Below are 72,089 nucleotides of genomic sequence, written 5' to 3'. Positions count from 1 at the left end.
CAACGCAAGGGAACGAAAACGGATGAATAGCTTAAATGTAGCGTTTGATAAATTGCGGGAAATCGTTCCAACGCTGGGGCCGGATCATAAGCTGTCCAAATTTGAAACTCTACAAATGGCGCAGACATATATCAATGCGCTAAGTGATTTACTCGAGAGAGGTGCCGACGAGACTACCTACAGTTTGTTCGACAGCAGCAGTCCGGAAACGGCAAGTGATAGTAACAATAACCATGATCAAGATGGGCGCTTCGAGATTCAAAGGTTCTATGAAGTGGATTTCCTGTAAAAGAAGACCATAGTTTTAGGAATGTGCACCAAATGTAGAATAAGTTCCGAACAAAGCCAAATCTAGTCTTAAGGTGAAATTGGTGAATCTCAAAAGAGTTGGGACATTGATTCATATCAATTTTATGCTTAATAAAATAGTTTAAAAGCAGTGTAAAGTTGTTGTGTATATCTTTGTATTTGAAACCGAACATATCCATGTATTGCTAGAATTTTATATTAATTATTAATCAAAATTTCTGCAAAGAGGATGTACTTGAAAAAAATATATATGAGATGAAAGCATTCATATTCACCATAATTCATAACCTGATTTTTTTATTCCAATCAATGTGAACGCATCCTTAGTAGGGTAGTTCAAATGATCGATTTTGCTCCATACATGTCAATCAATTCCGAATCAGTCCGAATCATTCTTGCTCAATCTTGATATTTGCATACATAGGAAATTACAACTACAACTTTGCTGACAGTCACTTTTTAAGTAAACGTCTCGATTAAACATTGATGTCTGTTTTGTTTTTAAGTCTTCAAAAGTGGTGTGTAAGAAATTTATAACTAGAAAAACCGCACAGTATCGCTTTGAGGGTGTGGGAGCGCTGCACAATGGTCCCAATGCCGTATTTAGGAAGACAAAGATGTTTGCGCTAAAATAGTTGATTTTAGGCATATGATGTCTTGCGGAAAGTTTCTTCATATGTTTTGGCCATTTTTTATGTTAGTGAAATTAGGGTGGTCCATAAAATTGGTGAATTGAAAATGTAAACTTTTTTATTATGTGAGATAGATCAGTGAAATGCTGTAGAAAGATGTAGAACAATCAATTTGCGGCACCTTTGCTGAAGTCATCAAACTTCCATCTCTTATGGTTCATGAGTTATTATTTTTTTAAACAAGCAAGTTAGGGTGGCCCCTGAAAAATTGGTTTTGCCATTTAAATGATCTTTATTTCTTGTGATTGTGTGGTTTACATGTATGAATTTGTTAAGTGACACAGATGCGTCTTTTCAACTTTGGTACATTTGAGATTTTAATTATTATTTACAGTTCCTAGTCCTATCAGGCCTATTTTAAAGTATGACCACCTTGGTGGGATTGGTTTGATTTGAATTGGAAAAAGGAGACTACTTATAACTACTATTTACAACTACAACTAACCTACAACTACTATATACACCTAACCTACTATATACAAATTGCTTATCAAAGCATGTTCAGATAAATTACATTTTTGTGTAAATTTAGTCTTAATTTCGTTAATTTTGGAATCTATTTTGGCAATGCCTGGCTCTTCATGTAAATTTGTTATTCTAGTGTCGAAAGGACGATCAAGAACCATCCTCAGCACTCTATTCTGAGCTACCTGAATTTTGTTCCTGTGAGTCTGTGCACATGATTCCCACACCGGAGCTGCGTAGAGGATCGCAGGTGCTACGATTTGTTTGTAGACGGCCAGTTTGTTCACCCTTGAGAGGCGGGATCTGCGGCAAATCAGCGGATACAGACTCCTAACCAAGGCGGAACACTTGACTACGGTTTTCTCCACATGCGAGCGGAATAGGAGCTTTTCGTCAAACAACATCCCGAGATAGGTTACTTCGGCGGACCACTCAACCCTTGTGCCATCCATGATTACAGTACAAGATGGAGCCGGTTTCAGTTTAAGCGATTGCCGATGGAGGAACATGATCGCTTGTGTTTTGGAGGCATTGATTTTGATTTTCCACGTGGTGGCATAATCAGTAAAGGCGTTAAGGCATCGTTGAAGTTTGTTCGTTATTTCGCGAGGCATCCTTCCTTTGACGGCTATTGCGGTATCATCTGCGAACAGGAAAAACACGCAACCGTCTCCAAGGGGAGGAATGTCGGAAGTGTAAATGCTGTAAAGCAAGGGTCCCAGCAGACTGCCTTGCGGGACTCCTGCTGGGATGAAAAACGTGTCGGAAAGACAACCATTCAACGATACCTTAAACGACCTTTGCTGGAGGTAGCTACGGGTGATTTTAACCAGATGTAATGGAAAGTTGAAGTTACAAAGCTTGTATACAAGCCCATTGTGCCAGACATTATCAAACGCTTTCTCAACGTCTAACAATGCCATGGCTGTGGACTTGGATACAGCTTTGTTACTTCGGATGTTATTCATCACCCGCACTAGCTGGTGATTGGTGGAGTGCCCCTTTCTGAACCCAAACTGTTCCGGAAGGAGAATGTTATTTTCCTCGACAAACTTGAGCAAACAATTGAGAATGAGTTTCTCGAACAATTTGCTCAGCGCTGAAAGGAGGCTGATTGGTCTGTAGCTTGAAGCTAGCGTTGGGTCCTTCCCGGGTTTGCGGATAGGTATGATTTTCGCTGTCTTCCAGATACTTGGAAAGTAGTGCAGTTCCAAGCATCTGTTGAAGACAGCAGCCAGCAGAGAGTGAACCTTCATGCTGAGATTTTTCAACACTAGGTTGAATATTCCGTCAAACCCGGGGGCCTTCATGTTTTTGGTGCATTTCAGCGCTGAGCAAATCTGTTCCACTGTGATTCTATCCTCCGGAGAGATGGCACAAGGGGAGGAATCAAGGTTGAGTACGCATTGCTCAACCTGAACTTCGAGCGGACTTTGGATGTTGGAGCCAAGCAAGTGCGATTTGGCAATATGCTCACCAATCGCATTTGCTTTCTCCTGAGGGGTGATTATGAGCCGATCGTCATCATTTTTATCTTTGAGTGGTGGAAAGGGTTTAGGGTGCGTCTTTAAGACCTTGGCAACTTTCCAGAATGGTCTGGAGCGGTCGTCCAGATTCTGGACAAGCCGCCCGAAACTTTCGTTCCGGAGTGAGACCATTCTGGAAGCAATCTCCTTGTTCAGATTGGCCATTTCACGTTTCCTCGCTAGATCTCCAGTCCTCTGAAACTGGCGTCTACGAACATTTCTCAGGCGAATTAAGAGTTGAGTGTGGGAATCAATAGCAATAAACTTACCCCTCACAGGAACTCGTCGGACGCACGCCTCGTCAGCCACGGTTATGGCTTGGTGGAGTACTTCCAACGCTCGGTCGATGTCCTCCACGGAGTCAAGCGGCGGGTTGTCGATGATGTGCCTGTCTACCACGCGTCCAAACTGGGCCCAGTTTACGCGATGGTAGTCCTTGCGCAGGCTTGGAGCAGCAGCTACGTTGTATCCCAGTTCAGCCACCACCGGTTGATGGTCGGAGCTGAGTTCGTTTAAGGCTACCGGCTTGGACAAGCCGGTATTTGAAAGAAACAGGTCTAGCGTCGATGGGTTGCCTGCCGGTGAGATGAATGTTGGCTCGTCCGAGAACCAAACGGAGTACAGCCCATGCTGCGAATGGTCGAACAGCAGACGACCGTTCTGGTTCTGCTGGTAGTTCCGCCATGCCTCATGACGAGCATTCAGATCTCCTCCAACAACGAAGCGGGAACCGGTACGGGTGATGGTGGACAGGTCCTTCTTAAATTTAGCCGCTAGTCCACTACTGGCGGCACACTGTCGAGGGCAGTAGACGGCGATGAACTGGACGTATCCAGTCGACGACTCCACATCCACACCAAGGGCCTCGATGATAGAGGTGCGAATATGGGACAGAGTGTGGTATTTTATTCCTTTCTTGACGACGACCGCAACACCACCCCCCCTGGATCTGGTGCGATCAAGCCGGATAATGTTGTGTTCAGGCAACCAGAAGCTGTCGCCGGACTTTAGATGGGTCTCGGTTAGAAGGCCCACGTCGATGCTGTGCTTGCGGAGGAAGTCAGCAAGCTCAATCTCTTTTGCTCTTACAGAGCAAGCATTCCAGGTGACGATAGTTAGCGGTTTAGACGCCATACTGGATGATGAACTTACCGAGCACCTGGATCTGTTCGGGCTTATTGCGGCACTTACGAAGAGCACCGGACATGTTGACGAAAATTTCCATCAGTTCATCCGCTGAGAACAGATCGGGGTTGTTGTTTTGCGCTGTTGGTTGTCTCCAGAATCCAGGGGGGGATGGAGAGCTTTGGCCAGCAAAATCACCGGAAGCTTCTTGAGGGGGGGCGGGTTGCACCCGCGAATTCGCTTGCCTTTGCTGGGGAGCACGAAGAGGCGGAAAATCCTCCGTCCTGAATGATGGGGTTTTGTCCTTCTTGCGTCCTGGTTGATTGTTGCTTGACGCCTGCTTTCGGATGCGTTTGAAGTCCTCGCGTTTGGAGCACTGTCTGTCGGAACCTTGATGTGCACCACCACAGTTAGCGCATTTTATCGCCACGGCTCCATCCGCAGGGCAGTTGAAAGTGGCGTGTTCTTGAGCGCAGTTGCTGCAGCGTGGCTTAATGTTGCAGTTGCGGGTACCGTGTCCAAAATTGAGGCACCTCATACACTGCGTTACGTCACCATGGCCGCCACGGTATGGCTCCCACCGTACGATGATGGAGCAGATTGATCGGATGGCTTGTAGCGCATTGAGCGTCACTGTCCCTTTCTGGAAGTGCACCAGGAAAAGACAATCCGGGTACGTCTTCACGTTTTCGTCTCTCCTTGTCATTCGGAAGACAGCGATTGGGGCAAGCTTGTACCGGTTGATTTCAGCTTCGACCATCTTGGGGTCGAAGTTTGGTAGACCCCTGATGACTACCTTGAAGGGCTTCTCACCGGGGATGTCGTGCGTGAAGAATTCCGCCTTGGTATCCTTCAGATGTTTCACGGCCACTTCGTACTCCGCTTTTGTTCGGAGCATCACCTTGGTGCCGATCCTGCCGAGCTTAAACTCAGCTGCAACGCCCAGCGATGAAAGATCGCCAATCAGCGTGTTGAGTGGGACTTGCTTCACCACCAGTGGAGGAAGCTTCATTTTTGCTGCACTCGGGCTGGCAGCAGTTTCGTTGTCGACGGCGTCGCCGAAATCACCAATGACGCTGACGTTCGTCGCGGTGGCATCGTCCCGTCCACTCGCACCATCGGACTGGCCTTGATTTTTCTTCCTCTTCTTTGACCGCTTCACCGTGGCTGAGGTTGTATTCCCTACATCGGTGGGAAGAGTAGCGTACCTATTCGAAATAGGTACACTCAAGCTACCCTCACCGCTGTTCTTCTTCTCCGTTTTCTCTCGGAGCCTGCTCCGGGAGCGCTGTCTTCCCATCACACGGAGCGACCGACACTACTGACGACGCGATTAAACTGCGAATGTTTGGAACAAACTAGGAACTTTCGAACAACTCGACAGAGCGAGCAAAGACCGAACTGTACTGCTTGACGTTCAAGCAGAGAATGAGAAAAATTGGTTTTCTATGAATATCTTTTCATACGTTCATTTCTCGTAAAATAAATGTTCTAAACACTTTTAGAAAGAATCCTTACAGCGAATCACTACGGAAATTTGCTTTTACTCACCAAGAGCTTACAAACGTATAAGGTTTTTCGAAATGCTCTTCCTCACTCTCGTACAATGGTACCGATGGTACGTCAACGTCAAAGGTGAGCCAGGTGTAAGTGGCCAGGCTGTTGATGCTCTACGAGTGAAGGCACAGGAGATGTTAGAACAGGGCAAGGACATGGATGCCTACTAATGGATGAAATGGCAATTCGTCAGCAAGTGACATGGAACAAGCATAGTCAACGATTTGATGGTACTGTGAACTATGGTGGTATAACATCACAGGGAGAAAATTTAGCCCCCGCAAAAGAGGCGTTGGTCTTCATGGTGTCTGGCGTTGAGGAAGCATGGAAAGTGTCGATTGCATATTATTTAATCAATGGACTAAAAGCCGAAGAAAAGAAGAACCTTGTAAATACCTTCCTCTGCAACCTGCACGAAGTTGGAGTCAAAGTAGTAGCATTCACTTTTTATGGCACAATTGAAATGAATTTGAAAACCAGGTTTTCGCATCCATTTGGTGAGTATAACGTGTGCGTACTATTGGACGTTGTACACATGATTAAACTGATGCGTAATACTTTGCAATCTCAGCAGACACTGCTTTCAAGAACCGGAACTGTTAAATGGGAGTATATCGGGGAATAAAAATATCACAGAATTTAAGTGACAAACATGTCCACTTCGAAAACAGCAAAATGAAAGTCATTCTGGCTGTTCAAACCATCAGTGGCAGCGTAGCGTCAGCCTTGAATTTTTTAAGCTCCTATGAAGCTGATTTCACGGATTCCGTTCATACTGCTGAGTTCTTGCAACCAGGGTTGCTTCCACTCACTTGCTATAAAAAAATATATTTCGGAATTATGAAATCATTAGATATTATAATGTTAGTTAGTAGTTGTAAGTCACAATATAAGGTTGTAAACTAGGTGTTTGACTCATAAAATCTGTCATTATTGCTTTCAGTGCATCACAATCAGCGATTTTACGATTCGTGAGCGCTCACTCTGAGTGAACGCTCACGAGTTATAAATTCGCTAATTGTGACGCACTGAAAGCGAAATTGACAGGTTTTATGTGTCAAATACATACTTTCCAACCTCTTCTTGTTTTTCACAAGTACAAACTTTCATAATAGCATCCAATGATTCCATAATTCCGAAAAAAAAATTTTATAGCGAAATGAGTGGAAGTAACCCTGGTGTAAAGTAAGTGTTTGACTCATAAAACCTGTTCATTTCGCTTCGAGAGCGTCACAATCAACGATCTTATGATTCGTGAGCGTTCACTCAGAGTGAGCGCTCACGAGTCGTAAAATCGCTGATTGTGACGCAATGAAAGCAATATTGACAGATTTTATGTGTCAAACATATACTTCATGACCTCTTCTTGTAACTTACAAGTACTAATTAGCATTATACCATATCATGATTTCATAATTCCGAAAATCATTTTTGTATAGCAAGTGAGTGGAAGTAACCCTGCTTGCAACTGTTCAATAATATATTCGACATTTTGAATAGTATGAGGAGCGATGCTCAGAATTTCAAAAACCACTTGGTGAGGATAATATCCATGATATTCGGGAAGTATTTGCATTCGCGGAAGGTTACACCAGAAGTATAAAGTTACTGGATGGCACATTAATTTTGAAATCTATGTATAAGACTGGTTTCCTTGGCTTCCTTGTGGCCATGGAAACATTTCGTTATATTTACACAGAATACTGTGAAATGAATAAAAGCATGTCAGTTATATACACGTATCGTTTTAGCCAAGACCACCTGGAGATGTTCTTTGGAGCAATAAGATCGAAAAGCGGTTCAAATAATAATCCAAATGCTGGCAAGTTTCGAGGAGGATGCTGAACCAAATCGAAATTAGCAGTTCATCGTATGGTAATTGTACTGATTTCAATGCTACGCCACTTCTACAATGCTGTGATATCGAACCTGATACGCCTGATATGGATTCAAATCAACCCCTTCAAGAAACGGCTAGCCTGCAAACGGAGAATAAATGGGAACTATTCCGCAACGATGATATCACTCATTTTGCATTGAGCAACTTGGCAAGCAAATTGCTCTTAAAATCATCTGCGAGCAATGCATTGAAGTGATTTCTAATGTTGACACACTCCTTCTGATGTGCACGGCAGCTGAATTTGAGTTTAGGGTAAGTATATGGGCTAAGATCATCATCATAAGTATTCGTGGGTAAAAAATCATAATTTGACTTTTCAGAACCTTGTTGGAAGCGATAAGAACGTGAATGTGGGATTGCATTTCGATAACATGGTCATAAATTCTGTTGCATGGAGCGCTGCAAATTTGGATTTCCTTTTGCCTTGTGACGACGATCATCAGCTCCACATTCTTCAAGCTAGATCATTCCATTCAAGCCTTTTAATCGCCAGAAGCTTACTAAAATAATTATTTTTGAAGGACATTAAATAACGGATATAAACCAGCAATAAACCTGTATTCATGTATAATAAAATAAATATAAAAATGATAAAACACCTTCAGATTTTGCATTAACCTGCATCAATGTTTGGTCATCAACGAGGTCATCAATCAGTATTTGCTCCTGGCCGCCTGTTTTACTTTAGGCAAATCATCCTACGTATTGGCCCTGTCTCCTATGACTGCGAGATGAATTCACTAGACCGTTTCAGCAATTGGGATTCCGGAATTGAAAAAAAAACAACAAGCATTTGCAACTGAAACTCTTGTGAAGAATCATTTCAAAATACTTACTAGTCTTTTAAAATTTTAGTTCCAAACACATAATGTAGGTACTGTTGTGTTTAGCAGCGTCTTAATGTGCAAGAATCTGATGTGATTGGGGTATATCCCGTATATCCAGACGATCAGTTTTTGTTTTCGGGAAAATGTCAGAGAAAATAAGTCTTGAAACGATAAAATCGTTTCGCCAAGACATTCTCTGCCACTGGCACATAATGTAGATTCGGAAAACGATTAAAATACGATGGAAAATATAATGACAGTAGCGAAATCACACGAATTACTTTAAATACTGCTTTTTTTCTAGCTTTGCGCCGTAGCTCCAGCAGAACTTGTTGTATTTCGCGTCTAATCAAAACAAACCATTCGACTTCTTCTTCTTCTTCTTCTTCTTCTTCTTCTTCTTCTTCTTCTTCTTCGACTATTTGACAGCTCACAGTGGGCCCAAATCAATTTGTACCCGGGGCATTCGCCTTGACACCAGTCCCGAAGTGACGTTTCTTCACACACATTTTGACAGTTCCTTATGGGGTTGTGCGTTGGAGTGAGAGAATAAGAAAAAGTCCGCCATGTTTCACACATAGACTGACAGTTACATATGAGATTTCTCCATAGAAGTAAAAAGTTACAGAGCTCTCGTCAACGCCAATGGCGTCTACTTTCATTCACTGTTATTTGGTATAGGGATGTCAAGGGGCTGTTCTAATCACACTTCGCAATTTCAAGAGCGCAAATCATAATATTTACAATAGGGGAAATGGTTGTAATGTCGGCCTTAATACGCCTAATTTGGGCCCATACATAAATTCAGCAATCGACTAAATTTTCAATAGCGACCAAAAATATCCATTAGTACCGTCCCAATCACTGATTCGTTCATCTAGATAAATGTGATGAATAGCAGATTTTAAGCGATGGGCCCAATCTTAGATCCATAGGCCAACATTAAAGCCATTTCTCATACTATAGATCTGTAACTTTCAGATTATTTGCTTACGTATTGTTTGATATTACAAATATAATTGTTTATCAATAGCTAGCTATAGAATTAATGATTCCATCCAGGATTCTATCAACGTTAAAGCAAAATTCCTTAGCATGGATTAAAACTTCAAATAGGTGGTGGCACCGTAAGGAGATTGATGTTATTTATTGTCAAAATAAGTTCAGCCAATCGAGTCTACGGTGTATTCTTATTTATTTGAAATATTCAAATGGGGATGTTTCTTGTTTTTGATTCAATACTCATGGAATATTTATTTCATAACTACCAATCTCAAATACGGGAACAACACACTTTGTTTAAATATAAGAAAAAGGAAATAATTGTCTCCATGGAATATTTAAGAAATGAAGGAAAATTTCTTATATATTCCATGGAGGCAATTTTTCCATCATTTCTTCAATTATTTAAAGAAGGGCATATTTATTTTATTATTTCATCAACCAATGTAGACTAGAACAAATACATAGGGGAATTTACGTATTCTCGGCAACCTAAGCAGTGACCTTCTTTCTATAGCCTTTTTCTCTATGGAATGCACTCATATCAAGAGCAAATTCTCATTACGTCGAATGTAACAAAGGTAAACAAAGTCGAGCTATCAGTGTCAATCGATTCTCCTGCTATTACACTATATACTGTCCGAATATAGGATCAAATCCCATTTTTAAATTTATTTGCCAGCCAAATTGCTTTTTGACGTAATCACCTTCCGATCAAAATAGTTTTCGATGTTACTTAAGTCACCCAATTTCTATGGAGATGCCGTTTGACTTAAGTAACAGCGCTGAGAAACCCGTGAAAAGTGTACGTTCGTCGTTTCGCTTTCTCATTATTAAAGTGAATAAATCGAACTGTTTGTTGTTAAGATGATTTCGGTGGTCCTAAAATGATGAATGGGCTACACGTAAGGAGACGTAATTGATAATTCTACCGAATATCATGGTAAATACACTTTGACTTAAGTAACAATAGGGGCCACCAAACGACGTATAATAACTTTTGACTCAAAAACCAGTATTTCTTAGCACGAAAGCTAGCGATTTGCATTTGTATGATTAAAACCCTGCTAAATATGTTAAACATTGCTATCACTATGAGATTATATGTGTTTACTTGGAAATAGGAATAACTTTTCGGTCATCAAAACAAAACTTTATTTGTCTCGGATTGGTGCGAATGTTACTTACGACATAATGAAAATTTGCTCTTGATATGTAGTATTGGTTTGTTTAAAGGGTGATACGGTCAAAATTTGGTCAAGGGAAAACGCGTGTAAATCGGTGAAATCGTTTATTTAAAAAATCAAATTAAATTTCTTTTTCAAGTTCAATTAGTATAAAATTAAGGAAAAATATTCAGTTAGGCTTCCGCTTTTCCAAATCCGAATTGCCGGGCCTTACGCTTGACCCCTGCCATCAGATTTTGTACAGCCACCTTGTCCACCTTCTTCGCCGCAGAAAGCCAGTTTGCCTTGAACTGCTGCTCGCCCTTAGCAGTTTTTTTGGTCTTCTTTAGGTTCCGCTTGACAATAGCCCAGTATTTCTCAATTGGGTGGAGCTCTGGCGTGTTGGGAGGGTTCTTGTCCTTGGGAACCACCTGCACGTTGTTGGCGGCGTACCACTCCATGGCCTTTTTACCGTAATGGCAAGATGCCAAATCCGGTCAAAACAGTACGGAACAACCGTGTTTCTTCAGGAAAGGCAGCAGACGTTTATTCAAACACTCTTTCACGTAAATTTCTTGGTTGACAGTCCCGGAAGCTATGAAAATGCTGCTTCTCAAGCCACAGGTACAGATGGCTTGCCAAACCAGATATTTCTTTGCGAACTTTGACAGTTTCATGTGCTTGAAAACATCTGCTACCTTTCCCCTTCCTTTTGCCGTATAAAACTCCTGTCCCGGAAGCTGCTTGTAGTCGGCTTTGACGTAGGTTTCGTCGTCCATTACCACGCAGTCAAACTTCGTCAGCATCGTCGTGTACAGCCTCCGGGATCGCGCTTTGGCCGTCGTATTTTGTTTATCATCGCGATTTGGAGTCACTACCTTCTTGTAAGTCGATAGTCCGGCTCGTTTTTTGGCTCGATGCACGGTTGTAGACGATACACCCAGCTTATTTGCGGCATCTCGGAGAGAGAGGTTAGGGTTTCGCTTGAAACTACTGGCAACTCTCTTTGTCGTCTCAGCGGCTTCCGGTTTTCGATTTCCCCCCGATCCAGACTTCCTGGCTGTCGACAAACGTTCCCCAAACACTTTAATTATATTTGTAACGGTTGATTTGGCAACTTTTAGCGATTTTGCCAACTTTGCGTGCGAGTAGCTCGGATTTTCGCGATGCGCGAGCAAAATTTTGATACGCTGCTCTTCTTGCTTGGACGGCATTTTGACAACTGAAGAGTGAATTCCAAAATCAAAATAGGAGCAACATTCTACACATACACACCTTCAAAATGAGGGGTGTTCAGGTTTTTTAAATGCAAAATTGAAAGAAATACGTCAAGTTGATATTGACCAAATTTTGACCGTATCACCCTTTACAATCTTTTGCTGCCAGCTGCTCTAACAATTTCAGTCGAAAGAATTGTCAAAAACTGTTTTGAAACGCTTTTACAAAGCTCCAATCTTCTCTAGTGAGAGCGAGTATTGTCGGCAACCAGTTTTTCTTCGGCAACCGTTCCATTTGAACTGCATGTAAATCTGCTGTTCTATTATCGGTAGCTCGAAATCAGCAACAATTTGTAGTGCGTGTGTTTCATTTCAAGAAAACCCTGCTAGATTGCTTTTTCTCAGTGGTAAAAATATAGTCAAATTGAAGCTGAAAGCATAAAGAATCGTTTGCATGCATTCAGCGAAGTGTTTTGTATGTATGTAAGGTAGCCACCATCCTTTCGAAGATCTTGTCTTGTATGCAGCTCCACTTAATAGCAAGATCAATTTGAGCTACCGATCTGAATTCACAATATCGCTGTATGAAGGGCCAAAAACGGTGGGGTGGACCCGTAAGCAGAGACACTTACGCGAAATCCACGGGAATTTAAGAATCTCCTTCCAACGATACGATCCAACAAATCGAATAACGCAATTCGCAATACTTATTAAGCTTCCTACAGGATGGTTTGTTAAGAAGGGCGCGTCAATCTCACTGAAACTGTTGGAGTAGAATTCACACCATCACAATCGAATCGGTAGGATAAAGAAAATGATAGTGTTTATTCCCTCCTAGACTCCGGTTGTCATACCACTCCAATCGTCCAGTTTCAGGTCAAATGATACCCTGATGCTCCCTCCCAACCCAGTATTTATTTATATATATATAGTAAACATATGTAATGGAGAAATGAAATATATCAGAACATTAAAATACGTAATAATGAAAATACATTTATATGGATAAAAAAAACTGGTATTCCGCAATGAAAAAAATAATTATTTTACATACTATATGATGCAGCTTTATGTCTCCTCAGCTCCCAATAAGGAAGATGTAACCCTGAAATTTACAACAAAAGACACAGAAAAGCAGATTTTGTTAGTAAGTTGGGTTCGTTGGATCAGGATTCACCTTGATAAGTGATGCGATCATGGTTTTAAATGAATCAGTATTATCATGCATTATACTTGGATTTGCCCGAAGCCAAAACCAAATGGTGTATCATTGGGCCTTATTACGGGTGTCACTACACGGTGATAAGAAAGTGATACTCAGAATAAGAGCCGTGATTACCGTACAAATCAAATGGGAATCACTTCACCGTGACGACAAGTGACAACTTTTCACCGTGATGTGACATCCGTAATAAGCCCCCTTATAATATAAATCTGAAGACGTTCCATCATCGAAATGCTGAAAATGAACTTAGAGCATGAGCATGAGCAAAATTAATCGCCCGCGACTGCCAACACCAAAGAGCTGAAAACCAATTCAAACAAATCAAATCAACAGACAAAACCAGGGTGAAAGCTGTAAGAGTTAATCATTACAGTATAAATCTAGTGATGTTCCGTCATCAAAGAGCTGGAAGAAAACTCAAATAATTTAAATCAATAGATCCAGTCTGAATGAAGGCTGCAAAAAGAGAATAATTATACAGCAATGACCCCATTTTGTCAGCTAGCAAAGTATGTGTATCTTAAACATTCATCTTGAAGGAGGAAGGTATGAAATTACAATTATGTGGAATTATTGAAAAATAACAGTCTGATGCGCGGAGAGATTGACAGGATCGGGTCATAACTGTAATGTAAATATTAGGAAGATTTATCATCATCAAACTATTCTTGAATTGACCTGGAAGAATGCTTGTGAATAATTGTTATACAGATAAATTAAATTGATAAACTAAATGGTTCAAACAACAACTCCAGCCTGTAAAAAAGCTGAAAATAGGGAATCTTTACAATGTGGATCCCCGACGGTCTTCTACTCAGTAAGCAAAAGCGGCAGCCACCAGGCTAGTCGATCTGCTCAATTTAAATATTGAAACCTTATTTTATGAAGTTCTTAAGAATACCAATTGAAACACAATGTAAACAAATAAAAGTTAAGAGTCTCATCCGAATCAAATGATTCCAAACGATACGCATTCATAGAAATTAAGTTTAAATAGACAAAAGTAGAAAAATGGAACAATCTCACCAAATCAGTCCAACTGAATCCTTTGCAAGCAGCTATGTCACGCTTGGTGTAGTAGCTCCGATCATAGACCCGCCCTACGGGGATCAATCCTCTGGTCGAATGTAGTCGATTGCTCCATGACGCGAACACGAAGCGACCGCTCACAAAATCATACAACGCGTAAACAAACTGAAATCAAAAACTATCACACGCGACGCCACAAATTTCTGTACCGGGAGCACAAGCGAAGAAAAAAAAAAACAAACAACGCAGATAGCAACATCTCTTCTGATGCCTGCAAACATGATGCATCACGTTTTCTTTTTCAATTCCAAAACTTCTCGGAAAGCGAGAAAACCACCAATCACACACGTATAACCGTCCGGGAGGCAGAGTGCCAGCGCTAATCTGGCAAAATCAGCGAACGCACGCACAAAACAGAAATAAACTTATACACAACCGTATCCGAACAGGTTCGAAGCTGAACTGCATGCATTCAGCGAAGTGTTTTCGTAAGAAAATCCAGTGAAAATAGTGTTTCAAATTGGGTTGCCGAAAATAGTCTGTCATGCCGAAGCCGTCATTTCCCCTGTACAAATTTATTTTTCTTGAGAATATTAAAAAATATATTGCTGCTATTCTATTTTTACATGTGTGTAAGAACACTTCATCTAGCTCAGTAAAATCTCCAATAGCCGATTACCTCGGCATTTACTTTTGCTGATATCTCTGCACAATATCTGTTTGTTAGCTGATATCTCAGCAAAATGATATTTGTTAACTGAGTTTCAGCAATTGTTTTACTGAATCTCAGCAAATGCTTATGATTATTTCGTATCGAGTTGAATATTGTTTTAGTTTATGCCGAGACATTGTAAACTCAATAGTTTTTCAGTATTGATTGTAAGAGGCCATTATGCGTTAGCCCATATTTTGCAAAATTTGTGCGATGATGGTTTATGGCAAATAAATTTCGATTTCGGAGTTGCCGAGTAGGTGCATCGAAATGTAATTAAGATAAAAATTCTGCGTTGCGAAACGATATCGTTAACAAATGAAACCATTGCATATTCACGACGCTCTTTTATTTGCAAATTTTGTTCAAGCATAGGAAAGTTATCTGAAAGCTGTTGTTCGTTTTATAAACTCAACAATCCTTAATATCAAATCAAACAATTATAAAACCGGGCATCGTAATTCATCTATCAGATTATTTATTCAATTCCAGAACAGACAGTGTCCATGAAGCGAAAGAAAAAAGTTAATGCAAAAACACCAATATGGTACAATAAACAGATAATAAATCTTAGAAACAAAAAGCAGAAAGCTCATAAAGTGTACAAGAGAAACAAAAATGATGAAAATGTTACCTTTTATCTTACTATTTGTGACCAACTGTATTAAGAAATTGAAAATGCATATGAAGAGCACAATAGAAAGATTGAAACTAACATTAAGTCAAATCCAAAATCCTTTTCTAACTATGTTAAAGAAAAGCAAAAATCCAAGAGCTTTCCATCAAAAATGCAATTAGACAGTCGGTTGGGCAATACTCCTAGTCAGATTAGTAACTTATTTGCTGACTTCTTTCAGGACGTTTATACAATTCATGATGAGAATGAGCGAGATTATCAATATTTTTCGTATCTCCCCGAGCCAATGAAGAACATCGCAGTGGATAATTTAACTCTCAATGAAATTATACGTGGCCAAGGTTTCAAACCTTGGATGCTTCAAACGGTGCTGGACCGGATGGTTTACCACCTATTTTTTTAAAGTCACTTTCGAAGGAGCTAGCAAAGCCTTTGTTCTGGCTGTTATTTATCCTTGGAGTCGAGTGTACTTCCTCCGATTTGGAAGGAATTATTTTTAATTCCAATTTTTAAAAGTGGTAAAAAGTCTGATATAAAAAAATACCGTGGAGTTGCTATATTATCAAGCATTCCTAAATTATTCGAATGCATCATTAATGACAATGTATTCTTACAGATTAGGTCGGTAATTACTAGCAAACAGCACGGATCTGTTAAAGGACGATCCACAGCTACCAACTTGATACATTTTGTGTCATATTGTTTAAACTCACTGGATAAAGGCAATTATGTAGAAACGCTATACACTGATTTTAGTAAAGCATTTGACAGAGTTGATATACCACTCTTGCTTTTTAAGCTTTCCAAATTAGGCTTCAATCCTTGGCTACTGAAATGGATCGAGTCGTACTTATCAAGGCGGACGCAAAAGGTAAGATTTGAAGGAAATCTGTCCACCATAGTTAATGTAACATCTGGTGTGCCACAAGGTTCACATCTTGGTCCATTACTGTTTATTTTATTTGTCAACGATATAGAACACATTTTTAAATTTCACAAGAAAGCACGCTGTAAAAAAACAACACAATTACTCTTGGCCAGAAAACAATCCAAAGATCCTATCAAGTCAGAGACTTAGGTGCTATCCTCGACACCAAGTTAACTTTTGCTGATCACTACAATAACATTATCTACAAAGCAAGCAACATGCTTGGGTTCATTAAAAGATTTAGTTTGCACTTCAATGATCCCTACACAATCAAAACACTTTACGTAGCATATGTGAGGCCTCTTCTCGACTATTGTAGCATAGTTTGGGCTCCATATCATGATACACATGTAAACCGCATTGAATCAGTTCAAAAGCAGTTCTTGTTGTTTGCTCTAAGAAAGTTGGGTTGGACGAGTTTTCCACTTCCATCTTATGAATCGCGTTGTATGCTAATTAATTTAGATGAGCTCAAAAAGCGAAGAGAGTTCGCAATGATTGCTTTTATAAACGATGTGATTTCGCAAAGAGTTAACAGCCCAGAGATTTTGGAAAATATCAATTTTTATGCTCCCCCTCGCTCACTGCGGAATAGAATTTTTTTTAGCATCAACAATCAAAGAACAGACTATGTCAAAAACAGCACACTGAATAGAATGATGTCTTGCTATAATACACACTATGAATATATTGACATAACAATGAATAAAAGTACGCTTAAAAAAACTTTCTTCACGAGGTTAGCTAGGCATCAATAATAAAATATAAATGTTATGCAAGTACTTGAAGTAAAATTGTAACAATTAGCGTTTAAGTAAAATTGAAAAACGGTCTACACTGATTGACGACAAATAAATAAATAAATTTGTTTTTAATTTGGTATACAACTTTACCAGGGAAGTGTGCTCCAAGGGGCTCTAAATAAAATCCTTTGAACAACCGAGGGAACCTGAGAAAATTGCCACCCCAAATTATTCCAAGAACCATCTAAAAGTCATACTCTCCACCTCCACATAGTCTCACAGTCTCACATTTATAAAGCCACTGACTAGACTAAAAAGAAGTCCCGTGAATCTAGTTCTTGATGTACTGATGTGCTGTAGAAAAAACAATACGAATCTATTTTATTATCACCAACTCATCCGGCCTTTGAAATCAGAGTTGTGCCAGAGAAACTTTTTACAATAAATTTTCTAATCAGATTGAATGCTTTTTATATGGAACCTAAATTGAAACATCTAACAAAACCAGCAGTGCAGGAAGACACAAGCAATACCTTGACAAGATCATCAATCACATTGCAAACTTGGTTTCTCGCGCTCACCGTTTTGCTTCTAGGCTTCTGGGAATAAAAATATAAAATTCCTCGAGTGTGTGGTTCTCATTTCGCCTTTGACAACATGGAGACAGAAAAAAAAAATGATAAGTGACAATTTATCTTCCACACGGAGCGCGGCCCAGTCGTGATTCAGGAAAATTATTAACTCATAATTAATTCATAACTGACCAAAAGTAGCAACGCGAGGAATCCAAATCGCAGGGGGATAAAGAACTGCAACAAAAGGATTCTCTCTGCTCGATGCATTAAGTGCAACGAAGTCTCATTGGCAACTTTTGACCACTCAGAAGTTCTCTCAGGAGCCGGTGGAATGTCGATCGAATGGAAACAATAAAAGAATTTATAATGCACGTGATTTACGCTGATCGTGACTATAACGACGACAATGACGATGTCGATGATTCCATTCGGGTCGTCTCCCAAAACGAACGATGGCTGCGTTTTATCTCAGCCAACTAAAGGGAGAAGGGAGAAAATTAATAACTCACCACCAACCAACAACGGTGCTATTTAAATAATTTTGATTTTTAATTAATAATTTCAAGCATGAAGTTATGACGGTAAGTTGTTTCTCCGACCATGTAGGGAGAGTTTGCCCTATAGCGGGCATACCGTTGCGTCCGGGAGACACACAAAAGAGATGTTAGAGTCGGGTGATATTGGCTTGTTTATGGGCGCCAAAATTCGCTACTTTCCGTCCGCTGGGATCTTTCCTCGATCACTGACTGATCGGTCGCGGATAGGTATGCGACCAGATCGATTGTTTGTAATTTATGATACAGTTCCAGCTATTCCTGGAATGGAAGTGGCGACTGTGTGGTAATACGTTGAATGCTCGACAGGACTGAAATGGGTAACTGAAAACATCGCACGCATGAACTTTAACACACTTCCAGTGAGTACCCACAATTGTTTTACAATTAATGGCTTGAAATAGATTCGTCCATTGTGTTCCCGTATCATTGCTTCCCCAGCAGCAGTCACGCGTTGAACAAGAGCAACCGGTTTTCTGTGTTCCATTTTGTTGCATTTTCAATTGTATTTGTTTTATTGTTTATACGCTCATGTACAAGTGATATTTCATAGTGTTAACAAATTATATTTTATAACTGTGAATCATATTAGTTTTAAATTTAATTTATTCTAAGCTTGTTGTGGAAAATCTAGAAACATACATTGTATAACGTTACTAGCCCCATAACGTACAAAAGGCTAGTCGGTGTTTTTTTTTGTTCCCGTGCTAAAATGGTTTCTCTGGAATATAAACTGTGCCTTCCATTTTAGGTTTTGACCATGAGCAACAACAGCAATAACTTTAATCAATCCATGAAGACGGTTCCAGATTTGGTTGCTAATCTAGCCTCGGAAAATGCTAAGCTTCAATACGCTCGGTGCAATGTCAATGGGGGTGGCAACGGCAAGTTCTTCAGAAACTACCAGGTTAGTATAGCATTTTTATTCTGTGGCAGCAAATTGTATGACCAAACAAAATGTCGTTTAATGTAAAAAATACTATAATGCACAGTGGTATATCAAAGCTGATAAAAATTATTTTTGTGGTTTTTGCATCGCAAATCAATTGAAATAAATATGAAATGGGTTTGAATTGATATTTGTACGAAATGATTCACCCAAAGTGATTCTTAACTTATTATCAAATTCGGATTTTAGTTGAAGCACGTCGAAACAATCGTTTTTTTTCATAAAAAAATACATAAGCTCAGGTTTAAAATATGGATTATAAACATTTATTCAAGCCAGATTTTTATTTCAGTGTTTTTAAGTTAATCATAGTACTCAGTCGAATCTGAAGTGGTATCATCATCACTAGTATTATCTTTATTGAAATACATTTGCAATGCTTCGGGAGAAATAGACTGACTTTTTCATAGGTATTGGTAATGAGCTTGTAATGAATGGATCAGAATTCAAAAGTAGCCTATTAAGGATATCGCGGTTGCAAGCTTCTCTGGAAAATTTCCTTGAATAATTTGATCTGTATAGTCAAAAATGCATGTTCTTTGCTTCTGCGGCTTCTTCAGAAAGAAGTCCAATAGGTACGATGGCATGTTCTATAACAATGGCTCGATGAATGAATACTTTAGGCTAAATAGGAGTCATTTAATGCCAAGGGTATAGTTTTACATACAGCAAATTTATTTATTATCCAGGTTGGAAAAAACAAACGTTCACACTTAAGATTGACAGACAACAAGCAGACCCAATCTTGATACCCCATTAGGGTTGGAACCGAAACAAAAACAAATTCGCTTATAGAGTTGAGCTGTTTCCATGGCATACATTGCAAACTTCGCGGTGTCGATGTCAAATCTTCTTGTTACTACTTTCAGAATTATTTTAAATCGTTGAATAAGGCCAATATCGATTCCTGTTATTCTTGATGATGTTTCCGGATCGGAAAAAAAATCTCCTCACAGTATTACCATAGAGGTAACTCTAAGACCAGAAGGTCCCGAAGAAACGTCCTCATTTTTTTGGCTCAGCTCTGGACTCTCTTCGGTCCCAAACTTGTCGATGCACCCCTCGAAACATAGGAAAATCCACGAGCCCCTCATTTTTTCTGTCAAACTTTCATAGCGAATCAAAACAAACATAGTGTAGTACTAGAATGGGGTACGTTAATCGATGACCAATAGGCTAGTCAAGTAGTAAGCCAATTTAAAATCCTTATTTTCCACCGGTTGTTATTGCCGTCGTTCGTCGTGCCGAATTCCGGTTTCGGTATATCCACAATGAGACCCATCTTGGATTTGAATGCTTGTTGTATCCTTCGTTTTAACTCTGCTACGCTTGCTTTTTTCTGCTCTGGCTTGCCACTTCTTGAATTCCATTTTATACGAAATATGAAGAATTGATTAAAGAAACCAGATTATTGCATGCAATGTTGATAATCTGAATTTCAACGTATCTGGTTTGGGGTCCATATTCGTATATAGATCATTGAATTCCTTTGGGGTCTTTCCGCAATTATAGCATCTCATTGAAGACGCCGTGGCTGTGGTGGCGTGTCACAGCTAGCCGTCCACCATAGTAGGAAGCAGTGTGTGGGATATTTTCAAAATTTGAGAGTTTTCAATCGAAACCTCTGATTTCTTAAGATTTATCACCTGGTTCTCAATATCAGCAATCTTTTTCGTTGTTATCGCTGTTGTCTCACGTACAATGCGGATCCATATTGGGCGGCAGTATCTATAGCAGGCAAAAATGGGACAGGGTTTGGCCACACAAGTATCCCAAAACCATTTCGATTTGCAGACAATCGAATAGGAACCAGACAACTTTGGTAAATATTAGCATCGTATATGAATATTGTCTGATATATTTCATGGTGAAAAACTGTTGATATGTCATGGGTGGGAACAGACATCTAGAAGCTAAAGGAAAATTATATAAGTTTGCACTATGAGAAAATTCAGTAAAATATGCCTGTTTTCATGATGAATATTGCTCACTAAAAGATATATCTTATAAGATAATCATATATATTTTATTGGAGTTGCTTTTAACGATTTGTTGATATGTCGAGTGTAAACAGACATGTAGAAACTATTGGACTGTAATTTAACTTTGCAGTATAGGAAAACATGTTTATCTCATTGGAATAGCTTCCTTTGATTTTTGAAGTTTAAAGATTGTAAACAGATCCATCCCAATCGTAGTCCCAATCATTATATAGTCAACAGCCTTTTAAAAAATCTAACAGCAAACATTTGTTTTGGCATAGTTTTCTGGAATGAATATCGCTCCCAATAAAATACATCTTACATGATTGTTCTTTATAAATTATTGAAACAATTTTCAATGATATTATCGTACACTCATTAAAATGATTACTCGAACTAAATATTGCTAACAACATTCTTCGGAAAAGAATGTATCGAGATTGAAAAAAAAAAATGATTCTACGGCAATATTTACTTTGCTAAGAATTTAATAGTTAGCCTTCTACACGGCTAATTCAGATACCAGCACTAGTACTCGAACTTTATGAACCAGTTCCATGAAATCATATAATGTAGTCGTTGTTTTATTGCACACAGGAGCATTAAGAAAAAAATGAATACACGACACCACCGAAACGGAGCAAAAATTTGTCAGTGTTATTTTTCTTCACTTGCCCTCTAGCAAAACGAGCCTAACGTTGCACCACATTCCATGTCGGGAGAGCTGTTCTTACTTCATGCTAATTGAACGAACTCAATATTGAAATCAGCCATGGCCCAGTAGAATCGAGCACAGACACCGAAAGCATCACACCTCAACAGTTCTGGATCGAATCCCAAATCAGCTACAATAAAAAAAAAAAAGACAACTGTCACTGCCTGATGTTTATTTTACGATTTATTTATAGAAATCGATTAAATATATGTATCAAAAGAAAAAGTAATTTTCGTGTGATTTTCCCATAAACTTTACTTCGATTGATTTATGACACATATATTATTGTGGTGAAAAATATAGTTAGCGCTCAACTTCCAAGCGAAGCAGTCGATTTATTCTCGCTGGAAGGCATTCGCAAGCTATATTGTTTTCATTATTTTGAAGAGTTTTGTTTCGCGAGTTCTTGTCGCCGCGTAGTTCCGCCGCGATGAGTGTCCGACGCGAAAACACGTTTCGTATTCATTACGAAAACGTGCCGAAGAAGCCGTCCTTCGAGGAGCTTCATGATTTCGTTGCAATCGAGTTGGGTCTAGAATACGAGCAGGTGCTCCGACTCCAGCCAAGTAGGGCTCTTGGATGCGCTTTTGTGAAGGTTGTCGACCTGGAGCTGGCACAAAAAATCGTTGCCGAGCACGACAACATCCACGAAATCGAGGTCGACGGCAAAACGTACAAGCTTCGGATCACACTGGAGGATGGATCGGTAGAGGTGAAGCTAACGGACCTGTCCGAGCTCACCACGAACGAAAAAGTCGCTCGAGCTCTAAGCGCATACGGTGAGGTTCTCTCGGTGACCGAGCAAGTCTGGGACAGCAAATACCGCTTTGCTGGACGCCCGACCGGCGCTTGGATTGTGCGCATGATGTTGCAACGTAACATCGAAAGCTACGTCACTATCGACGGTCAGTCAACAAATGTGACCTACTCCGGACAGCTGCAAACATGCCGTCATTGCGGCGAATTCGTCCACAATGGCATCTCTTGTGTACAAAACAAGAAATTACTTGTGCAGAAGACGTATGCCAATGTAGCAAAAGAAACCCATCGGCCCGAGTCCCATCGGCCCGAACCCCATCGGCCCGAATCCCACCGCGCCAAAACCCAACGCCACGAAACCCACTGCAACGAAGGAGAAATCGCCTCTCGTTAAACCGTTCGGACCGAAGCCCGTTGAGACGAACCAACAACGTAAAAATCCACCATCCCAACAACCGACCGTGCAGCCTACGCTCGCTGCTCCGAAGTCACCTAAACAAAACCCAATTGCGTCAAAGCTGGCGAAAACAAATCAGTCCGAGCAAAATGCTACTCTCATGGCGCCGCCGGCTCTGATAAATTCTGTCAGCAGAATGGTCACACGACAAACTACCGATGGTAACGAATCCGATGGGTCATCTGCCTCTGGAAGCAGCAAGCGCCGTAGTGGTCGTCCTCCAGGCAAGAAGCAGCGACAACACTATGACGGTGATGCGAGCGAGGAGGTAGACTGCGAACTATAATGGCTCTCTGCAGTTACAATATCACCTCGATAAACATCAACACTATCACCAACTCGACAAAACTCAACGCACTACAAACCTTTCTACGCACGCTGGATATAGACATCGCACTCTTTCAAGAAGTAGAAAACGAGCAACTCACATTGCCCGGCTACACTGTTGTGTGCAATGTGGATCACTCACGAAGGGGGACGGCAATAGCGCTGAAGGAGCATCTGCGATTCTCAAACGTCGAAAAAAGCCTAGACGGACGGTTGATTGCATTACAACTGGAAAACACAACAATATGCAACGTGTACGCTCCATCTGGTACCGCACTCCGTGCAGAGAGGGAGCGTTTCTTCACCAATACTCTTGCTTACTACCTCCGCCATGGCACAGAACGCACACTAGTAGCGGGTGATTTCAACTGTGTCCTACGTCAACGTGACGCAACGGGAAACAATCACAGCCCCGCTCTTCTCGCATCCGTACAGTATCTGCAGCTTCTCGACGTTTGGGAACAACTCTGTCCAAACATCCCCGGCTACACGTACATCACACACAACTCGTCGTCTCGTCTAGACCGTATGTACGTCAGCCAGAGCCTTCGGAGTCAATTAAGAACAGCTGATGTGCATGTATGCTCTTTTTCTGACCATAAAGCCGTGACAGCACGAATTTGCCTCCCACAATCAGGGCGCGAGCCAGGTCGTGGGTTTTGGTCGCTCCGTCCCCATTTATTAACACCAGACAACATTCACGAATTTCAAGTGCGTTGGCAATTCTGGACCCGCCAGCGGCGGAATTACGGTTCATGGATGCAGTGGTGGCTAGCGTGCGCAAAGCCCAAAATAAAATCCTTTTTCCGTTGGAAGTCAAAGGCTGCTTTCGACGAATTCAATCAAGAACATCAACGCCTCTATGGAGAACTACGACGAGCGTACGATAGATACTATCAAAATCCTGCGATGCTGTCAACTATAAACCGTGTGAAAGCAAAAATGTTGACCCTTCAGCGAAACTTCACACAATCCTTCATGCGCATCAACGAGAATTTTATCTCTGGAGAACCTATCTCGATGTTCCAGCTGGGTGTCAGGCGTAGGAAACGAACAACCATCACACAGCTGCGTGACAACGATAACCAACTCATCGACGACCCCGGCGCAATTGAGCGGCACATGCTTGGTTTCTACCAATCACTATACGCTGCGGGTGAGACGGAAAGGGAAGCAGCGGACACATTCGAATGTGAGAGGGTGATCCCAGAAAACGATCCGGTAAGTGAGTCCTGTATGAACGAAATTACTCCGGCCGATATCTTCACAGCCATCAAGACGAGCAGCCCGAACAAATCCCCCGGAGGAGACTCTCTGCCCCGAGAGTTCTATCTCAAAACGTTCGACGTCATCTGGAGAGAAATCACACTGGTCATAAATGAGGCACTTTCGGGAAATTTTCCGGCCGAATTCGTCGACGGTGTGATCGTGCTAGTAAAAAAGAAGGGAAACGATCCAACAGCGCATTCGTACAGGCCGATCTCGTTACTCAACTTCGACTATAAAATCCTCTCTCGTGTCCTCAAGCAGCGTCTGGAAAGCGTGATGAGAACCCACCGTGTGCTCAGCGAGAGTCAAAAATGCTCCAACTCCAGCCGAAACATCTTTCAGGCCACGCTCGCCTTAAAGGATCGTATCGCACAGCTGGTCAAATGTAAACAACGGGGTCTGCTAGCATCTTTCGATCTCCGTCACGCTTTCGACTATGTGGATCGTGCATTTCTCTTTCGGAACATGTGCTCACTCGGGTTCGATCCGAACCTCATTCAGCTACTCAACAAAATCGGAGATTTGTCATCTTCTCGCCTGATGGTAAACGGTCATCTCTCGGATGCTTTCCCCATCGAGAGATCGGTTCGCCAGGGAGATCCACTCTCTATGCATTTATTTGCTCTCTATTTACACCCTCTGCTCAAGCGGCTCGAGGGTATATGTGGACCTGATCTCGTGGTTGCATATGCCGATGATGTGTCGGTGATCAGCACATGTGTGAGTAGAATGAACCAAATACGAGAGACATTTCAACGCTTCGAACGTGTCTCTGGTGCCAGGCTAAGTCTGGAGAAATCTACAACGATATCAGTAGGCTACACTGATACCATGCCACTCACAGTACCGTGGCTGCGGAATGAAAACACCGTTCGCATTCTGGGAGTGACGTTCGCAAATTCCATACGGTGCATGGGCAGGCTGAATTGGGATGCTCTCATCAGTAAATTCGCTCAGCAGATATATCTCCACTCGCTCCGTACGCTCACCCTCAACCAGAAAGTCACCCTTCTCAACACGTTCATCACCTCCAAAATATGGTATCTCGCATCCATTCTCACTCTGACTGCTGCTCACACTGCAAAGCTGACGGCGACGATGGGCACGTTCCTATGGAGAGGCATCACGGCGAGAGTTCCAATGCAACAGCTGGCGCGTAGCAGAGAAGCAGGTGGCTTAAAACTCCAGCTACCAGCCATGAAGTGCAAGGCGCTTCTCATTCATCGACATGTGAGTGATATCGGTTCCCTTCCTTTCTACAGGTCTATTCTTACCCAGACAAATCCTACCCTACCTGCAGACTGTCCTTGTATAAAACTCATTCTTTCAAGTCTCCCAACATTCCCTCCGCAAATCCAACAAAACCTCTCCGCCGATAGCATTCATAACCATTTCATAGGCCAAACTGAAGCACCGAAGGTAACTCGAGAGCATCCAACAGCGAACTGGCGCCAAATCTGGAAAAACATATCCATGCGAAAGCTGAACTCGAATGAACGGAGCGCCTTGTTTCTGTTGGTCAACGGAAAGCTTGAGCACCGAAAACTGATGTATCGAATGAACAGAGCCGATGGAGAAAACTGTCTGCACTGCAACGCTGCATGTGAAACATTGCAGCACAAGCTCAGCGAATGCGTAAGGGTAGAGCCAGCTTGGGGACTACTGAAGCGAAAGATAACAACTCTACTCAATGGATGGCGCCGACTCTCGATTGACGAACTCTTGAGGCCCCAATTAAGGAATATAGACACAAACAAAAAATGTAAATTACTCAAATTGTTCATTAAATATGTCACCTTTATTATGCAATGTAATAATGTAATCGACGTAACCGCATTAGAATTTGCTTTGGAAAACGAAGTTTGAATGATTGTATTGTAATTATTTTTTAACTTTCTGAATAAAACAAATTTTACTAGTAAAAAAAAAAAAAAAAAAAAAAAAAAAATCATATAAAAGTTACCAAATTATAAGCATTGTAAATGTATCAGATATTCATATAGAATTTACCTGACACATATTCAACCATATCATTTTCAATGGATTTTCATATAGCGCAGGAATATGTCATATTGGTTTAGTGTAGGCAATGTTTTCATTTTCTTCTGTTGTTTCGCTTTTTCTCGTCATCTTACCGCAGAAGTCTTCACTGTTTTCGTTATGCTTTACATCATCAGCAGCGATTGTTACGTTTTGTCTGTGATCAGCGACCATTACTGGTGATTATTGTTTGTCATGACTCTACCTCTCACTGCTTGACAAAACGTTCTGTCAACGATAGTCGGTTGATGCATTGACGAGTGTAGAGTGAGTGTCATGATATTTTGCATCCCTGCTAAATCCACATGAATTCTCTATACAGTCTCATGTATATCTCATCAGAGAGGACTAGATATTCTGCTCAGAATTATATAAGTTATTCTCAAAATGCCATTGGAATTATCCCTGGAATTGCATGAACCTTCTTTTTTTTAAATTGTACCCTCCAAATTCAACACCTTTCCAAGAATCTAAGAAAGGATCTCTATTCAAAATACGCTTAAAACTATTTTGAGAATCACCTTGGAATTTGCCCTAAAATTATTATGAAACTATCCTGAAAATTCAATACCCTCAGAATGTCATTGCAATCACCATCAGAACGCTCTAGAAATTCTTCTCAGATCTTATTTGGAATATTTGCAATAGAACAGTTCCACGCCAAATGATGAATCGAAATAACTCGACTTTTTCCTGTTTGCATGAAAGTTGGCATATTTTTTTTTTTTTTTTTTTTTTTTCCTTTGGTTTTTGTTTTTTCCGTCGATCTTGTTTTTCGTGCTGAGCATCAATGCTACCGACGTGCCAGGAAGGCAGCTCCCACACCTGGACCCTACCTATCGACCCATCAACTCATGAACCGGGGACCAACGGCTTTACTTCCTATCCGAAGGATGGCGTGATCAGAGATGTTATGCCTCAGAACATCCCGGCGGCGCCGACTGGGATTGAACCCAGGCCTGCTGAGGTGAGAGATAATCACGCTTACCACTACACCACCGGCGCCGTTAACTTGGCATAATTATTCGTTGTGGTCAATGATTCAGATTTTTGCAAAAATTAGCCCATTTTGTATCACTTAAAATTTCCAAATAGCGGCTTTGTAATTTTTCATAAATTGTAGCATGTAACCAGCATTTCTGATCGAAATAACGTCTGAATCAATGTTGTAGAGGAAAGTAATGTTTTTCTAGGAAAAATATACAACAAAATGTCAGTAGTAATTTCATGTAAAAATTTAAAAAATCTCAAAATGTCTTTATGCGATTTTTTATTTTTTTTAAAGCTCGTGAAAATGTAAACATTTGAAATATTTTAAATTATGGAGGCTTGAAAACTGACAAAAATAGCAAAACAAAAACTTTTGGTAACATTTTTAACATTTTTTAAAAACGTTTTTTCATGTAATTTATGGTGAAGACGACGATGATAGTGATCTACCACTCATTGTAGCACGGAAACTAATCCGATAGTTGTGGGCTCTCCTCACTGTTGAACTTGATCAAGCTTAATAACCTATGATTGTCATCAGCAAATCGCTGTATGAAGGACCAAAAACGAATGCATGGATTGATAGGCAATTTGCCTATTCATTTCCTTGGGACAGTTAAGAATATCCTTCCAACAACTTGATCAGCCACAATTGGTCAGAAAACGAGCCATTCAACAGGAAGATCCCCCAATGAATTGGGAGAAGGGCCCGCTTTTTATCCACGAAATGTTAGCAACAGGGAGTTGACATTTTCACTCTGCCCATCCAAATCGCTTCAATTGGGTGCTCGAATGGTCCCTCCTCACCCTGAATGTTTGATACATAGTAATATGTAATATAATAATCAGATAATCAGAAACATAACGTCTACAAAAATATCGTTTTACAATGAGATCCCGTTGTTGAAAATACGACCCTTTTCCTTTTATCCAAATGAACATAAAGCCTTCTAATAAATCTCAATGTTTCATGATTAATACATACTAAGTATTACGAACGATAAAGGATGGACTTGTAGTAGGTAGAGCTACTTGTTATCTATAGAATGGAAAAGACACTTATGCGAGTCGATTAAAATCTACCGAAGATAATTGAGGGCTAAGTTGATTCTAAACATAGAAGCACAGGCAAACAGACGTAACTCTTCATTGTGTATCTTCGTTCATGCATTTAACGGTTGATTTGAATATTATCAGTTCCGCGAACTACTCGCCGCAGCGCTGGCATCGGATCACTTTGACGTTTCTATATATTCTATAGAACTTTTATGCAATATTGTTTACGAGTTAGCGAGCAAGCTTGTTTTCCGCGAGAAGCCAGATAGATGTCGCTACTGAGGTTATATGTTTTGAGATACTATGTTTTCAAGAACAAGTTTTTCAAAGAGTTACGTCTGTTTGTCTGTGATAGAAGCGTAAATGTATAGGTGAAGGATAACAGAAAGAAGAGTCAAAGGTGTTGTCATGCAGAGTTAGAAGTCGTCAAGATTGAATGCACATGTATAAATATTGTTGATTCAGTATAAATTTGTATTTCTCTAGTTATGATTTATGAAGAGCTTTGAGTGGGTTGGTTTATTTCCTTTAAATTCCGTTATAATTGCTTACCTTTTAAAGATACGCGTATTTCGTCTACTACTTGCAGACTTCATCAGTGTCAAGTACTCAACAATGGTGTTGAGTACTTTTGTACTTGGCACTGATGAAGTCTGCAAGTGCGGAATTTAAAGGAAATAAACCAACCCTAAACCAAAGCTCTTCATAAAGGGATTCCGTTAAGAGCTTCGACAAATTTAAAGGATTAGTTATGATTATTGTCAATAATACTTACATTTCGATGAAACCTATTTTACCTTTTACCATTGGAACAGTTGAACATTTGTATAATTTTAAATAGTGACCTATTGAATTAAGCAGATTTGTAGAAAAATTTCCAATTAATTGGCTTGCTTACAATTAAAATCCACCTGCTATTAAAATAGTTATAAGTTGTCAAAACCTGACCACTTTTCATAACGTGGTCGGTTTTGGTTTTTTGAAATTGCACCCCCAATATGTTGCCCGTTATCCAACGTCAAAATTCAATAGGACAAATGGTCAAAGCAACAAATGGTCAAAGGGACATAAAAAACCAGTAGGACAAAGGGTTGAAGCAACAAATGGTCAACGGGACAAAAGGTCGAAGGGACATTCGAATAGAACTTTTTGATTCTAGAATCAGGAAAAATTCAATATTTTGGTACATCAATTTCAGGTTGTAAGACAAAAGGTCCAAGGACACAAGATCGAACGGACAAAAGGACGAAAGGACAAAAGGTCGAAAGCAAGGGGTCGGTCACTCCACACAGAGTGCCAAAAACACAGATGGGCACACCTGGGCACTTTCATTGGCACCCATGGTTAGACATTTTCATTATATTTAAAGTTACTGGCAACACTGTACTATATCTGCGCCTGCTCTGTGCATGTGTCAAAATGTTAATCATTGTGGTTGACACAATCGAAATTTTGATTTAATAACTTCAACCGTGCATTTCCGGCGAAGTTCTGCCATGGATTCCTCACAGCGCACATATTTTCAAAACATTAGCTAAAAACCGGTTAAAAGTCAACGCTTACGGTATGCTTGCGGGATGAGCAAAGTTATCAAGGCGACGACCGTTTCCAAGTAAAACTGTATTTTGGGAGTGATATTGGAATTCTTACGGATGGTGCTGGAGTCGCTATCGGAAAACTTTGAGATTGGAGAACCTCCACTCAAGATGATCGAACTATTCAAGGATCTGGTGCGGAAGGCTGTGGTGTTTCAGAACAGTTTGATACCACCGTTCCGAAAGCTGATTGAAAAGATGACCATGAAGGGACTGCTACTGGTGCCGATTCGGAATGGGATTAGTGAGTGGAGAGAGCGTGACCCTGAAGAAGGAAGTGAAGGGAATGTTGAAATCACAGCCGAAGTAGGTTAAGTGGACTTTTAAGATGTTGATTGGTCAGTTGTTGGGCTTGAAGATGAGCTCCTGAAAGTCGACATCGGTGAGTTGGTTGAAGGATAGGTTTAGCTCGGATACGACCCTGGTAATCCAGCGCTTGTAACAGAATATGTATAGACTTGGCGGAGAAAAAGTTCCGGTGAAGGTTAAAGAGACCGTTGTTTTTCATGGTGCCCAGCAATTGGAGCAGTTCGGTAAGCATTTCCATATCGCGATGTTTGCGATAATTCTCGTAGAACTAATCGGAATTCAGCTTTTAGAACTCTATGAGGTACGAATTGATTATGGAATCCGAGCCACACAAAAGGTCGTAAGGGGATCGGTGTCCATACAAAGGCTCTGATCGTAGTAGTTTTATCAGTGGTCGTTTACCATGTTCCGTAACGCTTCACCACTTCGTTGATCAGCCAACCGACAGTCAGTTTCATGATTCATTCATCATTGTAACTGACATCGATGAATTCGCACAGCTGCGGCACACGTGAGGCACACTGAGAAAAAAGTTGGGGCAAAATAAGTGTGTAGAGTGACCACCCCTTGGTCAAAAGTAATAAAGGTCAAAAGAAAAAAAAAAGTTGAAACTGTAAGACATTACAAGGAAAACAATTTCTGGCAATTTTGGCAATCAGAGTTGACTCCTTCTTTCAAACATGATCAGTTATTTGATAGATAATTTGTCCCTTCGACCTTTTGCCCTATTTGTATGTTGATGATTCGACCTTTTGTCTCTTCAACTTTTTGTCCCTTAGACCTTTTGTCGTTTCGTTCTTTTGTCCCTTCGACGCTTTGTCCTATTGGTTTTTTGTTTCATGATTCGACCTTTTGTCCCTTTTACCATTTGTCCTTGCGACCTTTTGTCCCTTTGACGTTTTGTGCTTCCAACCTTTTATCCTATTGGTTTTTTTTCATAATTCGACCTCTTGTCCCTTCAACTGTTTGTCCTTCGACCTTTTGCCATAGATTCTCAATTTAATACTTAGAAATATATAGAAGATCAGAGAAAACCTGACCTTATTGATACCTGAGATAACAAAAATATTGACACAGTGCTAAGATTCGGGAATTTAAAAATAGACAAATATAATTTATGATATTCTGAGACTTGAACATATTTGAGAGATACAGCACTAGAAAACAAAAACAAAATTAAGATTTACACCAGGATAAATTGTAAAATCTCAGACAATGAAACAAACTATTGCTCTTCTAGCATTGTATGTGCTACAAACCACCCAAAGTTCTGTTCAGAATGATAGGTGCTTAATTGTTAGTTGGGTAATTTAGTCTGCCTAGAATTGGTGCTCATTTTCTAAAGGTGGGGTATGCAGAACCAAGCTAAGGTTATAAGTAAGGGTACGGGTCATTATTCCGCTGTTATGTAATCTATTGCAGGGTAATTGTGAAAAATCGTCCAATGTAACATGCCCGAGGAACAAGTTGACTAGTCAAAACAACGTATGTGTTTTTTTCCATAATGTAACCCGTAACTCAAAATAAAAGTGTGATTTTACCATTCCTGCTGAAATTTCACCGTTATGATTCACTGACTACGGCAAAAATAGTTTTGTTAAACGTATTGTTTCAAAACAGTTTAAAAAACAATCTGTCAAATTTCAACTTACTTTTTCTCAATATGGCGGAAATTTTGCATTGTTCTTTTGGAAAAAAATAATTTGAGAATTGCTGACTTGTGCCAAATCTGAGACTTAGATTATGAAAACTATAAAGAATAACTTTGTCGAAAATCGTAAATTGAATCAGCTTCTATGCAAAACGTTATTATTATTATTTTTTTCTTTAGGCCAAGTGCTTCGTGCTTACCTACACTGTACGGAGCTATTAACCAAAAATAAAAGGACATTCACTATTTACGCAGAAGTCAAATAGCTTTGCGATCTTCACAAAAGTTGTTCTGCATACTTTTCCCAATCTAAGTTTCAGGCTTGGTGAAAATCGATTTTTTTTAATATTGAGGGAAATTAAAATTTTGTTCCTCTTTCCATTGCCCCATACAAACTTTAAACCTCTCCCCCAAATCCAAATCATAATCAAACCAAATTTGGCATAGTTGAATGGGACCTCACTACATATCGAAAAAGCAGTGGGGAGCAGGGAGTTGTAAAGTAGACACACCCTAATGCACACTTTTGGAAAGGACCATTTCTCGTCTTCTTTGGGCGTAGTGGATAACTGTGCTTGCCACACAATATACAACAATAATAGCATGTTAAATTAATCATTCACACATTCTATCACGTTTCACTATTTCCGGTACCTTTCAGACGCCGTACGTTCCCCAGATGTACGGAAATTTCTACCAGAAGCAACGTTTCACGCCCTACCCGAATCGGCACCAAAATCAATCCAATCAGAGCAACCATTTCCTTCAGCAGCCCACTAATGTCAACTACGGAAGCAACAACGGCGTGGCCAACAGGTCTCTGAACTCGTCTCTGAACAGCAGCAGTTCGGATTCTTGCAAGAACACGACGTTCTACGGCTCCAATAACTCCGGAAGCTCTAGCAACATTAGTCAGTGCAGCAGTAGCAGCAGCAGCGGTACCGGAAGCATCTACGGCTATTCATACGGTAACATGCAATCATCAACCGTAGATCAGAAGGAGATGGTCGTGTTGCAGATTAGCAATCTGGATCCGACGATTGATGAACACAAGATGCACCAGTACTTGCTATGTCAGCTCAAATCAATCACGCCTGTCTTGTCGTTGACCATCGAGAGCCCTTCGCTGGCGAAGGTCAAGGTTCCGTCTGCACATGTATGTCTTATACTCGGGGTCAATGGAACTACCGTTAATAAATCCATATCTTCTCTCATTAACAGTTCGCCAAACTAGTCGTCGCCAATTTGCACCGCAAGAAGATCGGTCACAAACGCATGGTCGTTTCCTACATCAAAGACCCATCATCGGCCGAATCGTCGGCACTGCGTTGCCAAGTGGCCGGCCTTCTCAAGGATGTCCCTTTCTACTGTCTACCGATCAACAAATTTCGTGAACTGTTTCAATCCCGGTTCAAATCTTCGATCAGCGTCCTGGATCTGTACCGCATGCCGGACGTATGCTCCATCACCTTGGACAAGAACGAAGAGAAGTACATTAACCTGCAGCCTGACGTGATCAACTCGTTGCAGAGCAATCCGCTGGTTGAATCGTCCCAGCATAGTGTTCCGTACTGCATCTATCACTTCAAGCAGGAGAAGGAGAAAGGATGGGCCGAGCAGGAGATTGAACCCCTGCCGAATGTGATGATGAGCATCAGCCAGCTGCAGTCGGTTATCTATTCGTTGCTGAAGACTCACAAGGATGACATTCCGGTGGCCAGCATTCTGTATTGTATCGAGAATGAACTACAAATCAAAGTTGTGCAGAATGAGAGCGGAGTTCCGTTGGAGCATCTGTTATGCTGCATCCGGGGAGTGCAGATCATGAACAACAACTTTGGTATCAAGGTACTGACCTGGTTGGACCATGAGATCAACTCGACGAAGGACAACGATGGTGAGTGGATTATATATGCTGCTTGAGTATTTAGCGCGTAAACGCAATACCTACTTATTATTCCATTCATCGGTGTACGGTAAAATAATATTTAAATTGTTTTTCGACCAACAATACAAAAGGGTAGATGCAACGGGCAAAAAAACTTAGATATATTTGAATATATCATCATAATTAATATTAATATTAATATTAATTTAATATTACTGAATATCAATAAAAAATATTGATAAAAGATAGAGTTTTTCGTACTGAACAATGTTTGTTCTACGGATACTTGTGTTTTTAAGCCTTGGTCAAGAAAATAAAAATATCCAAACATATTTTAATACATTCAGCAAAGTGTCCCACGTCCTAGGTGGATCAGCTTTTGCAGACAAAACTTTGAATACTCTTTTCTCGCGAACCGTAGCTTGTCGTAATAAACCAACAACACCATCGGCAGTGATAATTCTCTCCAAATCTCAAGTAACCAGGGGTGCATGAAAGACATTAATTAATGGGGGATATGGATTTTTGGGTATTTATCTTTGTTCACTTTTTTGCCAATGTGAAAACTGCTATGTATGCTGGGCCGTATATCAAAAGTAGCAGCAAAATGTGTGATGTTTTTAAACAGTTACAGGCAAAGGTTTGTTTAGAACTAGATTATAGATTGTAATCTGCACACCTAGAAATAACTTATTTTACACGTGACGGAATCCATCTTTGACATAGAGGATGAGACGTAAACAATCATTTCATGTAACATAGCTCCGAGACTGAAAAATTCGTTACTCGTTGAAAAGTACGGTTGATTGAGCTGGATTGTTGCGTCTGTTATGGCTCAATTTTATGTCAAATTTGACACTCGTATATGTCAGTCTCAGAGCACCTAAATTAACCAGAATTTTTCTAAGTGTGTAAGATTGTCCGTACGTTGATCACGTTCAAGAATAAAAACGCAATGTGCAAGGATAATTTTATTTCCAGAACATGATTGCTTTACTCTTTGAAAATGTTTTTAGGAGTATCAGACTTTTGAAACGTCATCAGGAAGCTGGAATTGCCCTAAATTGCATATCTGTCCAGTTTAAAAAAATGCGTTGCGCTGAGAAAATGGCATTCGATGTTACGATGTGTAATTCTCATGAAAATATTTGAGAAATCAGAGCAACTTTATTGATTATTTTGACTTAGGACTACATTTTTTTTACTATACCGGAGGTCACATTAAGAAATTGAAAATGTGGCAGGTAACGAAAATGGAGGTAATTTTCAACGTTTATTTATCCAAAGCATTAATGTGAAATATGTCATGCAATATGCCATTTTACGGGGAGGTTATCCAGCAATTGTTTGGAATATAGTACAACTAAGAAATTTATCGAAATATAGCATAAAATTTTACGTAATTCGTAAATTTACTTAATTTTACGTTTCACAAGACGCACACAAAAGAAGCGGTCATATTATTGCAATTTTCTATCATAAACCTCACAATATTACTTGATGATAAACAATTTTACATGCGTGTACTCAAAATTATGCGAGCACACTTTTTTTTCGGTGTGGGAAAACTTAAATTTACACGAACGAATGCTGGCTCAACGCAAGAAAAACTTCAACGTCGTCAGTCGTGAGTGGTTCTTTAATTGTTTAATTTATTGATCGACGTTCCGAAGCTATTGTATGCTTATTTAAATAAATGTTCGATACCTTTGATGCCATGCCCAATAAACAATTGCCTTTTGATGAAACGACTTCTTTTCGATTTTATTCAACTGCATGCATAATAATAGGTGTACTACTTTTTAATAACAACTTCTGTTCAGGCTTTGTTCACACAAATCTGGAGAATTTATTCAACCACAACATCGCAATATTTGGTGTTGAATAAGGTATATCGAGAAGCTATTATTCGGCTTATAAGATTTGTAACAGAGCTTATTCGATCAAATGTTTGATTATTAAGTGATTATTAGACATCATTACATCCTTAAATATCGATGGTATAAAGGAGTATATAGACGCTTGATTCTCATGTGAAATAATGTTTAATTAGACACCATTATACAGTTATAAAACGATTATTCAACTATAGCATACAGAATAATTAATCCGAAAATAAGAACGGCACAGAGCAGGATTGTTCTCTTTAGTGATTGTTGCGTCATTATTTCTGTCGAAGCACACACCAACCCACCACACACAGATACTAGAAAATTTATTGCATACAACACACAAACAACATGTCGTTAGATGGGATTCGAACCATGACCTTCCAATCACCAGCCGCTTACCTTGCCATCTGAGCTATCCTAGAATACCTTATATGGGTAGCTAAATAATCAATAAAAGCTGAATACCTATCAGCACTCCCAGTCTAGCTAATTCAAGGAGATGTGAGAATGTTTAATTCATTCATAGTTTTTACAGGCTCAGTCGAATAAACTTTACAGAGCCGATATATTCTTTTTCTTCTACAATAAGAATCTTAAAACTAGAGTTAAGTGGGTTTAACCGATTACTCGCGGTCGTCTCGAGGTTAGTGAGTTTTACAATTTAAGGATGGGGAAAGGTTTGAGAGGATTACGAATTTCATTTTTTTTAATATGGTAACTATTTCTAAAACACTTACTTAAATCTAAAGAACTGATGATTTCAAATTCATTCATAGTTGTTTTACATGAGACCAATGTTACCTCTCCATCTCTCTAATTTCGATGGAAAGGATGCTGGGCTATTCTTTTCGATAGATTGATGAATTGGTTGTGGTGAGTGATACGATCTATGTTTTCGATTTAAATTAATTAGGTGTAGAAAATAAATAAAAAAGGAGGAGGGGGGAGACGAACCAGCTTAAGGCTGAAAGCCTCTTTAATAAAGAAAAAAAAATAAAAAAAAGGGTTAAGAATGGGATTGAACTCGCGACCTTCTACTTGGCAAACGGAAACGGCAACCACTATGCTACCAATTTCGTTTTGTTGTTAGCCTGAAACACGGTGTGGAATAATGAATGAATACTCCGTTTGAAAAGCATTTACAAAGCATGCAATTCACCTTTACACAGCAATATTGTTAAGCAATGCAATGGAATCTAATAAAGGAGCTAGAAAACAATTATTAGACGTAAAATAAAGCATGTTATTAAAACAACTGAAAACAGCGTCAAAGTAAGACAACTTAGACAATCATCGTTTGTATAGTTTTTAGAAAGTATATTAATCAAATCTGAGCAAACAATGGAATAAAGGCGCATCTATTGATCTCAATGAGTTTTTTTCAGCACATAATTTGACAACCCGTTTTATTCAGCATTACACTATTATAAAGCATTTATTCAATATATATGCTTATTTGTTACTCTGAATTGTTTGTTGGGTGCTAATTCTGTGTATGGGTATTTTGATATGAAGTGAGAAGTTTCAAAACTACTGTTTGCATTACTTTTATTTTAGGACTACTGAATTCAATCGCAACATGTGAAAAAAGTCAATCAGCTATATGTAAATAATGGCAATGAACGTCAATTGTTCACGGATTAAAACTCATTCTGGTAAACCGATATCAGCATCATTGACGTTTAAAGTCATTGTTCACGTTTGGTTCATTGGATCTTTACACATGTTGTGCATACACCAAATTGCAGATTTGGTTAAATCTGTAATGTTAATCCCTTTTCCTATACAGCAAATCGAAAATTTGAGAAACGTTGCTTATGACCAAAAATGTCATTTTGCATCTTCAGATCACCTTTTAAAATCGAGCCTTAATTATGGCCTACAAAAAAATGTTAAACAAATCTTCAGAAAACTGTTACTCGAAAAATGTTTGTCCAATCGGTTTTGTACCTTGGACAATGTTGTATAGAACATTTGAAACATTTTGAAAAAAAAAATATGGAGAATTTGCAAAACTTGGTTCAATTATTTTTTCGACTTGATATATTGAAAGTGTACAATACAAAAGAACTTACATAAAATTTTGCTAAGTCACACCGTTTTAGAGATTTAGCGGTTTGAAAATAGATTTTTTTTTAAATTTTGGTAGTTTTTGGCAATTTTTGCATGTATTTCGCGGTTCTCCAGTTCCGACAATATTTTTCCCCGAATTATCAGAAAATGTACAATCAAAATTCTCTTTTCTTACACCGCCGCCGGGTACAGTTGCTCTTTGTGCCATACACCGCTATGGGCTCTATGACTATGGTTTCACCAAGCGCGCCATCAAACTTATATCAGAATTCCCCAATCACGACAAAGAACAACCGAGCACCAAACCCGCCGCTACCAAAAGAATACGAATGTTTGTGTAATCTACGCTAAGTGTGTTATCATTACAAAAGATCTCTATCTCGTTGCTCGTATTATCAGCCTTTTTAACTAATTCGTTTATCTACTAGGCTCAGTCGTGTGTGACACTTTGCGGAGCCAAAATCAGCCTTCTACAAGTGTTACTATATCAGGCGTAACAGTTGATAACGGCACAAAAATTTGTGTAAGCAAAAGTTGTAAGGACCTTTACACGGCAACCGAAGTACGCCCACGCAAACCAATACAATTATCGGAAAGGGGATAGTTTCCCCCACCCGATGATGTTGTTGGTTTACGTGGGCGTACCTGTCATTATTGCTTTCAGTGCGTCACAATCAGCGATTTTACGATTCGTGAGCGCTCACTCTGCTCACGCTCACGAGTCATAAATTCACTGATTGTGACGCACTGAAAGTTAAACTGACAGGTTTTATGTGTCAAATACCTACCTTTCATAATAGCATCCAATGATTCCGTAATTCCAAAAAAACATTTTTATAGCGAAGTGAGTGGAAGTAACCCTGAACAGAACACGTAGTTTTTCTTTTCTACACTGTTGTGCGCTGGTTGTCCAGAGGCAATAGGCGAATCCAATAGAAACTAAACGATTGTTTCAACCTCTGGCGGTGAATAGTGGAACCCTCAAAAGAGTGATGAGGGTGGAAATTTTCACCGTGAAGCATAGGAACTGGAAAATATTTTCGCCTTTCCTGATTAATTTATCCACCGCATGTGCTTGAAATCATCATCCACGTGGAATATTTTGTTTTCTGTATCGGGTTTGCAGTGATCCGGCTGGTGCTTCCATATATTTTTGATGTGAAAAATTAAGATTTATAAAATTGTCCCAGCGGTTATGATCTTCCGGATTTTTAATGTGTGGTTATTTCAGCTGTAAATCAGTTCAGATCTGTGGATAATCGAAAAATAAGACCACTCCCGATGAAAATTGGCAAGTTGTGCAATAAAATGAACATTATTTTGAGATTTGAAAATCGTCATTATGATGTAAACAAATGGATTGGATGACATTTCCTCGCAAAATCGGCTAGCGTACTCTACATTGATGGTGCATGAAAAGAGCCCATGTTCTCAACCATGCTTTTGAATTGAAGAACGAAATCAAAATGTTCTTGGAAGATCAAGTGAAAAATGATTTCATTGCAAATTTTAGTGTGGTCTCGCTTTTTCAATAAATTTTTGTGCATCAAAATACGCTGGACTTGAAACTAAGGGACCAGTAAACTTTTTTATATAAGGGAAATGGCTCTAATGTTGGCGTATGGATCTAAGAATGGGCCCATCGCTAAAAATCTGCTATTTATCAATTTTATCTAGATGAACGCGTCATTGGGACGATACTCATGGATATTTTTTGTCGCTATTGAAAATTTAGTCGATTGCTGAATTTATGTATAGGCCCAAATTAAGGGCCTATAGGCTGCACACTTAGAAATAATTACTAGACGTAATCCATATTGGACTTAAATCATAGAACGTAAACAAACATTTCACGTAAAATTAAGTGTTCTTAAACCGAACCATCATGCTGCAGCTAGTCGACGAAGAAAACGTTTGATTGAATTGATTTTCACGTTTCTTTCAACTGATTATTTTGTCAAAAGGCCCGGCTACATGTGTCGGTCTCAGGGAACCGAAATTAGCATGACTTTTTAGTAGTGTGTGACATTACATCAATTTCCCCAACTTTATTAATAAGATTTTTAGCCGATGGCTATTTCATCTCAGAGAACGACATCAAAGCCTCTCTGATGTTTAGTAATAAGGGCCCACCGTACGTTTGTGCATGAAATTCAAAGACCATGAATCTCATTCTAACCAGATCTTATCTATTCCCTTAATTGAGACCTAAGAATTAATTTGAGTCCAAATTACTGGCTATCTGCCTTCTCATTAAAAAAAAACTTACAAGAGAAATTTAATGAAAGTTTAAATATTTTGATTTTATATGGGGAAACCATACCCCGCTTCCTTGTAACGGACACAAAACCATAATGGCTAAAAGAATCACCCGCTAATTTTGTCTATTCTCTACACCGCAATTTTTTTTTGACGTAGGACTACGTCTTTGATTTCTATATGGGGGTACACTTTGTGAAAACCGAAAATGGAACATGTAACAAATTAAGAAAGATTTTGAACGTTAATAACTCAGCTGCCCCTGGTCCAATTTCAATAATTTTATCACCAATCGATCAGAAATATGGCTACGCATTGATAAAAATGCTGCCAAATGTTGATTTTCAACAAGAAACTATTGAAAAACTGGTAAATGTTCAGCATTGTCCAAAAGCGTCGAATTAACTAACAAATCCACCAATTACCTACATGCATATGCTGCTTCCCCAGCACAGTCGTCAGAGAGTAGTAAGTAGACGAAACAAGTCGAAGTGGCATTCGCCTCCGATCCTCGGGCGCGTGCGAATAGGGAGGATGGAATTGCGTAATACTTAACACACTCATCGCCATGTTCAGAACCAAACGCAAATTTTTCGAGATAACCACCATCCGTCGTCTGGCTCGCCGTGGCGGTTTCTGACGTATCTCCGGTTTGATTTACGAGGTGTGCTGAAGGTGTTCCTGAAAAATGAGATCCGTGATGCTGTCACCTACACTAAACACGCCAAGCATAAGCGGCCATGGATGTCATCTACGTTTTTGAAGTGACGGAGACGCACTCTGTTTGGTTTCGGAGGTTAAATCATCACCAACATTGGAAACAAAACGGCTCTTTTCAGGGCCACCAAGCTTATTACAGAAAAGAGTAGGAATAGAATTCATCTGCCTGTTTGTCCATATTCAGAACCACCGACCACACAAAATGCTCATGTAATCAAACTGGAAGCAGGGATACAAATTATTTTGATCAACCTTGATCAACTTTGAATCGCCACGGCCGGATATTTTCGATGGAAGAAGCAACAATCTAGCATCTAATTCGACGAAGACGTCAGGAAACATTTCTGGATCAACAATAGAATAGGGCCCATCAGCATTTGTAAACAAACCGTTCCAAAGCCTCACAAATCGAAGGCCGCTCACACAAACCAACACCAACATCTTGTAGGTAGAAGTTTCCCCTATCCGATGATGGTGTTGGTTTGTGTGGGTGGCCTTCGCTTTGTGAGTAAAGGGCTTTGGAACGGTTTGTTTACAAATGCTGATGGGCTCTTTTCTATTGTTGATCCTAATTTGTGAAGCCGAGTTATTTACGAAAGAGAGTGTCGATGAAGATAATCGAACAATGTAGATAGGACCTATTGAAAAGTGACGCGAAATTTGTTTTCCGTACTGAGCTCCAATGCTACCGACGCCAGGGAGGCAGCTCCCAGAGATGTTATGCCTTAGAACATGCCGATGGCGCCGACTGAGATTGGACCCAGGCCTGCTGGGGTGAGAGGTAATCACGCTAACCACCGGCGACGATATCTATCACGGCGAATGAGAACGACCCAAATTTGAGTTTAGTTATCTCAGAAATAAGAAATAAAGTGCAGGAACTCAGCGATGAGTAAATTTGCCTCTTGTTTCCCAGGTTTTTCCAGGATTTTCCAGGGAAAAATTCCCGAATTGGAGAAAAGTAAAGATTGGATTCACTCAGTCTATTGGCACTACTCCGAGACTGAATAAAATTTTCGTCAATCTCCTCATTTTCTGGCAGATTTTTTAGGTTTTCCACACGAAATCATGAGACAAATTTACTCATCGCTGTGTTCCTACACTTTTGGCGATTATGAGTGAACTAAACTCAAATTTGGGTCGTTCTCATTCGCCGTGTACGCAAAAAGAAAATAGCCAGTGTCGCTACTTGATAGCAAACTACTCATAATGGGAGGAGTCTTTGTAGCTTTTATACCACTTGGTTGCACATCATTCTGCTTTAAGCTAAAAAATATTAACTAGAACAAAGATGAAGAGCCAAAGGCTAACCAATTGAAATGTTAAATCAAATGTTGAAACATAAAACCCAGAAAATAAACGTAAATTTTACTACTACTGGTATCAGCTCATTTTCGTTTCGGACGGCGTGGTTGCAACAGCAGCAGTAGATCGTGGCTGGTCGTGGCAAAGGAGGTGCCAATCGTCATCGCAAAATCTTCGATATAACCACCATCCGTCGTCTGGCTCGCCGTGGCAGTGTCTGACGTATCTCCGGTCTGATCTACGAGGTGTGCTGAAGGTGTTAGTGGAAAATTAGGTCCGTGATGCTGTCACCTACTCTAAACACGCCAAACGTAAGTGGCCATGGATGTCCTCTTCAATAAAACGGCCCTTTTCAGGGCCATCAAGCTTACATCAGTAAAGAGTTGGAATAGAATTTATCTGTGCTTGTTTATCCATATTCAGAACCACAAGCCCCCAACGACCACACAAACTTGGAAGCAGGGGTGCAAGTGATTTTGATTGATTCTCGTAATCAACTTTCTTTTTGAAAAAGATTACTACAAATTTGGATCGCCTACAATTCAAAAACGGAAAGAGTTGAGATAATAGATATTAAATATCAAATTTTGATCAATTAAAAGAACTTAATGCTCTTCACATTTATTCCGTCCACTAGCGGTCCTACGTCAAGCTTCCATCCGTGCCCCTAGGCACAGACCCTTCTACTTTTTATATTATATCCACATTCCACACACCATTTACCTCTAACTTTTGACATCAAGCTTTTAATTTTTTTTTCCTTGATTTGTTTCCCGTCGATCTTGTTTTCCGTGCTGAGCACCAATGCTACCCGACGTGCCAGGAAGGCAGCTCCCACATCTGGACCCTACCTATCGACCCATCAACCCATGAACCGGGGACCAACGGCTTTACTTCCCTTCCGAAGGAAGGTGTGATCAGAGATGTTGTGCCTCAGAACATACCGGCGACGCCGACTGGGATTGAACCCAGGCCGGCTGGGGTGAAAAACAATCACGCTTACCACTACACCACCGACGCCGCTATCAAGCTTTTAATATTACCTACAACTTTTGACTGTAACTCAAAGTATCTCTTATGCATGATGAACCAGAACGAATTGAACCCACCATTGTTTTTCAGTGAACGTATATTACATGCACTGAAAAACAATAACAGGTTCATCCCGCATCATCGTTCATCATGCATATGTGATACAGACTTGAGTTATTGATACAAGTTGTAGCTAATATTAAAACCAACAAAAGCTACGTACATAATTTTAAGAAATTCTGTAGATGAAAAAAGTTAGAGGTAAATGAATGTTAATGATTGTCTATGCTTTCTATTAAGACACTCTATATCTGTCCTATGGTGCATAGCCAAAACTCGTCCAACAGTCGGAATATCAAGCACTTTCAACATTGCATGCGCATATATTTTAATTCTAAAATGCTGATGTAAGACCGAAAAAGGCGAAACAATTGACCAGTAACATGCTTGGGTTGAGTCGTCGGGATGCTTTTGAGTATGCTGATATAACGCCAGGAGAGAAATGTCAAACCAACCAAAAATAATTGCATGTTCTGTTTTATCGACATTGATCAAATGATTCAGAGCAAGACAAAAATAATGATAACTGTTATCTCTATCACTCAATTGAAATCGAAAAAAAATTCATCTTTGACGAAGAACATGTTTTCATATTCTTTGATTTAAGGGGAGGTTTACTTGGATTTGGCTGAAAAACAGTTGAACTTTGGAATTTTTTCAGGAGAATGAAAAGACATACGAACTTCCAGTTTCGATAATTATATTTGTCCACTATTCCTGAATACTTGGAAATTTTTTGAAGGTAAAAAAACAAAATGGCGGCTCAAAATGGCGGCTCGCGTGGAGGAGTGTCAGTCAGGTTTTGCTGCAGAACTTCGAGTGCACACCCTCTGGTGGTGAACTGAAATGAAATTTTTTTATTGTGGTTAAAGTTGATAATATTCCCTATGGCTTATACCTAACTAGAACGAAATCCGACAAAAATTGACCAAATTATGGACATTTGAAAATTTAGTGCTTTTTTTACCCCTTTTTTTTCTCACTTTGACCTTGCTTAAAAAATAGTAACTAACATTTTTTTTTTCATTTTAGGTATAAGCCATACAAAATATAGTATCATTCAAAGCGCAATTTTCCGATTGTAAATCCGATCATTTGTTCAAGCCCTATGCTCTAAGTTGTTATAAAAAATATGGTTTCGAGAAAAACGCGTTTAAAGTTTTTGTTGCGTCCCTCAGCGCGCATGACAAAGGTTCACTCAAAGCGCCATAACTCGCTAAATATGTTTCGGATCGTAAAATCCTTTTGGCCACATATTCTACACACTTGTAGCTTTCATTTTATGCAAAAAAAACATTTTTTTTTTTGAAAAAATCCAAGTAAACCTCCCCTTAAGATCTCGAAATTGGATTAAAATTACCGATGGGATGGTAGTTTAATAATTACGTATGCCTTGGTCAGACTACAGAGTTATAACATGTTATAATATTTATCGACAAGCAAAATATATACCCTGTAATCATTTAAAACTGTCCACATGGTTTGTGGACACCCCTAAGCGCTAGAAAAAAAAATGTTGAGCAACATTCCATGGACGATGTCACATATTTCATAGCTTACTTTATGCTTCCAGATGCCTCTTCAGTCAACTTGCGTTACATGCCCAAGAGCCCGAACAACGACTTCCTGCAGCAGATTTCCCGCGAAGTGGTTGAGCTGATAAAGATGTCACCGAAATCGTCAATGAAGTTCACCCGATTCATCCCGGCCTATCACAACCATTTCGGAAAACAATGTCGCGTAGCCGATTATGGCTACACCCGGCTGATAGAGCTCTTTGAAGCGCTTTCACCGGTGGTCCAAGTGATGGGAGACGGTGAGAATCGCCACATCACGCTGACTCATCGGACCCAGATCCGACGTTTTACCGGTGACTTGCTGAAAATTTTACGCGGCCAAGCGAATAAATCAATTCTGCTCTCGCAGCTGCCAATCATCTTTTCGCAAGCACAGAATAAAATGTTCGACGTAACGGACTACGGCGTGTGCGATATTTTCGACATCATCGACGGGTTGGTGTACAACAATTCGATCGTCACGAAGGTGTTCAACGAGACGGATGTATTGATTTCGATGGTGAAACGGAAGCAGTCTCCAACCGAGCTGGAGAAAACGAGCATCTTTGCCGGGGAGGTAGTTGAGCTGTTCAAGAATGCTCCACAGTACTCGATACTGTTTAAAAAGTTTGTCCGCTCGTATCACTATCACTTTGGATATCAGTGTCGTTTGAGTGATTATGGCCTGATGAAGTTGGCGGATTTGCTGGAAGCCATTTCCGGAATAGTTGAAGTAAAAATGTTCGCTTGTTTATCTGATTGTGTGATATTCATCAATTCCTTGTTCCTACAGATGGAGCAATCCAACGATGAGGACCGGAAAATCTATCTCAATCACAGAGTTGCCATTCGCATTTTTGCTGAACAAGTGCAGGATATTGTTAAGCATTTCACCGGCAACAGTGTCTCGATGATCTTAATGAGCGAAATACTCAATTTCCATAAAAACAAGTACGGGTATCAAATTCAACCGTATAGCCTTGGGTATAGCAATTTGTTCGATGCTATCAAAGCGCTTCCTTATTTGGAGATATTCGAATCAGGCAATGATTTCATAGTCGTTTCACGATTGGAAGACCCCGTATTTCGACTCCGATCTTATGCTGTTTGTCTCTGCCTCTTGGACTCGAACAAGGAACGTATGCCTATCAGTGACTTTCTGCGGAGCTACCTGGTCAAATTCAAAGAGAATTTAACAGAAAGGCAAATGTTCAACATGAAACATGCCATAACGGTAGGTCTGGGGAATGATTTGATCTCCCATGAGGATTGCATTTCAGATTTCAATGCTTTGGCTTTCTTTGCTTTCAGATTGAACTTGATAAGGGAAATCAAACTGTGACGATGACGCCGTTGATGAAGTTCATCCTTCGTATCATACAGGTTCTCAAGCAGAAGAGTCCGATCAATTTGTTTGATCTCAAACAGGCTCTTAATTTGTCGATTTCGTCCTGTTTTGAGTTTGGTAAGTTTTCGAAAATTATTTTCCCATCATTGAATTTTTCATGTATCATTCCAATGCAAAATGATATAGTGGTTCTCAGAATTTCGTAAAAATAGTAGTTTTGTTCCTTATAGCAAAATATTAGACTCCTACTTTTTTGTCATTAGGGTGACCATTTCCATAATAGGGTGGTCAAAAAATCAAATATACCTTTTTTCAAAAAGTCAACTTTTGAATAAATGGGCCTATTTTAAAGATCAACATATCAAATGAGAGGTAGTTAAAAATACTTTTTTATTAAAAATATGATTTTAAGAAATTGGGATTTTGTATTAAAAAAAGATTGATTGTTTGTTTTACCTCCCCATGGACATGGAGGTTGACGGTACTTAAGCAAAGGGTTATGTTTAATTTCTTTATATTTGCAACGATGATGATTTCCCATAGTGACACATATCACCTTCTTAATGCTTCAGTATACCTCAAACGATTAATTCTTGGTTGTTAATCGAACTTCCTTGATGCAATCGGCTGCTTCATGCAGACTGAGCAATTCTGATTATAGTATCAGATTTGTTCTGTATACAGAGGAACTGGGAGGGCTTATTAGAAACTTCTAACCAATAAAGTAATGACCTTCTAGTAAATTTTGCATATCATTTTATTAATATTTTATTTTATTTAAGCATATTATTTTTGTTACAGTCAATTAGCATTAGCATACAATACAAGAGATTTAATATTACTTGCTCGGTTTTGCGTAAAATAATCCATATGTATTTTGCTTGTAATTACCTTTGATTTTTTTTTGTGATTTCAAAATTTTCCTAGTTTGGTTAGAAGTTTCGAAGCTAAGTCCACAGGCCTAATAGAAAGATAGACAGACAAAGCGTATCATGAAGAATAGTTGCATGCAGGGTTGCTTCCACTCACTTTCTATAGATGAGTGATTTTCGGAGTTTTGAATTCGTTAGATGTTGTAGTGGGGGTTTGTGTTGTTGGATGCGGGAGGAGATTGGAGGGCGGGTGTTTGACGCATAGAGCCTGTCAATTTCGCTTTCAGAGTGTCGCAGTCAGCGGTTTTATGATTCGTGAGCGCTCGCGATTCGTAGAATCGTTGATTGTGACTGCCAGTGGATTTGGCGGGTTTTGTGTGTCGGACGCTTGCTTTTTGGCCTTTTCTTGTATCTAACATGTGCAGAATATCATTATAGCGTCTAATGGTTTTGAGATTTCTGGTTGCGTGAAATATACTTGTGAGAATATCTTTTTGAGATTTTAGTAGTCACGTTTTGTTTGTAGTTTATATGTTATTTCTTTCATGTAATTATCGTAAATAATAGTTATTCAATAATAGATAATTCATCCATATATTCAATAATAAATTTACGAATGACTATAATTTGGATACCTAACAATTGGACAGAATCACTAGCAAGAATAGGTTGTGTTCGCCTTCGAAAATATCGATTCGTTTTTTCAGGGTTGTAGTTTTGGTTTTCATCAGTGGCCCGGCTCTGATTGTGAACGATTTAGGTAGTATTTTTAGGTAACTATTTAGCTTTTAGCACAACTTTGCTACTACGAATCCACAAAAGACATTAAATTGGAGGCGGATTCTGGTACGGAATTAAAGGCTGCTATTCTGAGCAACTTATCTTCATAAAATTAAAAATTACATTTAGGTATTAATTACCAAATATGAATAGTAGTTAACTTTAACATAATTTTGATAAAACAATCATTTCATCCAGTTCACTTTAAAACAAACAAGTATGAAAGGAGATTGCTTAGAATAAAGATAAAAGTAATAAGCGCAATATTAAACGACATTAAATTTGAATCTGATACGGTAGGCCATATAACAGAGTCGATAGCCATTGCAAATCAACCATCTCTACCTGCTTATTTTCCTAACTTTCACTATTATTGCTGTTACTCTGACTATCCCCTATGTTCAACAGCTTTCCTTACTATACGGTATCGTAAACAGGATTCATTTGACCCCTGTGGTTATTATTCTGTGATGCCAAATCTATACCTCTACCCTGGTGCAGTATGGACAGCGATTTTTCGCTGGTGACTTGGTCCTATTACCCCCTTCTGTGCTTGAAAATGAAAATGAAATGAAAATGAAAAAAGATTGTTTGTTTGTTTTATGGTTTCATGGTTTGTAGACAGAGGGCGCAAAACTTTATTTTTATTTTTACTTGAAAATTGAGGAAATTTAACGCAAAATATAAAAAAGAACAGCGATATGTTTTGTTTTGTTTTTGAATAATTATTTTTTTTAGATATTAAGTTTTGGGTTTTCGCTCAATAGTCTAGTCTAGTATTTTGCGAACAAAACTACTAATTTTGACGAAATTCTGAGATCCACTATATCGTTTAGTATAATCAAAATTTTCCGCACGTTTTGTTTTATGCGGAAGTAATTGTGTCCAAATAAATTAATTTTCTTTGGGTAATCGCCTTTCTCCACAGGATATCCTAATATTTCCTCGCTCATTGGCGCGTTTCCGGACATTTTCACCACCAACAGCTATTTCCATGAGCGAGCCGACATTGAACTGAACCGTGACTGCATTTGTAAGCACCCACAAAGCAAAACCATTAATAATTTAGTCGGCTTATCTCCGTGACATAATTTTTCATCTCCTTTCAGTGAGCAAGGCTTGCTTCAGTAGCGAGGAAAATTCCACACCGGCAGCGATCTCGACCACCAACAATGCTCACACCACCCCCGCAAAGGCGAAAGCGCTCGCCGACGAAAATAAGCTTTCCCATGCCTCGATGACAAATGATTTTAGAAATTTGTTCTACAGTAGGCAAGAAGCCATTGCTCAGCATCATTTGTTGCAGCGACAGCAACAGCAACAGCAACACCAACAGCAACAGCAGCAGCAGCAACAACAACAACAACAACAACTTCAACCGCTGCAGCAATCCCAACAGATGAATCAACAACAGCCGACTACTTACTTTCCGAATAACCGTTTCAACAACAATCCAATGTTGAACAGTCACTATAGTCTGTCCAGTTCAACTTTATCGTCAACTGCTGTTCCAGCCGATATGATGGGCACTAATAATCAGACTATGATTATGAAAAATCAAAACAAAGAAAACTATTACCACTGTTACAGTGGCATAGCGCTCCAACAGCAACAGGTTCAACAGTTGCAGCTTCAACAGCAACAACAACAGCCACAACAACAACCACAACAGCAGCAGATTTCAGTTTCACAGACTAAATTTGCATCGTTGAACACGAATATGTGCTCTACGGGTGGTAGCAGTGGTGGTTGTGCTTCAAATGTTGCAACGATAACCGCGAATCGTGCAGCTGGACAGATACAGGCATCAATCGCCAACTCGCTGGCGTCCACAACAGCAACAGCAGAAGAAATAGAACCAGGTGCCTCGCGATTCTCCGCCACCAAACTTTACGAACGCAGACAACAGCAGCTTTCATTGGGTTTACAATATCTCAATTGTAACAGTTTTGGATATGGACTTTTGTCGGAGTTTTACGAGCCGCCGAAGCCGGACACGCCACCATCGAGGGTGAGTTAGATGTTGTGTTCTTTTACATTTCGATTGTTACATTTGAACGTGTTTACATGTTCAGACGTGTTGTTCTGTTCTTTTTACGGTGAATTCCATACTTTCATAGGTACCTACACACTTGCTATAAAAAAAGTTTTCTGAATCTGTCAATATTGCTTTCAGAGCGTCACAATCAGCGATTTTACTATTCGTTAGCACTCACTCTGAGTGATCGCTCACGAATAATAAAAAACCGCTGCGACAGGTTTCTCCTGTCAAACACACACTTTACTATCTCTTCTTGTAGCTTGCAATTGCAAAATATCATCATAACATCGAAAGATTTCATAATATCGGAAAACATTTTTATAGCAAACGAATGGCCGTAATGAGTAATTTTCATATGAATATGAACAGCCGTCCACCTCATCATTCACTGCCTCATGCGAGTCTGAATGATTGGGAAGAATACATGTCACTGACAGCAGAGTACTCATAGCGAATTCGTTTATTATTCAGTTCCAACCTGGATCGGGTATCAAGATTAGGTCTGTTTGTTTTCTGAAAACGTTAGTTTGCTCGTTTGTTTTTAAAATCCAGCTCAGGTTGAGGTTCGCACTGACAAAAAGTTCGGTTTCGCACTGGTTCCAACCCTGATAATAAACGAATTCGCTATCAGTCAGCACGATTATTCATCCGTGATGGTATGTGAAAAATGCCTCAATTATATACTGCGTGACCGAAGGCAAGCAGTGTGATTCGCCTGTTGGTGAATGACTGAATGTTTCCTGTTTGGTTCTTTCGTTGCCTCGTCCTTTAAAGTTTGGTAAAAGCGGTCTGGATAGAGCAATGAATTGAATAGTGCAGTGCTTTCACCAGAGCTGCTGAATATCACGGCCGTCATGTGATTCCACTCACTTGCTATAAAAAATTGTTTTTCGGAATTATGAAACCATTAGATATTATAATGATAGTTAGTAGTTGTATGTCACAAGATAAGGCTGTAAACTAGGTGTTTGACACATAAAACCTGTCATTATTGCTTTCAGTGCGTCACAATCAGCGATTTTACGATTCGTGAGCGCTCACGAGTCATAAATTCGCTGATTGTGACGCACTGAAAGCGAAATTGACAGGTTTGATGTGTCAAATACATACCTTCCAACCTCTTCTTGTTTCTTACAAGTACAACTTTCATAATTGCATCCAATGATTCCATAATTCCGAAAAACATTTTTTATATCGAAGTGAGTGGAAGTAACCCTGGATAAAACAGGTCCTCTCACTGTCACGAGACGAAACTACCTATCGTTAACTTTCTTGTCATTTTCCAAAGATCAATCACTCACGTGAATAATTCTTATGCAATCCTTTAAATTTGTCGAACCTCTTAACGGAATCCCTTTATGAAGAGCTTTGAGTGGGTTGGTTTATTTCCTTTAAATTCCGTTATAATTGCTTATCTTTTGACAGATACGCGTATTTCGTCTACTACTTGCAGACTTCATCAGTGCCAAGTACTCAACACCAGTATTGTGTGAGTACTTGGCACTGATGAAGTCTGCAAGTAGTAGACGAAATACGCGTATCTGTCGAAAGTCGCCATTGAAAATTTATTCGATTGCTGAATTTATGTACGGGCTCAAATAAGGGGCATTTAGGCCGACATTAGATCCATTTCCCCTATCTCTGTAAATATCGCTTGAAATCTTTCATTCAAAAATGACATTTTCCAGCCCTGGCTTTCACAGCCTAAGTAGTCAATAATTTTACACTCTGCCCTCAACCATCCCTTTCTTTATTAGTTTTTCCGAACCTGCACTGCCTATAATCCCATATCAGTCCCATATGGAAAAAGTAGGCCTTGAGAAAATGGCAGTAGAGAAGTTACGAAGTGAAATTCCGCATAATATTCCGAAGTGCAATATGTAAAAACTCACAGTAAATTAATTGATATTTATTTTTCAAGTTGAAACCACTTACATGATGCTTACATATTTTGTTATATCAGCGAAAAATATTGTGATCCAAAAATCAGAACTCTAACTTGACCTCTGGACGATCGGATTTCAGGATGAGACAGATATGCGATAGCTCTGCCTAATGGGAAAAACTTTTTCACATTTTTCACGACCAAAGTCCTTAGAGATTGCTAATGTAGGGGAAATGGCTCTAATGTTGGCCTATGGATCTAAGATTGGGCCCATCGCTAGAAATCTGCTATTTATCATTGTATCTAGATGAACGCGTCATTGGGACGGTACTAATGGATATTTTTGGTTGCTATTGAAAATTTGATCGATGGCTGAATCTATGTTTGGGCCCAAATTAGGTACACTTAGGCCGACATTACATACATTTCCCCTATGATTGTGTCAGTGATTTGTTTTCATCGGGAAAATTTTCCGCTATGAAGTTTTTTTTTTTGCGTATACGTATACGTGACGTAGTGTGCGTAAGATAAACGTCATCAATCTCCATAGTTTTATCACGCAATATGAAAGCAGCTGCCAATTGATAAAGGATAACGTAGTTATCTTATATGCGATTACAGGCAGTGTAGCACTCAGGTATCCCAGGCTTTTATGGCGCGACCTGTTTTCCAATCAATACCCTCCCGTAGGTCATTCTTAATCCCCTAGCCAGAAGTGTGAGAGCTTAATCTCATGCTGTAGGCCTGGCATGGGAGACCAACCCAACTAACAATTTTCACAATGTAAACGGCTTTACTCATTTCATTTATACAGCCTCAAGCTGTATTCAAACGTTATACGATATGACGAAACGGACGAAACCTTTACTCAACCTCTATACAAGCAAATCTGGCGAACTTAGTCAGCTACTTATGGCTGTTGGGACGCTTGGGACAAGCTCTTATTGCATATCCATTAACGCTTATATACAGCTGTTATCCTGCTGATTAGTTGTGTGTGAATTTGAAAGGCGCTTATTCAACCTTTTCTCGGTTATCCAATAATCACTACACAGCTTTATCTTGAAGCCGGGTTAAATATTGTTTACGCTATTTTTTGATGGAGGAATTTATTGAGTTTATTTTGTGGTGAATCAAATTAATCGAATTTAGTTACAAGCACACCGTCAAATTATTTACCCTGCACTGGACCTAGAATCGAACTCGAGAACACCGCATTGGAAAACCTTGACACTACCAACTGTGCTACGTCAACATGTTGAACTGATGTGAAAATATCAACAAGCCCTTCTTCAACAAAATCGCTGAGTAGAGGCTTTATAATAGTGCACTTGAATCACTTTTCTCGACTAGTTACTTCAGCTTTGTAAAGGAGCAGAGTAAAAGCTGTAAAACTGCACACGTCTAAAAATAAACCTAGTTGACAGTAAAAATGCTTCCAAAGTAGCGCTAACACAGTTTATTAGCTGAGTACAGGTTGTTTAGTTGTTAAAAAAACACTTTTGATATTTATGTTATTCAGCAAGATTGGTTGATTGTGTAGAAGCCATCAAATGAGTAACTTACTTATTTTACTTAAGGGTCCTGAGCACCACCAGCGGTGCAAAGGGCCAACGTGAAAGACTTCCATCCTGGGCGGCTGCTCGCTTTTGCCTTGACCTGGGCACAGGTCAGATTTCTATCGACTTGCTTAATTTCCTTATTGAGGCTCCGCCGCCATGACCCTGGGTCTGCGTCTACTGAGATGTCCTGCTGGATTCCAATCCAGCGCTTGCTTGCAGATTTCGTTTCCGCCCGTCGAAGTGTGTGGCCGACCCACCTCCACTTTCGCTCTCGAATTTCTGTTGCTATCGGCTTCTGATGACATCGACGATGGAGCTCGGCATTCGAGATCCAGTTGTGAGGCCACCAGGCACGAATGATATACCGCAGGCATCGGTTGATGAAGACCTGCAGCTTTTGAGTGTTCTCCGCTGATACACACCACGTCTCGCTGGCGTATAACAACACAGATTTCACGTTCGAGTTGAAAATTCGGATTTTGGTGCGTTGACTTATCTGGTTGGTTCTCCATACGTTTCGTAAACTTGCAAAGGCAGCCCTAGCCTTCTTGATTCGTGCACCTATGTCGCTCTTGGTCCCGCCGTCCAACGCTATTTGGCTGCCAAGATATTGGAAACTTTCGACCTTCTCCACTGCTTGCCCCGCTACCGTAAAGTTGGAAGGGTTGCCCGTGTTGATATCCAACGATTTGGTCTTGTTGACGTTGATGGTGAGACCCGCCGCAGAGGAGCGTTCGACTAGGTCATTGAGCTTACTCTGCATATCAGAGCGCCGTTGTGCTAGTAGAGCAACATCATCAGCCAAATCGAAGTCGTTTAGATGCTCCATGGTGATAGGCTGCCAAAGCAGCCCACGGTTCGGTACACGGTCAATTGCACCTACCATAATCTCGTCGATTACGATGAGAAACAGTAGCGGTGATAGTAAATGAGTAACATATTCACGTTATTAGCTTTGTTTTGCAGCAACAAGTTGAAAGTTGATTAGCATGTGTTTAAAAGTGAGATTAGCGTTTATTGGCTGTTGTTATTCAGTGCGACTCACAAGTTGAAAAAAGTTGAGTAATCGCTCTCCAAAACTATTTTGCTAGCTTCTTCTTATAGCTGTATCTGCAGCTTTTTTAGCTACTTTACAGCACAACGCTGGAAAAGTTGGCTTATAAAGCTGAAAATGTTAGTTGGGATATTCTTTTCATTCAATTCTTAGCCACGTCGTAGTACGTTTATATAAAAACACTGTCATCAGGTGTTATACCAGCGGGTTTTGCCTCAATTTTCTTTGAAAGTTGACGATAGGGTTTTTGATCTAATTTCCCTCTCTTTTTTGAAAAGGTTTGAACAAAACATGGAATATTTTTATCAAAGATAGGGAAAATGTATGTAATGTCGGCCTAAGTGTTCCTAATTTGGGCCCATACATAAATTCAGCAATCGACTAAATTTTCAATAGCAACCAAAAATATCCATTAGTACCGTCCCAATGACGCGTTCATCTAGATACAATTGATAAATAGCAGATTTTTAGCGATGGGCCCAATCTTAGATCCATAGGCCAATTTTCCCTAACTTCTAAATTTATTCACCTTTCCATTCGTACCGTTGGATTTGATAAAGAGTCAAGCAATGTAGAGATATTATTAAAAATCTAACACTGCTTCTTGATTCTAAATTCGTGCTACGAGTTTCAATTCCGTCCTAACGGATTGAAACGCCATTAGTTTTTTTTTCGTTCTACGGATGATGGTAGAAAAAGTGGATGCGCTAGGAGTGCTTCTTTTTTTTGTGAACAATGAGTGTAAATATGCATACAATGCACTGTAATAGCACAAACGAAGTGACAGACGGAGCGGCTCGAAAACTTTGGTGACTAACCTGCTATTTCAATTTTTCAGTGTACCACATGGCAACACCACTACTACTGGATTGTACCACATGGCAACACTACTACTGGATTGTACTAGCATTTTCACCAAATGTATTAGAATGTTTTGGTTCTATCTCTTTCACTCTACTCAAAATTGAAATGCATAAAAAAATGACAAAATGATACACACTTTGCACACTGTCAAACAATCTTTGTACACAAAATCAACTTTGTTCAAATCAAAACAAAAAAACTAACGCATCTGGTGGATGATGGCACAAGCTTCCAAGAAAATTCTATTATAGTGAACCACATTATTTTAATGGATTTCTTCGCCAGTTAGTCGTCTGTCACTTCGTTTGTGGTAATAGGCTTCATGTTCTGGCTTATGAACTAACGGACCTGAACAAACGTATTATTGTTTTGTGCATGGCAAAATTATTGATATTATTGATGATTTCTGCTCGATTAAACGGGTGATTACGACGAAGTAGCGCTCTTCCCTACTAGTTAGATTAAATAATGTACATTCCATCTCTATTCCAAATACTTTAGGGAAAACGACTTAAAAGTTCAACTTTTCAATTGCGTGACGTATTTTCATTGTTTTTCATTCATTAATTATCATTGAATGAATAACAAAAACACATGATACACACTTAGAAATAACTAATGTTACGCGTGATGGAATCCATCTTTGACATAAAGTATGAGACGTAAACAAACATGTCATGTAAAATTAAGTGCTCCTAGACTGAAAAGTTCGAAAGTACGTTTGATTGAGCTGAATTTTGCGTCAAAATTGACGCTCGTATATGTTAGTCTCAGAACACCTAAATTTACTTTAATGTTTCTATGTGTGTAACAATCAGATCTTCGATCATATGTTTGCTAATAAGTGAATGTTAGGCCACAAAGAGTTAAGAGTTAAATTTAATTTGTAATGATAGGGTGAGGCTATTCTGATCAGGAACATGTTGATTATTTGTAGTGGTAGTACGGATTTTTATGCAACAAAGAGTACTTTAACTAATCATATTTGTATTACTTCATGCATGATTTACATACACACTTAGAAATACCTTAAACGTGACGGAATCCTTAGAGTACTCAGCCTCAGAGCTCCTAAATTTACATCAATTTTTTTGAGTGTGTAGTTGAAAATGCTTAAGTCAAATATCAGACTTAAAGTGGTCATTTTATACGATAATTGAGGAGATGCAAGTATAGAGTTGATAGTTCCGCTAGAGCCACTGCCCATTAAAGCATATTAGTCCCATTTGAAAAAAAAAACAAAACAAAAAACAACAAGCCGAGAAAAATGCAGTTGAAAATTTATTTCTCCGTTAGGACAACCTAGCTTTGGTATTTTTCACGATATTTTCTGAACAAAACATGTAACTTTTAGTGCACAGTGTAAAATATCGGTATTTCACAATCCATTCTAATGGCTAACTCATTTCAGACAAAAATCCATATGGGACAGTTATGTTTTTATAGGCAGTAAGGCAGTGTGCAAATTGTATAAAAAGAGTAGAAAGCGATCAAAGGTCAATTTGAGGAAGGTACGAATCGGGTTGATCATCTCTTTTACCAAACTCCCCTGCTGGAGAGGTATCTCTATACTAGATGCTCAAATGACGACTTGAGTGTTAAACAATCGATAGAACTGGTTCCGTTCATCGAAGGTACGTGAGCAAATCGGCTATCATCTCTTTTCCAAGTGGTGACGGGGGAGATATCCCTCACTATCCCTACCTAACAGGGGAGTTTGGTAAAGGAGTTGATCAACCCGATTCGTGCCTTCCTCAAAATGGACCTTTGCTCGCTTTCTAATCTCTATATACAATTTTCACACTGCTATACTCTAACGGTACTATCAACTATGTGCTTTCATCTCTTCATCCACTTTAAGTCTGATATGTGACGTTAAGCATATCCAACTAAATAAAAAAAATCTGGAATATTGTAGCTTCTCACTGGTATTAGCTTTGGGTGGGTTTGATTAGGTCAGAATATACCCTGCATTATTATTTGTGCCGATAAGCGTGTCTAGTGAAATTTAGTTTAATTTAGAAAGGATAATGGTTTAAAATATCATTCAATTAAAACGAAAAAGAAGACCAATCAATGCTTTTCATCTCAAATATAATCAAAGCAGAACCACAGACAAACAGACGTATCATTTCATTGTTTATCTTCGTTCACGCATTTAACGGTTGATTTAAATATTATCAGTTCCACGAACTACTCGCCGCAGCGCTGGCATCGGATCACTTTGACGTTTCTATACATTCTATAGAACTTTTATGCAATATTGTTTGCGAGTTAGCGAGCAATCTTGTTTTCCGCGAGAAGCCAGAGAGATGTCGTTACTGAGGTCCTATGTTTTGAAATACTATGTTTTCAAGAAAAACTTTTTCAAAGAGTTGCGTCTGTTTGATGTGGTGGAACAAATATTTTACGATGTTTCTAGTACTGCCCACAAATGAGAAATTGGCTAACATGCCATTTTTATCAAAATCGAGAAAATGGTGTTACTTGATAGGTGGCACTCTTGTCAATTAGCCACTGTCAATTAGCTTACTCTCTGAGTTAGTTTCGTTTTCTGTGTTTCGACTAGATAGGAGATTGCTATCTCTAGTAATGTTATTCATATGGATAAAGGGTGTACCGTTTAAAATCCACACACACTTAAATTACTCCAACTTTTGATTCGTTGGGTAAAATTAATTGAAATTTTGCGTGGACATAATTTCTTTAGCATTCCGTGTCCTATACCGTAGCACGTAGAAACGTCATTACTTTTCAGCTGCGTATCAGGCTTAAGGAGTCAAACGCTTGTAGAAATTACTGGATCTCTAGATCTAAAGAAGCCATCACCTGTTATATTTCTGATTTTAGCGAACCAATTGTTATGTGAGGTGCTCTATTGGTATTCCGTTCTACGATGCCCCACACAAAGTAGTCTAGAGGATTGACATCGGGACTACTAGGAGACCAAACTACTTTCTCCCATAACTCTGGATCATTTTCCGTAAGTTATTTCTGCGTGATTACCTCTCATCCCAGGTTAAATCCCAGTCGGCGCCGCCGGGATGTTCTGAGGCATACACACTAAGATTTTGTTTCCATGTTCGGTAAATTTTACCAAAATCAAAACAGCTGAACGTTCCGTAAAACTTTGACCTTCATTTTAAAGGCTATTGAATTTGAAAATAATATCAAAACATGTTCAACCTTGTTTAAATGATCAAATCTTGTCTTTTTAGTGGAGATTTAGTTTCAAAGTAGCTAAAAACCAATTGAATTGAATTGCATAAATTTTACCGAAAAGTTCAGCTGTTCAGATTTCGGTAAAAATTACCGAAGTCGGTTATAATTTCTAAGTGTGTACACACTCATTCAGGATTTAGGTGTTCGGTAATTAATTTTACTGACTCTGGTTTGTAAAGCAAAATTATAGCTGAAACATCAGTTCAGACGTGACTTGAAACCGACAATCGGTATTTAATAACTGAATATCAGTTAAGTTGCCTAAATAATACTGTGTACTGCAAGTATTTTTACGAATTAAATGGTAAAGTAATATGTTTACTGAACTGGACTATTTTCTGTACAAAATATTACCGAAGAAACAGTTTTATATAGTATTTACTGAATCCTCATCAATGTTGATGTGCATATAACTGATCATGAACAGTGCACTTTGACACAAGACACAATGCTTGGATAGTTTGGGCAAATAAAGTGCTGCCACGTAATTATGTACAGTTGACTTTTACATAGGAAACTGATCGAACTCAGGTAAGTAACTAATGTATAGATGATGTTTTGTATTCTCATTAGTTTTTGTTCAAATAGACGATGTTCGTTCTGTACGCCAAATGATACCGTATGTAGTTAAAAGTATTGTAGAATTTCGAAACAACATTATTGATCATGAGCCATATTGAAAGCGTTTGATGAATTTTATGCTGCTGCAATCAGACATTATTTTGATCATATGTACTGAGCTCATCGGTTGATTCCCCGATAATGGTTTTATATGCATTACTGAACATATAGTATTCTTTAACGTTTCATTTCCATTTTGCTGCTACTGGAAGTTCGGTATTCAAAATTGCAACCGATCTAATAACTGGGTGGTCCGCAGTTCAAAAACCCAGTAAAATTTTACTGACTTCGGTAAACTAAAATGAGTGTGAAACTGGGTAAAACGGTACAAGAATGAACAAAATAACTGTCTAGTCAGTTAAACTACAGCAAAATAAACAAAAAAATACTGGGCTTTCCAGTTAACATTGCTGGACGCAACTCGAACCATTTACTGAATGAACAGTTATTTTTGACAGATTGACTTTACGGACAGTTCGGTACTGCACATTATTGCTGTGATGATTACTGAGCGATCCGCAATTCAAAAACCCAGTAAAAATTTACTGACTCCAGTAATCTAAAGTTAGTTTGTATCATCTCTAATCACGCCTTCCTTCGGAAGGGAAGTAAAGCCGTTGGTCACCGGATCATGAGTTGATGGGTTGATGGGTTGATAGGTAGGGTCCAGGTGTGAGAGCTGCCTCCCTGGCGTCAGAGCATTGGTGCTCAGAACGGAAAACAAGATCGACGGAAAACAAATCAAGGAAAAAAAACCATCGTGTACGTCGGAAACTTGGTTGACATGATGATTTAAACTTCATTACGTCTAGCCGCTACAATGACGTTTATATAAGGTCTGGACCAAAGAGCTTATTATTGTTGGTGAAATGTGCAAATGGATAGTGGTGTTCGTATTACATTGCAATGTTTATCTTTTTACACGAAACAGCTGTTGGCAGTGACGTATTTCTATGTGTTCTCAGTATGTTGGCAGTGACGTATATCTATCTATTCGCAGATGTTCAGCAATGTTTACAACATTTTTGCTTCTAACACCAGCAAGCTGACTGTTGGCCCAGACCTTATATAAATGTCATTGTAGCCGCTAGCCATCTGTTTTTCCGGTTATTTTTTTGATCCTCATGGACTTCTCCGACGTTTGTGAAATGCACAAGTATTAGTGCAGAACTTGGGGTAAATTATAAGCTATTATAAGTATTAGTTCAAGAAAACCTTTGAATTCACCCAAAGTTCTGCACTAATACGTGTGCAACTCATAAACGTCAGAGAAGTCTATTGAAATTTTTTTCATCAAAGAAAAAAAAAAAATTCTGGCATGAAGGTAATTCACAACAGTTACTGACGAATGAGTGTGGTCTTGCGTACACATTTTTTTTATTTATAGAATGTTGTTTACTTTTCTCAGACATTAGAAGCATTAGCTATCCCGTGCACAGTGGTCCAGAATGCAGATTTAGGTGGAAGGATATGTTTTGAGTCTGAAATTGAAACTTTAGACTGAAGGTCTCTTCTACAAAGTTGTTCCTTATACTTCAAGAGCAAATTTTCATTACGTCGAAAGTAACAAAGGTAAACAAAGTCGAGCTATCAGTGTCAATCGATTCTCCTGCTATTACACTATATACTGTCCGAATATAGGATCACATTCCATTTTTTAATTTAATCACCAGTCAAATTGCTTTTTGACGTAATCACCTTCCGATCAAAATAGTTTTCGATGTTACTTAAGGCATCCGATTTTTATGGAGAAGCCGTTTGACTAAAGTACCAGCGCTGAGAAACCCGTGAAAAGTGTACGTTCGTCGTTCCACTTTCTCATTATTAAAGTGAATAAATCGAACTGTTTGTTGCTAAGATGATTTCGGTGGTCCTAAAATGATGAATGGGCTGCACGTAAGGAGACGTAATTGATAATTCTCCCGAATATCCTGGTAAATACACTTTGACTTAAGTAACAATAGGGCCACCAAACGACGTATAATAACTTTTGACTCAAAAACCAGTATTTTTTAGCATGAAATCTAGCGATTTGCATTTGTATGATTAAAACCCTGCCAAATATGTTAAACATTGCTTTTTTTTTTTTTTTTTTTTAGTCTTTATTATAGAGATTTTTAGCCTGGGGCTAGTTCATCTCTTATTAAACATTGCTATCATTATGAGATTACGTGTGTTTAATTGTAAATAGCAATAACTTTTCGGTCAACAAAACAAAACTTTATTTTTCTTGGCTTAGTGCGAATGTTACTTACGACATAATGAAAATTTGTCATGAATTAAGCCTTCATTTTTATGACAATGAATTCTAGGGTGGTACTTATTATTATTATTAAAATAAAAAATCTCACTTTTTGTTTGAAAAAATTAAGGTATGCATTCTTGGGCAAAGTTATAGCTGAGCTAATTTCAAGCAAATTTGTAAAAAAAATATGTATACCTTAAATTGACCGATTTAGTGCTACTCCTAACTCTCCAATTGAGTTAGGGTGTCTCTTAAAAACAGTAGTTTTTTTATTCAAATTTCTCAGCAAAAGTGTCTTGAAATAACTTTTAGATCTTTAGAAGGTGCATATTTTTGATGCACAGACCTTGTCGATGCGGGCCTCCTTTAGCTCAGTCGGTAAAGGCACAGCTACAAAGCAAGACCATGCTGGAGGTGGCTGGTTTCGATTCCCGGTCCGGTCTAGGAATTTTTCGGGTTGGAAAATTTCTCGACTTCCCTGGGCATAGAAGTATGATTAGACTTGCCACACAATCATATCAATGCAAAAATTGTACAGGCATCGAAAGCTCTTAATTAATAACTGTGGAAGTGCATCAAGAACACTAAGTTGAGAGCACGCCATAAGCTAATATGCGATATGCAATAAGCTTGAAATGCGAAGAAGAAGAAGAAGAAACCTTGTCGATATCTTTCGCCGATCAAGAGTTATTGTCATTTACTACTAAAAGTATGCCCTTCTCAAACGAAACAGTTAGATTTTTAAATTTAATGATAATAAGAACCACCCTTGAATTCATTTTTATAAAAATGAGGGTCTAACTATAAGGAACAACTTTGTATAAGAGACTTTTAGTCTAAAGTTTCAATTTCAGGCTCAAAACATATCCTTCCACCTAAATCTGCATGCTAGACCACTGTGCAGTGGTGCCAAAATTATTTTAATAATGCAGCACAAGTATGAGATATTCATATTGGATTCAGTGCAAAAATACCGCACGAACCCTGCAGAAATTGTGTACAATGAAACTCACGCAGTGTAAACAATACACGCTGAGACCATCTCACCCAAAATTTCTTTAAATTAACCCAAATGGCAGCTTTCTGAAAGTTATGCAATTTAACTGTGGACACCCTTTAATCAGTTCTTAATTTTTGTTGTTTCTTATGATGAATAAGAGTGCCTATTGTTGCAGCGTTCAATATTTGAATTGAACGCATTTTATAAAATGAAAAAAAAAAACATATGTTAGGGTGATGCACCAGTTATGACTACACGTTCCTATTACGGTGTGTTCCAATTATGGCATATTGGAATCCCATAGGTCATACTTGTAACAGACCATAATAGGAGCGTATTACCATAACTGGTACACCCATCCTATATTTTTGCTATTTATTGCTACACTTTATTAAAGTATCACCATCAACAAATATTTCCTAAATAGATTCATCTGAGAAGTCAGTTGTCACTGTTCAATAATGTGTGACATATTCCGATTGATTAACTACTTCTCAACAGACAGGATTGTTGGTAATTTCATATCAAACTGTGGGATTTTTATTTGCATTTCCAACAAACATTGAAAGTTAAATAAGACCTTATTCAGACAAAAATATGCTTTTCTAGCTAAAAAGTAGCTTAATCAACAGTTTCCAGCTCAAATTGTTCGTTTGGTTATTTTAAAGAGCGTGTATTAGGTTGTCATGGACAGCATAAAAGCAATTATTTAAAAATAACATTAACATACCATCCATTTTAAACACAACTGGTCATCTTTATCTCTTCCCAGAATATCCCATATTGGATTGATCCGATTTGGTCCAACGAGCCGATCCCGACCGAAAAGGAGCCATCAACATCTTCCACCGAGCTCGTAAGTAGAAGCACACCTTCATTTCAATCAATCACGACGAAAGGACAACTCTCTCCTAAATGTCAATCCCACTCACTCCTTTAGCTCAATATTCCACTGCCGGAGCTGAAAACGTACAACAAGCTGCCGGTCATACTGACACCGTATGTCCTATCACTGACGAAGAGCTCATCCTTTTCCTTCGATTTTGATAAGTCTAAAAAGATTTAAACCACGGATGGGACCCTATTTGCGTGCGCTTACGAAAAGGAACTAGGACATGCCGACAGAAGAGGATATCTTCACACTTCGTATAATTGCTCTCGGGAGCGGTTAATTTATATCTCGATTGGATCGCTGTCGACTGTTGTTCGTTTTTAACATTTTCCTAATCATTTTCGTTATTTTTTCATGACACGTTGAACGTTTATTCACCATTGTGTAGTAGGAGTCATCTACGATTCGTTAATTTGTCTATCCTTTTCGATTCCTAGGATGAGCGTTTATTAAATGGTACCATTGATGTTATTATTAGATAAGAGATAATTCAATTGAAAATAGGAATGATGGAAGCCTCAGCTATGGGACTAAATGTTTAGAGATTTATTTTAATCGAACCTTTCTAGAACAATATTGATCGTTATTATAGTGTAGTGCGTATTATAATAGTCTCATAGTTAAGGAAGTTGAAAATGCTGAATCACTTCTTTGAAATGGGAGCAGATAAAGACATTTTAGTTATTGAGATTTATGCATGTTTAGCGCAAGATTCTACCCGATGATTACGTTTTAGGATGATAGAAGACAATTTAGTGTATGTTTATATGTGGCGATATTTCCAGTTGAGGCTTCCACTTGTGTGCCCCCTAGATTTATATATGATTTAAAAATTAAGATTATGTATGCATGCGATTATTCAAACGTCTGTTTATTCATCAATCTACATATTGCATAAACCGAAGGTCTTTGTCCGTCAAGTAAAGATTCCCACATCGAAAATTCCATGAAATGACCCAACACTTACCGGTCAAAGGTTGGAATGTACTGCGAGCGCTCTGAACGCTGCAACCAGCCAGTTGAACAATGCACTTTTCAAGAGCAATGCACTTCCTTAGCCACATCCTGATTTACTTCTAACCGAAACGAGATGTAAGATGAAGATCCATCGTCCCTACACTATTATTCCGCGGTGATGACGGTGGTGGTGATGAAACAGAGAAGCATATGGTTGAAGCACGAAACCGCAGCAGCTAACAATAGGACAAAGAGTTAGGGGAGCCGGAAATGTGTGCAAATTTTCCACAAAGAATGGATCCTGCTTTTGTGGTAGATAAATTGCAACATATGCTAATTAAAGTAATGATAACATTGCAGATATTTTGCTGCTGCTGTGCGGGGCGGATTTGCAAGCGAGAACAATGTATCAAGGTTTTTGATCCCTGGTTGCATAATCTTAACAATTATTAAAGAATAAGTATTGGTTGACCGGAAACTGGTTGCGTAAGACCCCCTATAGGAGAATTTCGATTGGAAGGTGGGAAGATATTGTTTGCGTTCATTATGTTTTGTTGGGATTGAAATTCGATCCCGTTTGAAATATAATGGGAAACTTTGCAAGTAAATCTTGTTGCAATTAACATTCAATTGCGCAATTCCGGAGAACTTTGAGATTTGGGCGCAATTCATTTTGTAAACAAACATGTCAATCGCTGATTTCTCGCGAATAAAAGAACAATCTTGTGAACAAACTATACCAAATGATAGAGAAACCATTCATTTACCTGTTTGTGTTGTTATTTTTTTTAGATTGAGCTTTAATTCGCAAGAAATCGTCAAATGAAGTGTTTGTTTACAAAAGCAATTACGCCTTAATCTCAAAGTTCTCCGGAATTGTGATAAGACTGCAGATACCGTACGGAACTGGAATCCATACAGCTAAGAAACCCGTCCGAAGATTTGTTTCATGATATGTTAAAATCTGTTAAAATGCAAATTTGATTCAACATTCTAAAAAATATCCCAGGGGCAGCACGGATTCCAAATAAAAGCTCCAGGCAACGTGAATTGCTGCCTTGGAAACATCCCGAACATCCGATGCTTCTAATCCAGCCAGGGAGGACTTTTATTTTGTAATTACCCTTCCTAGGATCAGACCATTTAATTTGCAGTTGTGTCACGTCTCTCGGCAACGACCAGTAGCTCCTTCCTCTTATTTGATTGACGCCTGTGTAGACTGTGGGATAGACTGCTAATTTGGTTGTCTTTGAAAAATTTCAATTTTGATTCACGTTCAATTAAAAGTTGCTGTCGCCAAGTAGCGTAGGAGTAACCCTTTCGCTTCGTGATTTTTTTTATTTTGCAATACAATCAGGAATAAACTAAATGAGCAAAAATCCAAGTCGGGCATCAATCGTCCGGAAAGTATGACTGATTGGGACGCGGACAAGGGGACACATTTTATCAGATGGCTTTGATCTCCGAACTTCACGGCTACCGCCTGTCATTCCTTGGGTCTGTACCAAGAAATGACTTTATTAGGCACCTTTTTTCAAGACTCGATGTTATGGGTTCGTACTGTACAGTAGACCGTTGCCATCACGCCATGATGGTAGCCTATGGAGAAAAAAGGCAATTACGTAATGACCCGGTCCTATCGCGTGATGAAATCTTGATTTTCTCCCTTCTTGTCTTTTCACCTTTCCATCTTCATCTCAAAGCGTCGTCGATGTCCTTTTTTTCCTGTTGTTAACGATCATATTCCTGTCATTTGCTCTTGACTGCACTCTTTCAGTTGCCGGCATAATGCTGTCGTGAATTGATTTTGTGTGTTCAAGCGATGTTCCATTTTCATCGTTCGGAAAAGAAAAGCGGGGCGATGAATGGGTTCTTTTTTTCTCCTAATCGATACGTGATAAACTGTATGATAATGTTTCTGATTAAAGTCCTAGAAGAGCATAAATTATGCCCTCCCCTTGGCTAGTTTTTGCACCTTGCTGTTGGTGGGCGGGCTTAATTTCATGCTAGTGGAGTGTTGGAGACGGTAGGTTTATGGTCGGCGTTGCTGACTCATGCCGCGATAGAATGGCGTCATGGGCAGGCAATGGGGATTACTAAGCTTCCCCTCTCTGATAAACCACTGCATGAGAGAACCAAAGATCTAGTCTAGCAGTGATAGTATCACACTTGTTACTCCTTTTATTGAGAGCCGCGTCGTAGTACGCTTACGTATAGGCACTGACGTTGGGTGTGATACTGGCGGGTTTTGCCGCAAATCACTCTTATTTTATTTATTTTTTACGATAGATTTATTTGGGTTTGCAAGGGAATTATACTATTGAAGTATTTCAGAAAGTGCCCATCGGTGCTCCTTCTATTTGCGTGACAAGCTTTCATTGTTGTTTTCATTGAGGTATTACTCAGGGAACAATGTTAAACACCATTTTGGACATGGTATTGTAAATAATCTTATATGTGCTTCATTTTGATTTGGGATAAGTGTTTGAACTATGGCTCGGGATTTCCACTGTGGTGTGCTTCTATTGTGACATACCCATATGTATTTTTGTGGTGCGACATAGTGGAAACGTGAGAGCGTAATTGGAACATATACCCTATATAATGTAAATATCAGCTAGGAAACTAACTTCAAAATGAAGCATTTTAGTCACATGAAGGTGTTACCTGGGTCGAACTAAGATATAATAAATAGGTATAGGCTTAAATCAAAAGTACTTGAAACACGTTTAATTTTAGATTACAAGCACAAGTGCAGGTACTTTATAAAGCATGGGTTATGATTGATTACAGTATGACCCATAAAAAAATGCGACATGGGACATTTTTTCCAATTAAATGTGATTCCTTCTAAACTGCTGATTGAAACAAATATATTTTTGCTTTCCCATGTTTATTTGACATGTTTTGAATACATTTATTCAATGTGTCCTCCCTGGTTCTCGATCACCTGCTCCAGGCGGGGTCGAAATCTGGAACACACGGTCGTAATATATGACGCTGGCATCGAGTTCCATGCCTTGCGAATGGATGACTTGAGCGAATCCACACTGGGATGGGGGGTTTCACAGGCCTTAGCCTGAACATAGGCCCATATTGAATAATCCAATGGATTCAAGTCCGGGCTGCTGGGGGGCCAAAGCTCCTTCGACCAAAAATTCAGGTTCTCGGTGAGCCAAGCTTGGGTCCTGTTAGAAGTATGGCAGGGCGCTCCATCCTGCTGGAAAACGACTAATTGGTCTTCTCCAAAGTTGACCTTAATCCATGGCATCAGATGGTCCTTCAAAATGCCGATGTAGACCTCCGTATTCACTTTTAGACCCTCTTTGATGAATACCGGAGGCATTTTCAAGCCGTTGGACGCGACTGCTCCGAAAACCATAACTCCTGCAGGATGCTTGGTGGTAAACTTAAATTTTATGTTCTCAGGAACCTCCTCGATCTTCTTCTGCGAAATAAACCGGTCAGTGCGCGTGTTGGACACCGGATCGATGTTGAAAAGTTTTTCGTCAGAGAACACGATTATTGGTTTTTTCTTCTTCAAGATGGAGAGAAGCCGCTTAGATCTCTCAAGCCGCAGTCCCTTAATCCGGTTCTTTATCAGGTGGCGCTTCACTCTAGCCCTAGACGAAGCCTTCAAGTCATCTTTGACCAACCGTTGCATCGAGGTGTTGGAGATATTGGCTTGTTTTGCCAATTTCCGGATCGATCTTACCGGATTCACCGTTATTTTTCTTTTGACCGATCTGATGACCCCTGGAGTGCGTGCCGATCGCGGACGTCCACTTCCTGGCTTCCGTGGATGTGGTCCAGCAAGGAGAGAACGTTTAATTCGATGAACAGTGGACCGGTGGCATCCTACGATCTTTGTTATCTCTTTCACTGACTTTTGGGCGAGAAGCAAACTGGTAACAATTTCTTTTGCGTACATTTTTGCAAACTTTTAAAACGAAAATCACTGTTTTGTTTACATCACTTGACAGTAGAGATTCTAACGAATACACGCATATAAAATAGTGGTAAAAACAGTTTTAAAATAAACCCAAAAATAAGCTGTAATCAATGTCGCATTTTTTTATGGGTCATACTGTAGGTGAATTAGAGCTTTTAATAATTTATTAAATTAGACTAATGAGATATCATAATCAGTCTTGTAAGCGGTCACCGTTGTCGACACATTTTCTGTGATAATCGACTGCCTTTGCTTCCGACATTTGCAAAACAAGCTTTCAAATTACAGTACCAAACTAAAATGTCATATGAAAGGGTCTGTCATACGACACTGTCGCCGAAGACTGTCACGAATGTATGTATTTTAGTGTTTATCATAATAAGAACTGCTGATGTTGTGCTTGTGTGAATTCTGAAAATAGCAAGCCACGATGTCCTAGTAATAACATTTCTGATCAAGAATGGTTTAATTTACACCAAATTGAGGAATTAGAACGAAATCACACATGTCATATGATAGTTATTTGATAATTTTATTTTTGCTCGAATGTTGTTCTACCGTTTGTGTTGTGTAAAAAAGACGACGGTAGAGCATGAGAGTACGAATACAAACAGACTGTCGCGCACGACAACGAAGCGAGTGTAGTGAAAAACGTCAACAGTTTCAACCCCTGATCATAATCATCAAATGAACCTAAATAAGAAACTTCAGAAAGTCTAATGACATTAAGTAGATTAACAAAAGAATTATGATGCGGGGGGTCCGCTTAGGAGGCAACTAACCTTTAAAGTTGTAGAATAAATCTTCTTATTTAGGTTTGAACATTAACAAGAAAACGCAGGCAGACCAATACTATTAAGCAGATTAACAAGGAGAGGAATAGTTTAGGAAATAAGTAAAAGTAAAGGTATGTGACAATTAATAGCTTTTAAACTTTTGGAGGTATTGTATTCCCCTGAGTTTGTTGTACTCGATTACTATATAATTCTCTCAATACGCGAAATCTCTTATATATGCGGTTAAAGCATTTGAGTTAACTTATTTCTTAGTGTTCAAGTACTTACATTTGTAAACAGCAGTCAATGCTAATCTATGAACTAAACCATACGTAAAATCGATCTTTCCTTATGTGGTATTGATGCATGTTTATCTTTTCGCGGCTGTCGGAATCAACGCGCCTACGTCTACGGAGCTTACGCAGAAGTGATTCGCAAATGCGGTAGAGCTCACCAAAAGTTTTTTTGAGCTTCTGTAGTATAGAATTTGTTCGTTACGGTCGCGAAATCTTGAAATGATTGATACGTGCGGTAAAATAACTAAATTGAAACAAAGCTCAACAGTAAAATAAGTAGAATATTTAGGGAGGAAACCAAAATTAATCAACTTGCCAACATAGGCTATCACATTTATTTTGGTGGCACTCTTTAAGTGATAATAAGTTGTTTTTTTTTCTCTACGGTTGTTTCGCGTGGCGTTCACAATTTGCGCGATTTTCGTATCTTACGTAATTTAGATGTTTAGCTATAAACGGTTTCACTGACTTGAGGTCGTTCCTTAAGCGGTGTTGGTACAGGTTAAACCTTTGCCGACTGTCGGATTCAACGCGCCTACGTCTACGAAGCTTACGCAGAAGTGATACGCAATTCGGTAAAGTTTGTCAAACGCTTTTGAGCTCATAGAATTTGTTCGGTGCGGTCGCGAAATCTTGAAATAATTGATACGTTCTTTAAATTAACTAATTTGATACAAAGCTCAGCAGTAAGTAAGTAGAATATCTAGGGAGGAAACCAAAATTAATCAACTTGCCAACATAGGCTATCACATTTATTTTGGTGGCACTCTTTAAATGATAATAAGCCTTTTTTCTCGCTTCGGTTGTCTCGCACGGCTTTCGGAATTCGCGCGGTTTTCGTAACTTACATAATTTAGATATTTCGTTCGAAACGGATTTACTTATTCAATCGGTTTACTACGCGGATGTATCTACGCGCACACGTCACAGCATTTTTTCTATAACTATCTTAAAACAATACATACGGAATCCAGTGTTCAAGCGGCCAACATAGGCTAGTGCTACTGCTGTATTGTCAAAGATAGAAGCAAAATTTATTCAAATGGGTCAAGTCTTGAAAACTAAGCTGTCACGGAGCTCCAGCTTGATACCCAAAAAAAAAAAAAAAAAAAAAGAGCATAAATTATGACAAAGAATAACAACCGTGCAAACAATGTATGGCACTCATGCCTATTAGACTGATGCAAAATTTGAAATTTTCGCTACACAATGCTCAAACGATTCCAAACCCTGTCCAAGGATGAGGGGCTTGATGATGATTTGTCAAGTGTCGCTATGATTTTTTTTTTTGTAATTTGTTAAAATTGTAGTTTTTCTCCAGTTTATTGATTTGAAAGGTTCAAGCAAGTTAATTTCACGGAGCCGTAAATTGTAGTTTTATCATAATTTTAATATTAGCATAAAATAAAATAGTAATTTTAAATTCGCTTTTGTAACGCTAAGGTAAATAGTTTGCTTTGAGTGTAAAATTAATTAATAAGAAAGTTCTAACAGTTTTTTTGCACTTCGAAACTTGACGGGTCATACCTCTAACATAGTAGCAGTGACAGTGTCGCATGTCCTAACAACAACTGCCTGCGACTAGTGTTCGAGGGGCCGACAGGGCTGAATACGGGTCAATACTAACAAAACTATAATACTAACATGACCCCGAAACTAACGTTCATCCATTGCACTAATAGTTATAATGTAGATGTACTTTCCTAATAACCCATCTATCACAGACAAACAGACATAACACTTGCAGGTTGTTCATCGAACACGCATTTGACGGTCAATTTGATTGTTTTTAGTTGGTGGTGCCGCCATCTATGGCGCGCACGATAGGTTCCCCTGCGTTTGACGTTTGCACACTAGCGCCATCTGTTCAGCGTACTATCCATCACATGATACTCAACAGATGGCGGTAGTGTTTTAGTGACTATGTTTTGTGGAGAGAAATATTAAATGTGTTATTTCTGTTTGTCTGTGCATCTATGTTTCTTTTTCGTTAAGTGTATGTGTGTGTTGGGGGGGGTTAATGTAACCAATACTAATACCTTTCTCTCTGTTCTTTTATTCGTTTTCTAAATCCCGTCACCATCACCCCATTCCCATCATCTTGACGAGAGATGAGTTACTTGCATGGTGCACGCCCAAGTCGTACTACAGGATAATATGCCGAGCGTGGTTATATCACAAAAACCACGCAGGAACGGAAATCGATGGAGCTGAGGTATAATGAGGTAAATTCTACACAGTATTTTAAAGGAAAACATTTTCAAAAAAGGGGGCTGACAAAATCGGGACATTACTGTATTTCATTTACATGAATATGATTTATCACATATTTCCGGAGGTTGGAGCGTAGTTGCTTTTGTAGATAGGTTGGAGCGTAGGTTCGTTGTTTTAGCGTAGTTGCTTTTGTAGATATGCACGTCATTTGTCTAATTCTCGCGAATTGGGGCTCAATCTGGAAAAATTATTATTATTATTTAGCTTTATTAAAGAGGCTTTCAGCCTTGGGGTGGTTCGCCTTATCTGGAAAAACTAATAACACAAACAGGTAGAGGAATAGTTCCCCTATGATTTGGTATAGTTTGTTTGCAAGATTGTTCTTTTGTTTGCTGGAGACCGGGATTGACGTGTTTGTTTGCAGAGGTGATTGCG

General features: G+C 39.2%; 2 protein-coding genes across 2 annotated transcripts in view; both read left to right on the top strand.

The window, feature by feature from the left end:
• The window catches only part of LOC135703817 (transcription factor atoh8-like), a 1,209-nt gene extending 769 nt beyond the window's left edge, over positions 1 to 440 (top strand). The window contains exon 1 of the mRNA XM_065225143.1: positions 1 to 440. This exon is cut by the window's left edge and continues 769 nt beyond it. Coding sequence (XP_065081215.1) covers positions 1 to 289 — 289 coding nt within the window. The 3' untranslated portion in view covers positions 290 to 440.
• An 18,192-nt stretch (positions 441 to 18,632) lies between these two features.
• Positions 18,633 to 64,323, top strand: Marf1 (meiosis regulator and mRNA stability factor 1-like protein). The gene is made up of 11 exons (XM_065225196.1): positions 18,633 to 18,867; positions 18,941 to 19,096; positions 32,950 to 33,444; positions 33,510 to 34,185; positions 45,091 to 45,806; positions 45,867 to 46,307; positions 46,385 to 46,538; positions 49,002 to 49,106; positions 49,183 to 50,084; positions 63,340 to 63,423; positions 63,508 to 64,323. The coding sequence occupies exons 2-11, from the start codon at positions 18,950 to 18,952 to the stop codon at positions 63,631 to 63,633; spliced, it is 3,846 nt and encodes a 1,281-aa protein (XP_065081268.1). The 5' UTR covers positions 18,633 to 18,867; positions 18,941 to 18,949; the 3' UTR covers positions 63,634 to 64,323.
• The last annotated feature ends 7,766 nt before the right edge of the window (positions 64,324 to 72,089 follow it).

This window comes from Ochlerotatus camptorhynchus, unplaced genomic scaffold (assembly GCF_037179485.1).
Source record: "Ochlerotatus camptorhynchus isolate MF236.1 unplaced genomic scaffold, CSIRO-AGI_Acam_v1.1 ptg000222l, whole genome shotgun sequence".
NCBI lineage: Eukaryota > Metazoa > Arthropoda > Insecta > Diptera > Culicidae > Ochlerotatus > Ochlerotatus camptorhynchus.
The sequence above is the reverse complement of the archived record's forward strand: the minus strand, read 5'-3'. Positions and strand labels throughout refer to the sequence as shown.

Coding starts and splice junctions, on each gene's coding strand:
- Marf1 (XM_065225196.1), top strand. CDS start 18,950: ATGAGCAACAACAGCAATAACTTTAATCAATCCATGAAGACGGTTCCA. Junction 49,107..49,182: donor ACTGAACCGTGACTGCATTT/GTAAGCACCCAC, acceptor ATCTCCTTTCAG/TGAGCAAGGCTTGCTTCAGT. Junction 50,085..63,339: donor CGGACACGCCACCATCGAGG/GTGAGTTAGATG, acceptor ATCTCTTCCCAG/AATATCCCATATTGGATTGA.